The sequence below is a fragment of the Nothobranchius furzeri genome, chromosome 8, assembly GCF_043380555.1.
Source record: "Nothobranchius furzeri strain GRZ-AD chromosome 8, NfurGRZ-RIMD1, whole genome shotgun sequence".
Lineage (NCBI taxonomy): Eukaryota > Metazoa > Chordata > Actinopteri > Cyprinodontiformes > Nothobranchiidae > Nothobranchius > Nothobranchius furzeri.
In genome coordinates, this window is record NC_091748.1 from 49179032 (window position 1) to 49251120 (window position 72089).

General features: G+C 43.5%; 1 protein-coding gene across 1 annotated transcript; it reads left to right on the forward strand.

Moving 5' to 3' along the window:
- The first annotated feature begins 22066 nt into the window (after positions 1 to 22066).
- Positions 22067 to 30026, forward strand: LOC139071411 (uncharacterized). The gene is made up of 7 exons (XM_070553868.1): positions 22067 to 22100; positions 29062 to 29178; positions 29246 to 29425; positions 29497 to 29574; positions 29659 to 29730; positions 29808 to 29861; positions 29941 to 30026. Exons 1-7 carry the CDS (start codon positions 22067 to 22069, stop codon positions 30012 to 30014), a joined length of 609 nt encoding a protein of 202 aa, XP_070409969.1. The 3' UTR covers positions 30015 to 30026.
- The last annotated feature ends 42063 nt before the right edge of the window (positions 30027 to 72089 follow it).

Consider the following 72089-nt stretch of genomic DNA (forward strand, 5'->3'; position numbering starts at 1 on the left):
GCAGATCCTCTGTGAAAACCCAAAAATCCATCTCCTCTAAATTATATTGCTCGAGGTAGCGGCTGACCCATTGCAGGGCTCTTCCCCTTAGGCGGAGCAACACATAAATAACTAAGTCTGTGTCCAAACAGTCCGCGCCATAAAATCTCACCAAGTTCAAAATAAAATCTTGACAGGCGTCCGGGTAACCATAGAAATTGTACATCCCATGGCTAAGATTCCGTTTACCTGGGGTTGCTGCTGGGTCCAAGGTTGGTCGGTCCATTCTTTCACGATACGAGCAAGGAGGAGTTTAGGACCCAAAACGCAGAACCCAGGACGACACGAGGCAGGAATGGAGATAAAGTAAAATCCTTTTATTTAGGATGAACTAACAAAGATAAATCCAAAGGGCTGGAACGAAAAACCAAAAATATCCAAAGCTGAACTGGAGATCCAAAAAAACACTAGAAACTCAAGAGACACTGGAAGCACTGGAAACACTAGAGATAACACGAGAAGAGTATGACAGAAGCACAATGGACCGACACAACATTGAGACAAGGACAGGGTTTTCTACACTGGGGCTGGAGTGATAGGAGAAGAGGAGCAGGTGTGTGGGGAACTGGCACAGGTGAAAACAATAACCGAGAGGAGGAGCAGAAAGGAGCAGGGGAGGACACCAGACCTGACTAGGGAAGGACACACACACACACACACACACACACACACACACACACACACACACACACACACACACACACACAACTACCTGGGGAAGGACACACACACACACACACAAAACTGAAATAATAGACCTATAGAGCTCCGGACCCCACGTGACTCTCAGTTAGTAGACGCCATTTTGGCAGTTAAAAAAGGTAAACAAACACGGATGTAACCATGAACGTGAACGGGATCCGCTTGGATTTTATTTCGTCGGAGTTTACTTCACACTTTAAAACCGAAGAAATCGTTTTATATAGTCAGAAATTAAATAGACTAAACATCTCCGACCCTTACCGTGCCCCTGGGATACTTTTTAAAAATGCCAGAAGCTGTCAGAGCGGACTTCTTACCGGACCTGGCCGGGGAACCCCTTGGGATTCCCCCAGCCGGAGGAGCTGGGGAGAGGTCTGGGACTCTCAACGCTACTGCTCCCACAACCCGACTCTGGATAAGCGGATGAAAATGGATGGATGGATGGACAAATAACAGATTTACACGTAAGAAGTTTAAATAGAGTGCTGTGCTGTTTGAATGTATAAACTGAACACCAAGAGAAATCATTAGTTTGATTTTTCTCCATGAATAAAATAAATATGCCAGGCAGGAGCGTCTCACGATCTGTCTCGGTGAGACAGATAATAGCAATCCAAAGTGCTTTTTATGTGTGATCTGACGATTGATCAACCATTGCTTAAAAATTAAATACAGCTTAGCCGGTTAATTGCGGAAACGGCAGCACGCAGAAATTACGAGGCACCGTTTTACGTGATGTTTACTTGTTGCTATGAGTAATAAGACAGAAAAAGCCACGCCAAAATAAGTTTAGGAAGCCCACTAAGAATCGTAATGAAAGCATTTAAAATAAATACCATACACAGTTGAGGAAACGGTTTAAGTACCTGATATGAAGCGGTCGCTCCATAAGCGAAAACCTTTACTCTTGGGATCCCACAGTTTCATTTTAGCCCGATCAAACATTTGCGGTGCTCCTGATCTTGGGGAATCCTGTAGATGGCTCATTCCTTATGTCGTCCGCGTCTGTTCTGCATCCTGGGGCACAACAGGAATCTACCATATTTCCTGTCTGATTGAGTTTTCTGACAATAACAAATAGTCCAGCTGCCGGCTTCTGCCTGCCAAATGGCGCTGTTTCGATTTGAACTGTTGCATGCCAGGAAACATGACGTCAACTCCCGGAGCTCTATAGAAACTATGGTGGGGAGACTAAGAGAACATGAAAAAAACCAGGAGGGAGCTGGGGACAAAAAGGGCTGGAGCTACAAGGACACATAACGTGAAGGGACACCTGGAGGGGCTGGGGATGAAGGAACACAGGACCTGGGAGGAATGATCTGGAGGCCTGCAAACAGGAGACACATGAAGAACACAAAGAGACACATAAATGAAATGCAGACAAGGACACATGAGGGCGCTAGGAGACACAAATGGAGAACCTAGAGAGGGATGGAGAACACAAGGAGACACATGAGGGGAGATGCAGACCATGACAGATGGTTTGGATGGTGTTCCAAAAAAGTTGTTTCAGAAAATAAATCAGAAGAAAAGATCATCTTTTTCTGAAAACTTGAAGCAATTTTGCAACTACACTGCATTTTTACTCTCCTAAGGCTTATGACTATGATAGAGAACACTTTCACTTGGCTTTGCCTCATCCCCAGACCATTCGCAACTGGTACAGTAGTATCTCTGCAGATCCTGGTTTTACTCTTTGTTCATTTACAGCTTTAAAAAGTCATGTTGTTGAGAAGAAGAAGGAAGGAAAAGAAACAGTTTGCTCTTTGATGTTAGATGAAATGTATATTCATAAGCAAACTGAGTTTGATGGGAACCAGATTCATGGCTATGTTGACATCGGAGCTGGTGAGATTGAAAATGTTGTTGCAACACAAGCATTGGTCATCATGGTTGTTGCCATCAAAGAGTCTTGGAAGCTCCCGATTGCCTACTTTCTTATCAACAGCATGAATGGGAAAGAAAGAACTAGCCTCATTCAAGAAAGTCCGTGTAGGCTTCATGACATCTGAGTTAAAGAACGTGCCATGGTCACTTTAAAAGAAACAGAGTCTCTCCTCAGAGGGCTCAAAATCATAGGGAAAGACAACAGAGTGGTACATGTGCATTCCACACAGAAAAGGACACCCATCTATGGTTTCATTGCCTGCTTTAGAAGTGTGATCAGCATCTGTGAAAACCTTGTAGGGCAGCAGTAGCTCAACAGGTTGAGCGGGTTGTCTAGTAATCGGAAGGTTGCAGGTTCGACCCCGGCTCCGGACAGAGAGCTGTTGTGTCCTTGGGCAAGACACTTAACCCACCTTGCCTGCTGGTGGTGGTCGGAGGGTCCGGTGGCGCCTGTGCTCGGCAGCCTCGCCTCTGTCAGTGCGCCCCAGGGCAGCTGTGGCTACATCGTAGCTCATCCCCACCAGTGTTGTGTGTGTGAATGGATGAATGATACACTGTAGTGTAAAGTGCTTTGGAGTCCTTACTCTGAGGGGTGCTATACAAGTGCGGGTCATTTATCATTCATTTGTATAGCATCCAGCTGTCGATATCTTCTGACTTACAAACTCAGTCAGGACTACTTGGAGCTGTTCTTCTCTGCAATCAGAGCACGTGGTGGTCACAACAACAACCCCAATGTTAGGCAGTTCAGAGGGACATACAAGTGTCTTCTTGGACAGGTAACTGTCTTCTTCGTGACAACACAGCCATCCTTGACTCTACACCAGCAACTGTGAACATTGCACGCAGGTTGGATGTGGTGCATGTAGAAGCACTTGTACCTGAAGGTGACTCCATCTGTGATCTTCCAGATGTCAACAACCTGTCTGAGTACAAGGAAGCAGCGATTTCTTACATCAATGGTTTCCTTGTCAAAAAATTGAAGCGGATGATTACATGCATGCCTTGCTCACAAGCACTGACATCGGATGAATCGGTGCATCCACTCTTGGCATTGAAGGAAAGAGGTGAATTATAGAAACCATCACAAGGCGTCACTGCAGTTTGCCATGCAACAGAAAAATGCTTCCAGCAGATTCTAAAAGCCAATGAAGCTAAGGCTCCCCGTGGAAGAAGAACAACAGCAGCCATTGTTGCACAGGTTGTCACTGACTGTTCAGAGAAAAATCTCTTCCCGCAGCTGCACAGCCACATGTTTGACATGTGTGCTGAAATAAATCATGTCCATGTTCTTGTAAAGATGGCTTCTGCATGGTACTGCAAAATTAGATTAAATCATATAGCACGGCAGGAGACGGACCGGATAAAAGAAAGCAAAACTTTCCGCAAGAAGCTCACAAAATCAATCCATTTTTATGGAGATTAGAGAAAAGCTGTTCTCATCATATCTTTTAGTCTGTCTACATTTTGTTATGTGCTTGTCAGAAGTTGTGACCATGAACATGTTTCTGATATTTGCAGACAGAACATAAAATATGAAGAGCCTTACTTTCATTGGACATCCATTGAAATTTTAATTAGAGCCTGCATGAACGGGGCCTAAGTATACACTGACGAAGCTCATTATCCTATAAGTTTGACCCCAACATACAGGATGCTACACTAAGTTGTAAATGGACTTTAAACAGTCAGGCACTGTTTCATTTACTGTTACATATATGTTACTATCTATCCCTTAGAGCAGGGATTCCCAAAGTGTGCGAGCTGCTGCTAGGGGGTGCGTAAGGTGAAAAGTGTCATGGCTGCGGAGCTCAGAGAAGTCTGTCATATGTCACCATTAGCGTAGCCAGAAACTCATTTGTGGGTGGGCCTAAGAAAATGTAAGTGGGCCCAATAAATGTAATTGAAAACAAATATATGTGTCCTCCACATGTGCCCTAGCTTCATAATAACAATGCGCCGAGCTTCAGCACTCTGGCCTGCGCACGCCGATATGTTCCGTATTTGATAATTTTTAACGGTGTTGGAGAAATCTGAAGGTGGTGAGTCATTCTGGCAGATTGTAATTAACACCCTGTCACATGCAGGTGTTCTGACATTGTAAACCTCACACACAGAACATTGTGGATGTAACAAAATAAATCAATAAAATATTCCCATTCAGGCTATTAACAGCACGCTGAAGTTCTGAGTGCGTCTGTCAGAGGTCAGACGCGTTCCAGCGGAACCACGGCTCACGGGTGCACATGTGAGCACATCTGGGCTGGGCAGAAGTAATTTTACAACATTGGTTTAAATAGCGCCAATAACGAGACGTGGTGACTGGAGCGGCTCACGGAGCTGTGCCGCGCGCGCACACACACACACACACACACAGATTCAATAAGCGCGCACGCTGCGCAAACTCCGGCGCGCCGTCAGACTGAAGACAGAAATGAGCGCTGCCTCCTCTGTGATAAAAACTTTTAAGAGGTTTTATAACAACATGTTTCATTCCAGGTAAAATTAAGATATTAGCTTCTATTTTGGGATGACGTATTAAAGTCGGGTCCGCTCCAGCCAGTGACTCCGAACCTGACTACATGTTACTGCATGTTACTGCAGCATTTGCAGTTTGTTTAGTCTGTCTCATAATCATGACAGTTATGTCATATTGAACAACAGCTGCATTTGATTCTAATTTTAATTATTCTGTTTCAGGTGGAATTGCTGTGTGATTCTTGTGTCCTGTGGCCCATGACCTGTGTCAGCCCGGTTCTGAATGTGGCCTTGCAGAGTTGTCTGTAGCAAGGTGCTCGGCTGTCTGCGAGGTGGTCTGAGTTGGTTCTGTGCTCTGTGGTGGCTGCTGGTTTCCTGGTGCTTGGGGCAGTTCCAGAGTGCACCTGATGTTCATGGTTTACATGCTTATAGTTGTTCATCCCACGTTTTCTTGATGATTCTTAGAAATTCTTTCTGCAAAGCTGCCGCACCTGCAAATTCTTTACAGGTGCAGCAGCTGGTTGCTATTTTTTATGTTGGTTTCCCAGTTGTTTTTATTTTCCTCTCTTATTTACTTGTTTGTCCTCTATCAACCCTCTTTATGCCAGATTGGTTCAGCATTTACATGCTAATGTGGCGATACATAACCCAAACCAATATTACAATAACATACATTTTTATTCAAGGGGAACCTCGTACACAAAAGGCTCCTCTTGATAGAGCAAATCTGTTCAGCACATTCTGACAGACACACCACCATTCTTCTGTCATGTTGCTGTACAGGACATTTTTAGAGTTTTAATTTTTAAAGATAAATAAGATTACATTTAAAGAGCAATACTTTCACATTATCATTCTCCCACACTTTCTGGATACCTGTATTTTGTTGTTTTTCATTAAAGAATGACTAAATATCTATCTGTAAAAATATTTACAAATATCTACAAAGCTAATATTTACATAACAAGTATGATTGGGTTTTGCAATACGGTAGCCAGGGACGAAATTTTGATTTCAGAAGTGGGGGGGACACAGCAGGCTTGTGCGGATTTGGGGTGGGGGGTGTTATGTAAAGACCCCTTGACACGTCACGTGCCCATCTCAATAATTTTTCCATCCTCAATATATATATATATATATATATATATATATATATAAGTTCAAAAATTTACTACTCTATTATTATTTTTATTTATTATCATTATTGAAGTGCAGTTTTGGCTGTTGACAATGGATAGGCCATTGTATTTATTGTTTTGGGTCTTTTTTTATTGTTTTTGGTGCAACATTTTCTAACAGGGAGTGAGATTCCTTTTTTATTAAATTTTTGTTTGTTATTTTTATTCATTTAGAAGTTCTGGTTCTGGACATTTCAATGTTAAATGAAGGTTTCTTTGTTGCATTTTAAAGGGTGTACTTGCATTATTATGATATATTAACATTATATTAGTGGTTATTTTGGTCTAGATAATGTTGACAATATCATTTATCATCAACAATTTGTTGGACAAAATATCGTCCAGCAAAATGTGTTACTTTCCCAGGCCTAGTCAAAAGTATAAAAATTATTTATACATAAACGGTCCCTCCTGAGATCTGGCCGTTTGTTCATTTGCTGTGTTAGAGGACATGCTGAACTAATGTTTTACACATGATCATCACCCTAACATTTGAGTGTATAAAAACATATTAAATATGTTTTTCCCCTTAAAAGTGTTTAAACAGTTGTTGCATTTCAACACACACAAAAAAATGGAAAAAATAAGATAAATCTAATGAAAAGTGTACATCTTTGACATTAAGCTTAAAAAAATCTGTTGACGATGATGATACTGTTCATTTTTCAGAGCTTTTTAATGTGAACATATACATTGCAATAGATAAGTTTACAATAAAGTTAAATGATAAAAGTTTTGAAGTTACACTTCTACTACTACTACTAGTAGTAATAATAATTATGATGATAATAGTAATAATTAAAAAAAAATAATTATAATAATACGAATAAATTGTGTCTGAGGAGTCAGTTATGTGGAGGAGATGAGTTTGTAAAAGTTAGTTTTGAGTATGTTTGTGAAGGAGGAGGTGAGTCTGAGCTTAATGCAGGGGTGTCACATGTTCCAACTTACATTTTGACTTTGAAAGAAGTCTCTTATATCCACTTTTCGTTTTCTTGACATGCTGCCTCCTGGCTGTGCCTAACTACCAAAGACTCACATATGAACACTTATTCAAATGTTATGTAATGGAAGCTGAGCTGAGCTCTGATAGTACACAGCGTCTAGTTGACGATGTGACTCAGTACCGGTGTTCCCTAGCGGCTCCAAACTAGCAAAACAACGTGAGCACGTTCTGACTGTTTACAACTTGAGTGACAGCAGCAACAGCCAATAATACGTTAGCAAGTATCAGCAGAGCCAATAGATTAGCTTTTGGGCGGGTCTAATAGTAAAGCGGTTTCCGTTTCGGTCCTAGTGCTCAATCAAATCCATTTAATGGAGCGTAACATTGTTTTTGGACGGAAAAAAGTGCAGGGGACCAAAACTGCCTTTTGAAAAAGTGGGGGGGGGACATGTCCCACCCGTCCCCCCCCAAAATTACGTCCCAGACGGTAGCCTCTAAGGTTTATTTTAGTAAGATTTTTAAACCAAGTAAAGCTAGTAAAGAACACATTTCTATTGGCTGCTAAGAAACTGTTGGACTTAAAATGGGCTTGTTGTTGAAATAACTTGGCATAAATGATTCTTCCTTTCATTGTTGTCTCAACCAAAGAAATTTCAGTAATTGAGCATAAACATTTATTTTTTTACATCACATTTTATTAAATAACAGGACACAAAGTGTCGGTACATTAAAAAAAAAAAAAACTTCAAATGATAAAAGGGGCCCAGACAGCTGCAGAGTCAGTGGAACTTTGGGTTGTGAAGGGAGAACAGAGTTGTCAACAGTGTTATGGCTATAGATAAATTATATCAACAACACATTAGCTACAACAGTCAGGAATACGGTTATCCTGTTTGCCTGAAAAAAAAAATATGTCCTAAAGGCAAAATTCAAAAGCAGCGAGACTCCCACCTGGAAGTCTTGCAATGCTTTTGGAGCTGGCCATTAAGAAAATCGGCAGTATTAGTTAAAAGAAAATATTATTTCCCCTATTTGTGAAATGAACTTTGTCTGACAAAAATGTCCCTGGACTATCATGTCTGATGTGAGGATGCACAACAACGGCACCATTTAAGCTAGAAATAAGTGTAGCCATAACACTGTTGACAAACATCCTAGCCTTCTCAATTTTAGCAGGTTTTACACCTGCCCTCCATCTACACCTTTGGGTGATGGATGACATGATGATTATCATACGAGGGTGTAGAAGGTGAAGCCGGTGCAGGTCCTCCTTCATCATGTTGACCAGCTTCACACTGCTGACCACCCCCATCGGGCCCGGATGTAGGCATGGGCAAGGAGGGGCAATGTTAAGTCCTTTGCAGAAAATGACAGGAAGTGACAAACTTTCCAATGAGATTGTTGTTGCAAAAATAATGTTGGAGAAAGACTTCAAAAAGACTGATGATAACAGTGTAGAGTTTGTAGACCTCTCCACCATTTGCAAATATCTACATGGGTATAAGAATGCCTTTCCTCAGCTCCATCGTATGTATGTGACCTCCCTTGTGACTGGAATATCAGCAGCATCACGCGAGAGCTCTTTCTCCACTTTGTCTCGTGTCCTTACTGTTAGGTAAAAATCGATATTATAGCTTAATTTCTTGACTGCTAAAACATCTGGTGCCCATTAGGAATGAATAAACGCAGGATTCATCCTGTTGAGTCTCTACAGGGAGGTCAGTGACCTTGCACTTCAGTTCAAGCTGTTCTGGTCAGACCATGTGGGTCTGATTTGTCAGTAAAACTCCCATGAGAAATGTCTAGAAACTGTCACGTTGCGAGGATGTTTAGGACCCAAATATGCAGAATACCCAGGATGACTCGAGGCAGAAGTTGGTAAAAGTAAAAATCATTTATTTTTGGAAGAACAAAAATAAATTCAAAATGGCAGCGGGCCAAAAGTCCAGGAGAACAGGACACTCAAAGCTCTCTTAGAGCACCAAAAACCTGGAGACCAAAAGTTCACTAAGGGCACGAAGACCTGGAGACAAAAGCTCAAACAGAGCACGAACAAATGCTGACAAATACACAATGGACCGACAACCACACAGAGACAAGACAGGGCTTATATAGACTGGGAAGATGAGAGGGAGATGAATTGCAGGTGTGTGGGGGGAGAGACCAGGTAAACACAATTACTAACTCAGGGAGGAGGAAGAAAATACTGGTGGGAAAAAAACCACACTAAATAGTGAAAGGCTGTAACAAAGGAAAATGACCTAAGAGAAAAACAAAAGACCAGAAGGCATGAACCATAACTAATATTCTAAGGGGAAGCTGACACTAAAGGAAAACACTACAGAAAGAAACTACAGGGGCGTGGCTAAGAGGGGGCCAAGAAAGCACAGGACCTGGGAGAAGTCTGAGGAGGGAAACCTAGAGGGCAAATGGGGAACACCAGGAGACACATGAGGAAGACGCAGACACAACACATGAGGGCGCTAGAAGACACAAAAGGAGCACCTAGAGACGACTGAGGACAAAAGGAGACACATGAGGTGAGTCGCAGACACAGACCATGACAGAAACTGCTTTGTTGATTCAGTGTGCACCTGGAGCTGAGACCTCCCTACGCTAGCAGCTTCCCGCCTGATGGTCTACGTAATAGTCTCAGGAATGTGGTGTGTGTGTGTTTCAACTTTGTGTGTGCTTCAATAAATGCTGTCGGAGGACGTTTGTCTGACGAGAGTGATCTGAGATTCATGCTTGGTGTGTATTTATTTCCTCTCCACTTTGCAAAGTCTATATTGATTGTTTATAATTGGTATTGGTGCTGATTGGTTATTGCTATAACCCCCTGTGCATTAAACGTTCCCTAAGGTAACCCTGGATTGATAAATAATTACCTAACACTTACCCCGTTCTGCCGTACAATGTTACATGAGAGAAAACAAAATTTAGTCATTCTGGCTCACAAGAAGTCCATAACAACAGGCCTCGATATGCATGGATTTGTTAGGAATTTAGCACAGAAAAGCAGGCGGCTGATGCTGTAATGACTAATAAAAGCCATGAAGAAATAAAAACAACAACAATTCTAAAAAAAGAAATAAATACTATATAAGTAAAATAAAATAAAAAATGGAAGGATAGACAGATAAGATGGATAAAATAGATTAAAGACATAAAAAATAAATACATTAAAAAATTAAAAGATAGATAGATAGATAGATGGATAGATAGATAGATAGATAGATAGATAGATAGATAGATAGATAGATAGATAGATAGATAGATAGATAGATAGATAGATAGATAGATAGATAGATAGATAGATAGATAGATAGATAGATAGATAGATAGATAGATAGATGGATAGATGGATAGATAGATAGATAGATAGATGATAGATAGATAGATAGATAGATAAAGAGAGAGAGAGAAAAAGAAAGAAAGAAAGAAAGAAAGAAAGAAAGAAAGAAAGAAAGAAAGAAAGAAAGAAAGAAAGAAAGAAAGAAAGAAAGAAAGAAAGAAAGAAAAAGATGAATGCTGCCCCAATAGGGGACAAGCCAGTGTCCCATTTGCGCAGGTCCCAAGCCTGGGTAAATGCAGAGGGTAGTATAAGGAATGGATCAAAGGAAAAGATCAGAATCAGAATAGGTTTATTGCCATTGTCAGTGAACAAACAATTCACAAACTAGGAACTTGCTTCGGTACTAATGTGCTACATATAACATGAATAATAAGATTAAAAATAGAATAAAAAAAAACTAGAATAAAACTTTCAGCTATAAAAATGGCAGGTAATGTAACATGGCCGATAACGTGACGTTGTGTCGAGTACAGAAGACCAGCATGGTTGTGTGTTTATAATCTATTCACAAGTCTAACGGCAGATGGAAAGAAGCTGTTCTTATGGCGAGAGGTTCTGGTCTGGATGGACCGTAACCTCCTGCCTGAGGGGAGCGGCTCAAAAAGTCTGTGACCCGGGTGCGAAGGGTCAGCTGCTATCCGACCTGCATGCCCCCGAGTTCTGGAGACGTACAGGTCCTGGAGAGATGGAAGGCTGCAGCCAATCACCTTCTCAGCAGAGCGCACAATGCGCTGCAGTCTATGTTTGTCCCTCACCGTGGCTCCAGCGTACCGCACAGCGATGGAGGAGGTGAGGATGGACTCAATGATGACCGTGTAAAACTGCACCATCATCTGGGCCGGCAGCTTGGCCTTTTTCAACTGCCGCAGAAAGTACATCCTCTGCTGGGCCTTTTTGATCAGGGAGCTGATGGATGACTCCCACCTAAGGTCATCTGTGATGGTGGTTCCGAGGAAGCGGAAGGAGTCCACAGTGGTGACGGGGGAGTCCGTCAGGACGAGGGGGAGAGATGGGGCTGTTGCTTTCCTGAAGTCCACAATCATCTCCACTGTCTTCTGAGCATTGAGCTCCAGATTGTTGCTGCTGCACCAGTACACCAGCCGTTCCACTCCCTCCTGTAGGCGGACTCATCACCGTCAGAGATGAGCCCGATGAGGGTGGTGTCGTCCGCAAACTTGATCAGTTTAACGGAGTCATGGCTCGAGGTGCAGCAGTTTGTGTACAGGGAGAAGAGCAGAGGAGAAAGTACACAGCCCTGTGGGGATCCTGTGCTAATTGTCTTAGCGGTGGAAACATTCTTCCCCAGCCGCACACACTGCCTACGGTCTGTCAGGAAGTCAGTGATCCACCTGCAGGTGGAGTTGGGTACGTTGAGCATGGAGAGCTTGTCCTGGAGCAGAGCAGGGAGGATGTTGTTGAACGCAGAGCTGAAGTCCACAAACAGGATCCTAGCGTAGGTTCCCGGGGAGTCCAGGTGCTGCAGGATGAAGTGGAGGGCCAGGTTGATGGCGTCGTCTACAGACCTATTAGCTCTGTATGCGAACTGCAGAGGGTCTAGGAGGGGGGAGGTGAAGGACTTGAGATGAGGGAGGACCAGGCGCTCAAAATACTTCATGACTACAGACGTCAGCGCCACAAGCCTGTAATCATTCAGTCCAGTGATACAGGGTTTTTTAGTGACAGGGACAATGGTGGACAGCTTAAAGCAGGCTGGAACATGGCAGGACTCCAAGGACATGTTAAAGATGTCCGTGAAGATTGGACACAATACCTCTGCGCAGTGTCTCAGGGTAGCGGGGGAGACACCGTCCGGGCCCGGGCAGATAGATATATGGATAGAAGAACTGTAATGATGATAGCACAGTTTTCTATGCATTTTAGGGATTTGCAGGTAAGTGACACCCGAAAAACTATTTCCCAGACCTCCCCCCCGATATTCTACCTGCACCTGTAGGGCTGACTAAATCCACCCCTGATCCCCATGTCATTGCCGCCACAGTGGATGAGAAGGACATCAGGAGCTGCTCTTCCTCGCAGGGAGTGGAAAAAGAAGGGGAGAAGGTCTGTCCACCTCAGTCCGCCCTGACCGAACCAGGAGACACGGACGTCAGGGAGGCCAAGGTTGTCTCCGAGGGTCTCTGCAGCTCTCTGGGCACCACACCTCACGTAACTGTCTCCAATTATCCAAATGGCTTTGGAGAAAAAAATAACAGGTTGGGCCTAGCTGTTTAAAGTACAAAACCATACATGAAGTGGTGAAGACAGGTACTTGGTACTTACACTTGCTGCTTTGTGTAGCCGATGTTGAAGACACACAGGCTGCCATGGTGACCTTTTAACAGATCTAAGAAAAAAATGTAATAAAAGGATGGCACTTAAAAACTCCCAGACCTCATTTCATGATTGCTTATCAGCTATGGCTGATTTATTGTTTGGATCACAGTGAGTTACACTAATTCTAATATATTTTTATTTTTATTATAAATACATACTTTTTAATTATTATTTTCACGTGACTGTTATCAGGCTCTCCTGTTCGGGTTCTCATGATAATTCCATTTTTTCCAGTAAGTTATCTTGTGCTTACTTCATCTGTATAATGTCTCTTTACTTTTGGTGAATTGTACTGAGTCCAGAACAAAGGCTACTTGGCTTTACAAGATACAAACAAGTATTACGTTTTAGAAATGTATGTAGCCTGCTGATTTATCTCAAATACTAATAACTACCGTATTTTCCAGACGATAAGTTGCACTTTTTTTCATAATCTGGCCGGTCCTGCGACTTATACACCTGAGCGACTTATATAACAAATTATTTAGGCTATACTGCGCTGTTGCTGCGGGCCGGCTCTGGACCAGGAATGAGCTCCCCTGTCCCGCTGGAAGGGTTTCAAACACTGCCATCCTCTGCTGGAGACCGTGGCGCGCTGCTGCACCACGTTGTTTATTCTGTTATTGTTACCGGTACTTGTCTTGCAATGTGAAACGCTTGGTCTCAGATTTTGTAAAAAAAAAAATACAAATCCCCCCAAAATGTGACTTATAGGCCAGTGCAACTTTTATATGTTTTTATCTTCTTCATTATACATTTTATGGCTGGTGCGACTCCGGAGCGACTTATAGTCCAGAAAATACGGTATGTTAAAAATATTAAAAACTTGCTCAAAGCAAAATATATTTTCATTAAGGAAATAACTTAGAAACTTACTGATTTGATACTTTTTTGTTCACAGAAAGATAATTTTCATGAAAAAGCACCACAAACCTCCACACAAACTCCGTGTGAGCTTCAGGTCGCTGGCGTTCCACAGAGTTAGCTTCGGTTGTAGCTAGGTAGCTTTGGGTTAGCTTCAGATTAGCTTGTAGCTAGTTTGACTGGGTGTCATCATTTGATCCCAGCCTTACAGCCCCACCCTCAGCTCCACCAATCTTCCCTTTTGTGGAATTGTCTGTGCTTGACAGAACCAGTGACACGGTCAAAATGGTGGTGGTGGCCACCTCTCATTTTTCCTCAAAAATGTGTTATTGGAGTCTATGGAAACCCATTGTCCAAATATATATATATATATATATATATATATATATATATATATATATATACCGTAAATCCTCTAATACAGGCCCGGGCCTGTATTTAACTCAAGCTCATCAAGCTCCAGGCCTTTATTGGAAGGAGGGCCAGTATTAGAGGCAGGCCTCTATTTCTATTTGAGCAAAATGAACTAATGGTTCGCTGGAGTTTTATATATATATATATATATATATATATATATATATATATATATATATATATATATATATATACCGTAAATCCTCTAATACAGGCCCGGGCCTGTATTTGACTCAAGCTCATCAAGCTCCAGGCCTTTATTGGAAGGAGGGCCAGTATTAGAGGCAGGCCTCTATTTCTATTTGAGCAAAATGAACTAATGGTTCGCTGGAGTTTTTGACAATTAATATTGCGCCCACATTTTCAAAGTTAAACACATTTCTTTTAACAACGGTAGTTTCTGCTTCAGCCATCTCCCCCCTCCCCCTGCGCAGCAGCCGCAAACTCACTGATGCGCCTGCAGCCTCTCGGAGTTCCTGCTGCTCTAAACATTAAAATAATTATTTCATTTTCTGTTCCTCACTTCTGATTGCCTTCAATGGTGTCTGTTTGTTGCAACCACCAGGTACAAAAACTAACTTGTTTTTATTTGACTATTTTTCTGTCCTACCTGTTTATTGTCTTCCTGCATCTCCTTTCAATCCTAAAGAGAAACTGCTACCTGGGTTCATATATATTCACCTTATGAGTTACCTTTGAACGGCAGTTCTAAAAGATCTACCGACCGCAAAAACAGCGGAGTGCTCGTTGCTTGCCGGCCGCATCAGTGATCGGTGCATCACCGGAGGACAAGTTGATGCACCCCGCTCCACAGCGAAACGTATCAGGCGCAAATAAAAGACAGAACATCAAAGGAAATGAACTGACATGAACGATTGCATGTTAAATAATTTGGCAACACCTGATTGTTACTGTGGCCGTGCTCAGGAGGCAGATTACCGACCGCAAAAACAGCGGAGTGCTCGCTGCTTGCCGGCCACATCAGTGATCGGTGCGTTGGAGGACAAGGTGATGTGCCCCGCTCCACAGCAGCGAAAAACATCAGGCGCAAATAAAAGACAGAAATCATTAAAGGAAATGAACCGACATGAACGATCGTGTGTCAGTACCGATGCTACAGCGCGTCCCCCCCCCCCAGCGCGCAGGAGCTTGTCACCTGCTGACAGCAGGCTGCTGTCTTTTCCGAGGGCTGCATCTTGCCGGTCATTATCACGTGACAGCGACTAGTCGACGACAGGCATAAAAAGTCACTATAGAGCGGTGAAGTCGACTAGTTCATACAACCCCTATTGCTCCCCAGTGTTCTGCAGTGCACATTCTCTTTGAACTTGATATCAAATTTTCGCCTCCTCTTCGTCTCCGCATGGTTAAAGTTACCCTCGCGGTCTATCACTGGCAAATCAAAAGTGAGACGATGACACAACCGCCCCCGTACTTGCTTGTTACCACATTCCACCCGGCCACAATAAGAGACCGGCCATTATTTACCTCCGCCGACTCCGACACCGGCCAAAATTGGAGACCCGGCCTTTAATTGAATACCGGCCTGTATTAGAGGATTTACGGTGTGTGTGTGTGTGTATGTATGTATATATATATATATATACATATATATATATATATATATATATATATATATATATATATACTGTATATATGTTGATGGTGGTTACTAAGTTTCTTGCTGTCAGTCGTAAATTAAGACTTCCTTTTGGAATGACCCGCCTTAGCCTAAAAGCAACGATGTTACTGGCTAGTGTAGGACAGTGATGGATTGTTCTTTGTCCTTTTTTCCCTGTCTCTCAATAAAACACTTGGGTGAGAGAGAAGAGGCCAGAGAGTTAATCGGACAAGGGCCTAACAGGCTCTCAGCCTGTCTCTCTCTCTGCTGCATTCAGCGTATAAAACCTACTGACCCTTTCTTCTGTGTGGTTCATTTTAGGATATAAAAATACCTAACATTGATGCAGTGATAGCTTGCTCTTGTTGTATTGTTGTGTGTTGATTTTCTCTTTCTGCAGGTCTAGAAGCAGACTCTAGTTCATCATTGATTGTTTTTATCTTGAATGTGCGTGGTAGACGACGTAGCACACAAACACAAAGAATCTGAAAAGCTACCATGTTTCCATGACCACTTAGAAGTGGTTTGTGGATGTGCATATGTACCATTAGAAAGAGAAGTCGGAGCCAGAAATGGAGAAATAAACAGTGAAATAAGGAACGAAGAACTGCCTAGATATTTTTCTGTGCTCTCTTTAACCCCTGCTGCTGCAGAAATAGCTCTGCAGGCCAGCATTCATCATAACTGTTGAGAAATCAATAGTAAAAACTGTGGATGACAGAATTCAGCAGTGAAACATTATTTCTGCTTTATTAAATGTGCCTTTTGGAGTAACTGTTTGCAATTCCTTAGTCCATCAACACAACACAACATAGCAGGACAGCAATCCAAGTCATTTGAAAGGAAACAAAAAATTTCTGGTCACCATGCAAATCTTTCGTTTCTCTCTCGTATGTCATTAAGATTAGATCAAATAATCTATGCAGAACCCTCTCAATGAGCCTAGACTATTAATGTTCAAGCTTGACTTTGTTACAGAAGATAAAGGAGCAGTTCTGAGAAGTGAGGTGTCTGGATAAGGATGTTTACAGGGGAAGCAGGACAACCCACCAGAATGAATTATGTTGCTTTTTATAGGAAGTGGTCTGTGAATGAGCTGAGAAGAGAAATCATCACAATCTTTTAAGGTCCACACATCTGTAAATGCTCATTGATTTTTCATTTGTTTGCAGGTGGGTGGTTGGTGTATTATAGCATTTTGTGTGAGAAATAGTGGATTTTCTTTAGACTCTATCTGTGCCTGTAAAAGGCTTAAAGCTGCGTCTCACCAACCATTCAGCAGCTGAAGAGATGATGCCATTGTTAAAGCACATTCATAAACCTGTCTTTCTGTGAGCACGACACTCAGAGAGATGAAACTGCAAATCAAATTTCACTCTGTAATCTTATTCACAAGGAAAGAACGTGGAGTCCTGAAGTTTAATAACCATCTGTAATGTCTTCACCTTTCTGTGCACAGAGTACTTTATACCACCTTTTGTGAGGTACATGGAAGTATTTCTTTTTTCTAGCAGCTCCCTGACCACGTCTCTCCATTTAGTAAAGGACTAAGGCTGGAAGATATTGCAGTTTATTTTGATTTTGCTGTGCTGGGAACTTATTTCAACAAACACAGAGAAAATCATATTTCACCAGCAGATCTCAGTTCTGTTTGACATTGATGCATCACTTTGTTGTAGAACGTTCCCTTTCAGCTCTCAAGTAATTGCATTTAGATTTCACCACATGCAGACTGGAGGCAAATTCTGAAATGTAAACAAACCAGAAAAACAATTATCCAGTCTTTGAAATGCACCTGACAGGGCTCGTAATGAATAATGCTTTTTGAGACAACAACATGCTTTAAGAGCACGAGAACAGCATGGATCTCACTTTAAAAGTTCTCAAGTAGGAGATACATAAAAGTCTCCTCTTCATTTGCCTCAACAATTTCCAGTCAGCTTTCAAAACCAAATCTCTTAATACTTGAAAGTTAAATGAAATCTAGAGGTTTGGGTCAGTTGGTGTAAATTGATACCTTGTAAAATTAAACAACAAAACGTTAATTACTACAAGCAATAAAATATATTTTAGATTTTCTATTGAAGATAAAGTGCAATTTGCTCCTGGAAGTGCCCTCTTCAGAGCTGCAGCAGACGCAGCTGAACACACTCGACACAGGACAAAGAATGACAAAAGCACACATGTTCACTCGGTGCTGAAAGAAGGAGACAAGCAATTAGACTCTCTCACAATTTATTCTCACTCACTTTGTGGTTGACACATTTCCTGTACGACCTTCTGCTGTCAGCACTTAAAAACTGACTCAATTTAGTGTACTTGTCAGACAGACGCATTCAAACACAGAATTGCACTTACACCGGATAACACAATCACTGGAAATCAATATTTTAAGGCAACTTTAGAAAAAGAGATGTTTGATTAATACTCATTTAATTGCTGAGTTAATTTCAAGTTGTTTGATTGTCTTATTTCCTTTTTTTTTTTTTTTTACTCTAGCAAGCTTAGCATCCTTTTGTTTAATGGGAAGGTTTTGCTAATCAGCTCCTCTAAATCCGAGACCATGGTCTTGAATCAGAAAAGGGTAGAATGCCTCCTCCAGGTCAGGATCGAGGTCCTACCCCAAGTGGAGGAGTTCAAGTATCTCTGGGTCTTGTTCAGGAGTGAGGAAAGGCTGGAGTGCAAGATCGACATGGGGATTGGTGCTGCATCTGCAGTGATGTGGGTGTTGTACTGGTCTGTCCTGGTGAAGATTAGAAGACCGATTAATCTATGTTACTACCCTCACCTACGGTCATGAGCTTTGGGTAGTGACTGAAAGAACGAGATTGCGGATACAAGCGTCCAAAATAACTTTTCTCTGCAGAGTGGGCTCTCCCTTGAGCCTTCTGAACATGACAGCAAACTGCTGAGCAAATGGACTCGAATGAAATATGGGAAATATGGTAGATTCCTGTTGTGCCCCAGGATGCAGAACAGACGCGGATGACATAAGAAATGAGCCTTCTACAGGATTCCCCAAGATCTGGAGCGTCTCAAACGTTGGATCATTGTAATAAAACGTGCTAGTGACCGGGCTAAAATGAAACTGTGGGATCCCGAGAGTAAAGGTTTTCGCTTATGCAGCGACCACTTCATATCAGGTACTTAAACCAACGTTTCCTCAACTGTGTATGGTATTTATTTTAAATGCTTTTATTACGATTCTTAGTGGGCTTCCTAAACTTATTTTGGCGTGGCTTTTTCTGTCTTATTACTCATAGCAACAAGTAAACGTCACGTAAAACGTTGCCTCGTGAGTTCTGCGTGCTGCCGTTTACGTGTCTTATGATCACAGCAATTAACCGGCTAAGCTGTATTTAATTTTTAAGCAATGGTTGATCACTTGTCAGATCACACATAAAAAACACTTTGGATTGCTATTATCTGTCTCACCGAGACAGATCTCAGACAGATCCTGAGACGCTCCTGCCTGACATATTTATATTATTCACGGGAAAAAAATCAAACTAGTGATTTCTCTTGGCGTTCAGTTTATACATTCAAACAGCACAGCACTCTATTTAAACTACTTACGTGGAAATCTGTTATTTGTCCATCCATTTTCATCCGCTTATCCGGAGTCGGGTTACAGGGTCTGTAGCGTCGAGAGGCCCAGACTTCCCTCTCCCCAGCCACTTGGGCCAGCTTCGGTAAGAAGTCTGCTCCGACAGCTTCTGGCGTTTTTAAAATGTATCCCAGGGGCACGGTAAGGGTCGGAGATGTTTAGTCTATTTAATTTCTGACTATATAAAACAATTTCTTCGGTTTTAAAGTGTGAAGTAAACTCAGACGAAGTAAAATCCAAGCCGATCCCGTTCAATTTGTTTACATTTGTTGCCTGCCAACATGGCGTCTACTCTCTGAGAGTCACGTGACGTTCGGAGCTCTATTAGCATGACCACCACTTTCTGCCTCAGAAGAGTTCGGCTCAACTTTCCTTAAAACAAAAAAGTCGTAGGCCTCCAGATGTTTGAAAGCTTTTAATTTTCTGTGAGTGAAGGATCCAGGGCTTCTGTTGAATAGGAATAAATGTCTCCCCAGCAGATCTGTGAAAAAAACACTGGCAAATCAGTTCGACATTTTCCGTCGTCCCAGAGCTCACACGGGCTTTTAATAACTTTCATTTTGTCTTCGGCACAGATTTTAAGCTTCTCCCTGTCTTTAGATGGTAACGTATTCATATATCAGGGATTCTACCCGCAAACTCCTATAAACGTTTGCGTCGTGTATGCATAGCAGTTGGTTTTTGCACTCAGCCATTCGCGCAGCCGTACAAGGATGAAAAAATAAATGTCAACAAGATCCTCCTATATGGTCTTAAGATTCTGGGAGAAAGCAGCTGATTTCAGCTTTGGGAGGTTTGGGAACTCCATCATCCAGAGGGAGCTTGGGGTAGAGAAGCTGCCTGTCCTTACTGAAAGGAGTTTACTGAGGTATCACAATAAGAATCAGAATCAACTTTATTGTCAATGCTCCAGCGTCCTGAAGCATAGAAATTTGTCTCTGCAGTACAGCCTGTCCAAGAATACACACACAAAATGTGTAGAACAAAACAGATGCCGGCAGTCCACGAGAGTGGCCATCAAGGCCACGGTGTAGTGTTGGCATCTGACTCTTATGCTGCCTGAACACCTCCCTTTGGAAGTTTTCCATATGTGTCCCAGTTAGAGAGCAACCAAGGGAATACCCAGAACTTCCTGGCAGAGGTGTGACCACGTCACTGCTTTGTGAGTCACAAATAAGTCACAAGTCTTTCCAGTCAAGTCTCGAGTCAAGTACAAGTCAAAGACAATCAAGTCCAAGTCGAGTCCAAAGTCAAGTCCAAGTCCTTAACTTTGAATTTTCTTGTCATAATCAAGTAATTTGTCCAACTTCAATTTAATGATGATGATAATAAATAAATTCCAAAAATAAAGCTTCTTAAAGCTTAATTTATTTGCTCAAACAAGCAGAAAGTGCAACTGAAACTGATTATAAACAAAGTGCTGCTGCATTTAGCAGTAAATCAAACCCAGAACAAAGAATGATTTATGATTTTTGTTCATGTTGTGCCACTTTTGTGCTAAAGTATCAAATATGCTCAAGTCATTATAAAGTCAACAGATGCTAGTTGATTCAAGTCGCAAATCATTGGCATTCAAGTCCGAGTCAAGTTGTAAGTCTTTATAGATTTTATCAAGTCAAGTCAGAAGTCATTAAAATAATGACTCAAGTCTGACTCAAGTCCAAGTCATGTGACTTGAGTCCACACCTCTGCTTTCTGAGTATTACTTATCCTCTCTGGCTTGTTGGGAGCACCATGAAGTCACTAGAAATATCTGGAGAGTGCCGAACATGTAAATGAGTTTGTTGCTTCCATGGACAGATCTTGGAGAAGTGGTGGAAAATGAATAGATGAGTGGATGGTGTAATGGGTCTCTCACACCGCCGATGTGGGGGGTGTGAGAGTGTAGCGTGGTTGGGAGAACCCAGAAACGGAAGAATGAGTGTTGGGGCTGTGGCCACGCAGTTAATCTGAGAGCAACGGTGCCGAACCAGAGTGTAAACGGGAACGCTGCTGTATAGCGTAGATAATCTACATACTAGAATTTAACGCTGTTTGCTATCAGCTTTGTTAAATTCTGAGGAAGATCAAACAAGTAAGCAAATGAAGCTTATATCATCTATAAATATCCAGGATATTTATACAATCGATAGAAGTTAATACACCAACCTGCTTGGTCTATATTTAATCCAAAGATTAATATTTAATTTAAGAAATTTAATTAGTAGCAAAAGTTTATTTATTAAACAGAAGACTTAATGGAATCTTTGCTTATTCAATAACCAAATATACACCATTCTGTGTTTCATTTCAAAAAAGAGTCAGGTTAAAAAAGTTAAGAATTTATTACTAACAATTTAAAGATGACAATTTAAAAATGATAGTTTAAAAGTGACAATTTGGAAACGACAATTTATAACAGCTTTGATATTAAACTTGGTATTAAAAGCAAACCTGTGTCTGAATGGAAACTAAAGTGGAATGCGTATGTTTGGATACGTGGATGAATCTCAGAAGATTTCTTTCAGAGAGAGAAACGCGTTCTGGGTGGAAAAGTTGTTTTGCAGCTAAGTAAGTTGTTTCTTAGAAATAACAGCAAGCAGGCGCCATCTGTCGGAAGTGTATACCTCACCCAGTCAGGAGACCCTCTGATGGATCCGAGATGTCAGGTGAAGATGATGTCCTCCGAGCACGAGGTGGGTAGAAGGACCTTGGTGCGACCAAATTGGTCCTGAGATGTCTCCGGGTCACAACGACTGATGAAACTAGTTGCGTCTTAAAATCAATAACTCTGAAGAAGTTTTGTGTCAGCTGGTTACAGGTGGCGTTTATTTGGAGCGATTCAATCGGCGTGACAGAACAGCTTAGGTGGAGGCTTCAGGGCGGCCGACCCTTATCCTCATGAGACTCTCGTCGCCACGAGAGTATCTGGACTTGAGCTGAGGAGTTTTTGGTTTTAACAAAACCTCAGAACATGCCCTCTCAGAGTTAGAAAGCTTTGGTTATGGAGCAAAGACATGTGAGAGCAAGTTACCTTTTCCCTGGTCTGTCCCCTCTGCATGGTGTGTACATGTGCAAATGACCTTCTTCACACTGATTATTGTAACGTGATGAAGGAGCCATTTCTACCTTCTAACAGCCGTTTCCTTCTGACACAGTCCCAGAGTGCATGAAGCAGCCTCAAGGTCATGCATTCACTTCTAAACTGTTTACGTTCCAGCAATGAAGACAGAAGAACGAAGAATAAACTCGTCTTTTAATTAATCAAAGAACTCTATTTTAATAAAGCTAATCCATCAGTTAGTCAATAATAAGATGTGACCTGCGGGATGGTGTGTGTGTGTGTGTGTGGGGGGGGGGGGGGGGGGTCTGAGTTTGGAGTATCCGGATGTTCCCTGGGGGTGGGTTCACTGGGGATGTCTGGGACTGGGGGGCTGTTGCCACCCTCTGGAGGTGTTTGGGTTGCCTCGGGGGGTGGACTACTGGCGGTTGTGAGTGGGGCCCCTTGGGGATCTTGGCGGCGGCCATGGGTCACTGCCTGGCGGCTGTAATGCCCCTGGGCGGGTCTGGGTGGGGGCCTGGGGGCTCGGGGTTTGGGGGTGGCCGGCCCCGTGTGGGGATCTGGGGGAGGCCTTGGGGGTCGGGTCCTGACATGTATGCTGCCGGGAAGAAGGCAGGAACACGCAGCAGTGCCTGAACCGGGTTCGGGGGCCTCAGGTAGACCTTGGCTCCTCTGCCGTTCCATCACAGGGGAGCGGGAGGTCCAGGAGGGGGAGGACCCAACCTTACCTGGTTGTCCCATGTCCTATATATTCTGGAAGTTGTGCAAATGCAGGGACGGGCATGGATATTCTGCTGGGGTGGGGCTGGGTTGGTGCCCTCGGACTCCGTGAGGCTCTGTAATGCTGCTGCTTTGGGCCCTGGCAGGATGGGCTGGGGTCTCCATGCCCTGGGTGGCAGTTTGACAACAGAGGTGCCTATTGGGGCCAGTAGGGGAGCTGGCTCCCTGGAGGGCTAAGCCCAACCAGCCATTCCTCCCCATCCCCGCATATTTCTCTCCTCCTGCTCCCTCACATCATCACACAAACATACACATAGGACCTTGGGGGGTGGGCAAGTCAGGGAGTGCGGGTATGGACCCCATTTCCGCATTCCTGTGGCAACCTGCCCCCCAATTTTATTTGCACCTTATACGCTTCCACTGACGACATTCCATACAAACACACACTTAGGGCCTTGGGAGTGAGCACATTCAACGGCATTTGGCAGGGGGATATTTCAGCCTCCTCCCGGGTGCCAGTGTCCACTTCCAATTTTAAACCGCACTTAGACACTGATGGCTGAAGGTGTGAGTGGGGTGGTGCGGTGGCATCAGCGGGCATAGACCGGATGATGCCCGCACTGCCCACTCACCACAGCCATGGAATACACCTCATGATTACACAACACTATATTGGAGCAGGCGGAGGGAGACTAGGGGTCTTTGCCACCTCTGTTGTTGCTGGGCTTCCTGGGGCTGGAGGCTAGGAGGGAGATCTGGCCGTCTGGTTGGGGTCTGGGGTGGTAGGTTGCTGTGCTCAGCGTTGGGCGGGGGAGCCTGCTCATCAGTACCCCAGCAGAAAGGGTCAAACTCTGGTTACCGGTGATGGTTGTACCCAATGTGCAGCAGTACTCACAACTCACAACAGAGGACACACCCTGGACTTGGTCATCACGTATGGCCTGTCCACCAGTGTGTCCTCTGTTATTGATTTGGCTGTATCTGATCACTACTGTGTATTTTTTAGCATCACCAGTTTTATCCAGCTGGAACCCTCTGTGAGAACTGTAAGGAAGCGTCATCTCACCCCTGAAGTGGCTGCAGGTTTTCTTGAAGTTTTTAGAAAGATCCCTCCCACTCCAGTAACTGCCTCTTGTGATTTTACTGTCAATGATTTTAACAGTAGACTGAAATCCGCTCTCGACCTGCTCGCTCCACTTAAAATCAAAAGTTTTTATTCAAAACGTGCTTCACCGTGGAGAAATGAAAATCTATAGAAACTAAAGAGAAATTGCAGGGTTGCAGAGCGGAGATGGAGAAAGAACAAAACAACTATAAATCATCAAATATATACAGAGCTACTTAAATCATATAATAACGCAGTGAGAAATTCAAGACACGCATACCTTTCCAAACTCATTCTAGACAATAAACACAATCCCAGAATACTTTTTTCCACCATAAACAACATTTTAAACCATACTCCCAATTCACTTCAGAAAACACCCTCAAATGCACTCTGTGAGGAGTTTGCAGCCAACTTCAGAGGGAAGGTAGACACCATCAGACGGAATATTTTACCCTCCATTAGTAATAAGGTTTTAGATAAATTTGAATGTGTGTCTATACCTGAGGAAACACTGAACAGTTTTGTCCTGGTAGAAGCTGAGACTCTTGATAAAGTTTTCTCCTCAGTGAGACCCACCACATGTGTTCTGGACCCAATTAGAGAGAATTATAAGATACCTTTCGTCAAACTTTTTGACAGGTCTATTGTTCTTTGACCTTTCAGTCCTATTGTTCATTTGACCCTTGACCTTGCCCCCCCTTCCTATCATTAATCAAATGGACAGGTGTATTGTTCAATCTTTGCCCCCCTTCCGTATCATTAATCAAATGGACATGTGTATTGTTAATTGTCCAGATGGCCCAGACCCCCCACGCCGCATCATCAATGGCGTATTGTTGAACGTGTCCAGATGTCCATGATTCCCCACGTCATAGGCTAATGTGTGTAATGGCGTGTGAAGTTTCTTATTGTGTTACCCATCGGTTCCCACAGCCCCCCTCCCTTCTGAGTGTAATCCTATTGTGTATAACTCTTTAAAAGCTCAGATCTGTCCGAATGGTGAAAAGCCGAGCTCTAAGAAAAAATGAGTTATATCTAACATGACATGGCTCACTGACAGTGGATGAGTGCGGCCTAACTGCTGTGAATGACAGCCCCACACGCTGGTCAAGTACTTATGAAATGGTTGTACGTCTCCTCAAAGTTAAAGAATCTGTTTGTGAAGTAGCAAACAAGATGGGATGGTCTGCTTGCTCTCGAGTGAGTGGCATAAGCTGAAGTCAATGCAAGAACTTTTGCAGCCTTTTGCTGAACACACACAAACTCTTCAGAGTGACACATTGTCTATGTCATTAATACTCTCTTTGATTTACTCAGCCATCTGGCATATGTTCACGTTGGATTTCGTATGTTCAGTCTTAAACTTTGTGTTTAAATGTGTTATTTACATGCAGCTCACTGACACTTTTTGACCAGAACTAAAACTATTGTGTAAAACTTTCTGTCTAGCAGCACCTCAAATAATGGATGAATCATCAGAGGCTGTAAACACACACACACACACACACACACACACACACACACACACACACTTACACACACATTTAAAGCACTTTCCCCTTTCAGAAAATGTCTGACTCTCTCTGTTACCAACTCTAAACACCATTCATACATTTCTCTCACTTCAGAAAAGCAATGGTTTGCCATCCTAAACCATTTATGGTTCTGTTGTAAACCACCCTGCATACTCAAGCCTATAAGAATAAAAGTTGATCCTTACCTCAGCGTGAGCTTTTAGTCGACAACTCACAAAGCAAATTACTCTGTATTGTTCTGCAGGTGGGCTGAATTGAAAGAGTGGCGGGACGTTGGTTCAACAAAGATCTGTTGAGCTTTCTTAAAGCTCATTCTAAACAATTTTACACGGCCAGCGACTTCTGACGAAGCAAATGACTTCCTTTTTTTTTGCAGGTGGCGGGGAAGTTTTAAAACAAAGATTTGGTTCATTCTAACCTAGTCGGCATGGAAACATTTCACAAAAGCAAATGACTTGCTATTGTTTCAAAGAGCTATTTAGGTGAACAGCATCTTTGGTTCGTCATCATCAGCAGTGAAAGCTTAACCATCGCCTCCTGCCTTTAGTGTCACATTTTGTTTTCACTGTCACACACACACACACACACACACACACACACACACACACACACACACACACACACACACACACACACATTGCTTCCTGCCTCAAAGAAAAGATTTGATCCTTTTTGTAGGACCTATAACAGCTGAAATAAATAAAAAGCTGTTTATGAGGTTTGTTTTTTGGGAGGGGTGGATTAGTAAAGTCTCAGAGCAGACGTACCTCTGGTCAAACCTTTAATGTCATACCTCTCAGAATAGTTAAACTAAGGTGTTGCGAGTCCCACATGCCAAAGACAGTGGCAAGTACGGGGTCAGAAGGTGAGCCACACTGGACTGGCTTGTGCGAGCAAAATCAGCCAGTCGACAGGAGTTGGGCTGCAGGTCAAAAAAACTGTGGTCAGAAACAAGGGTCACACAAGGGTCACAGGGACAAGAGGACAGAACTGGGCGAAGGGTCAGGAGACTGACCCCACCTCTTTGCCCCACCCCTGGCTTGGAAAGATGGGATTGGAGGAGAACAGAATGAAGACAAGCCCATCAGATCCAGAAGCCCTCTCGGGAACATTGGAGAGAAACTGAAGAATGCTGCAAAAGATGATGTAATGACCTGTGTTAAGAAGGAAAATGACACCAAATGTTTTGTGTTGAGCTACAAAGTGTGTATCTGGTAAATGACCCCATGACCTTAAGCTGGTCCAGGAAGGGTATATAAGAACAGCTCTGAACAGCAGAGAGGGATTGAGAGATTCGACAGCAGCTGGGGCAGAGGACAAGAAGAGACAGAGCAGATTTGGAGGGGTCATCCCCCGTCCTGCTGGATGGGGGATGACAGGCAGTTTTTTGGAGAGAAGCAGAGCTAGACAAGTGAGTTCTTGGGGAGATTCTGAGAAGACGAGAGCTGGTGTAAACTAACTCTTATTTAATCATTTTGAACTAATTCCTCCGTGGGGGATAGCAGTTGTTTTTTCATCTACCCATTTTTTGTATTTTGATTTTATAATAAAACTTTTTTGAAAAAGAAACATAATCCTGATTCTTTCAGGTTTTCTCTAAAGCTTCACGAGTGGGGGCTCTGATCATTAATTGCACAGAGGTAAGCACATTAATTATGGGTTCTGGAATTATCAGGACTTACTTTACGGTTTGTGACAGATTAATATAAAGAAACCTTAAGATAAGGGAAGTTTTAACTTCTCTCCCCTTGCGAGTAACGAGTTGTCTTAAGGGTGATAAAAGCAAAATATTCGAGGTTATTTTGGCTCTGATTGCAGGTTGAAAAAGTCTCTAATCAGCTGGAAGGTTGGATTAATAAATAAATTGATAAACTTATGTTAGCCTGATCAACTAGCATAAATCATTTTATAGTTACCAACCTCCCACATAAGCTGTTAGGGGCGCAATTAATTCCGGGTAGCCCAAACAATTGCTGAGAGGCTTGGCTTGCCTCCAGACTTCTCTCTAGTATCTTAACCAAAAGGTAACGAGTTTAAAAGAAGTGTAGCACTCTGGGGCTGGCTATTCGTGCAAGTCATTTCACCTTTAAAATAAAAGACAAGATTCTAATTAGATAGTCCAAACCCGGATCTAGTACGATTATACTCGTCGATACACCCCCGAACCCTGATGGATGCACCGTCTCATAAGTTCTAACGGAACTGGGTTTTAAAGGAACCGGTAAATGGGACGGGCACGCGACAAAGGCACATGCATGTCGTAAACGGATTTACACACGAGCGAAGAAGAAGAACCGATGGATACGTGTTTTGAATATAGCCTTCCTCTGCTAAAAACAACGTTCGAATTGAGACATGATGAGATTGGCTTGACAACGCAACAGATTTTTCATAAGCGAATTCAGGAAGAAATGTCCGGTACAAAACCGGTCCGGTATTATTTTTTTGGATCTGCACGCACACACACACACACACACACACACACACACACACACACACACACATTGCTTCCTGCCTCAAAGAAAAGATTTGATCCTTTTTGTAGGACCTATAACAGCTGAAATAAATAAAAAGCTGTTTATGAGGTTTGTTTTTTGGGAGGGGTGGATTAGTAAAGTCTCAGAGCAGACGTACCTCTGGTCAAACCTTTAATGTCATACCTCTCAGAATAGTTAAACTAAGGCACATGCATGTCGTAAACGGATTTACACACGAGCGAAGAAGAAGAACCGATGGATACGTGTTTTGAATATAGCCTTCCTCTGCTAAAAACAACGTTCGAATTGAGACATGATGAGATTGGCTTGACAACGCAACAGATTTTTCATAAGCGATTTCAGGAAGAAATGTCCGGTACAAAACCGGTCCGGTATTATTTTTTTGGATCTGCACGCACACACGCACACACACACACACACACACACACACACACACACACACACGCACACGCACACGCACACGCACACGCACACACACACACAACTCTAAACACCCATTCAGACATTTGTCTACCTATACAACAAAGCAAATGACTATGTATTGTTTATAAACATTTTTTTTTCGACCAATCGCAACCGTTTTCTATTCAAGATTTTTTTAAACAGCTGTATAAAATGTAAAACCGCATTTTCGGAGTCGTGATTTGAGGTGTAACAAGCTAAGATGACGGGTAAGTTTTTAACTTAAGACGCAAATCTTTTTTTCTCTTTCTGGTTTAACATCTTTATTTTCAGACGCTACTGTCATATCGGACGGCGAGTGGGAAGAAATTCCTATTGAGGAAATAACTTGTAAAACTCCGATCCCTCTCGATGATTTGTCTAAAATTAATCGTGCGGTCGAGAATCTGAGTGAGTGGATTTTATAAATATATACGTAACGTTCTTTTCTTCAGCTGAGAAATATCTCATTTTACAGAAAAGGAGGGGGTTCAACCTTACCCCGGAAGTGATAACTTTTACCCAACCACGCCTCCATCCACCAGCCGAACCGTCTTACATTCGTATCAGCCCAGCCATACCGTCAGATCACACGCGAATGCGAACGTGAAAGCTGTTCGTTACAGGAACATCACGCCACAGACGATCCTCGAAGCTGGTAAGTGATTACAAAATAGCGATTAATAAGTCAGAGATGTGTCGTTCATATTTATCGTTTTTATTCTCCAGAGCAACGGCCGACGGCCTACGCACCCCCAATATCTCAGCCCCCACCACCTCCAACCCCTTCTCATGCGCAGACGGATGGTAACGATAAAAAAAAACAACTGATTAATAAGTCAAAGTCAAAGATGACTCGTTCACATTTACCGTTGTTTTTTATACTTTCAGAACAACATCCGACAGCCGCTTCAATATCTCCGCCCACACCTCCTCCTCCTCCTCCCCCTTCTCCTGCACAGGGTAAGAGATTTATAAAAAGGTGGTTATTTACTTCAAAGATGATTCGTTCATATTTTTCATTATTTTTATTCTTTCAGAACAATCCGACAGCGACTCTGAAACCGCTGAACGTGCTCCTGAGCAGCCAGCCGGTAAGCTGTTTCACAAAACCGCTCTGCAGAGTATATTAAATTTTTGAAGTAAAAAAGATGATGTTTTTTATCCTTTCAGAACAACCCACGACCGACGAAGAGAACGCACCACCTCCTGCACCTGTACAGAGTAAGTTAAATTTATATATATAATTTATTAAAAGCTCGTTCATTTTATTTATTTTTATTTATTTTTTCATCAGAAAAACGGTTGAAGAAGAAGAAGCGGGGCAGATTTACGCCACTTCAGAGATTAAACAGGATGAAGCTTGGGTACTTGCTCCTGCAAGTGAATTCCGGCCTGGTGGATGTGATGCAACAAGTTCTGGCTCTGTAAAAGGACGACGCAGATTTTTTTTCTTCATTTTTAGTAGGTTTTTAATGTCTTTTGTATCATGAGTGAAAATTGGTTTGATGACCTTTCAGATTTGTTTGAAGTAGATGGTGAATTAAACGTAGATGATGAATTGTTAGATCGAATTTTAGATAATGAAACCCCCCCTCTTCATCCATCCTGCGAAAATCTGTTAACTGACTGGTTTGATGTAAGCGGACTGAGTGAAGTAGATGAATTAGCTTCAGATAGTGAGATCTTAGACGATATTTTAGCATCCCAAGCCGTTTCAAACGAGGTCGATCAAATACTAGCAAATTCAGATCCGCCTTCATCAGAAGCAATAAACGAAATTTTGAGACAAATAGAACACCAGCAGCGCGTAAACGAGATCGATCAAATACTAGCAAATTCAGATGAGCCTTCATCAGAAGCTGTAGATGAAATTTTGAGACAAATAGAACACCGGCAGATCGGAGGGAGCGTAAACGCAGCTTTTAACCAGCGTGAAATTAGAGAGAGAGTGTCTTTTCAAGCAATCAACGACCCAGCCGAGTTTTATATTAATCTGATGGAAATATTAAACAGGTTTGCTGAAAGAGGAAGCCAGATCGCGCGTCCCAACGATAGAGTCCAGTTTGAAATTAATACTTTGCACACGACGCACCACGTTAATTTTAATTATGACGGATCAAATATGTTAAATCAGCTTCAGTATTTACTGGATCTGTTAGTCCAATCAAATGAAGCATTAGAGGCCGACAACAAATTTAATTTCAGACTGCAAGTGATAAATAATCCGTCCGGCGGCGGAAAACGAAAAATCGAAACCATTCTGGATCACGAATTAGTCAATAAAAAACGAAACCATCTCATTTGCCCTCCAGAGGCCAATCAGCCGTTGTGTTTTGCGCTAAGCATAGCCGGACTGTTAAATCCCTCAGCGAGAGATACAGAATTATTGAATGTGGCTAAAAATATTCATCAACAGGCAGGGCTTCAGGAGCAATCAACCGTTTCATTTAGCGACGTGATTCGATTTGAAAATATTGTTCAAAGAAAAATAATCATTTTTTACAGATCAGACAGAATCATTTCTAAATTTGAAACAGATTTTAGCGATCGATCAAATCCGTTGTTCATTTTGCTAATGAATCAACATTATTACGGCATAAAAAATATTAAAGGTTTCTTAGGAGCCAAATATTTTTGTTCATGGTGCTTTTCCGCTTATAATAACATGAACGGACATCATTGTAAATGGTTCTGTCGCGTGTGTAATACCGATTTATGCAAACGGACAGAAACGTCTCTCATCACATGTTCTGATTGTAATCGAATATGCCAAAATGTGATATGTTTTCAAACTCACAAAACACCTGTTTTAAGGCCTCAAGCAAACAGGTTAGTTTCTCCTTGCGAAATGTTTAAAAAATGCACCATTTGTAAACAAACTTATTACATCGCCATGGGTGGAAATGGTTCACAGCACGTTTGCTCAGCGACCAAATGCATCGTTTGCAAACAGTCGGTGGTCACGGATGATCATCGCTGTTTTATTCAGCTTGAAAAAAAAGATGACGGTTTAACGGAAAAGGTTATTTATTACGACACTGAAACGTTTACGGATCAGAACGGTGTGCATACACCTTTTTTAATCTGTGCAAAATCCGATTCAGGCGACGTTTGGGAGAAATTTGGTTTAGATTGCATTAAAGATTTTATTATGCAGATGCGTCGTCCTAAATTCAGCAATTATACATTTGTTGCACACAATGCGCGCGGATTTGATGCTTATATAATTTTGAGAGCTATGTGTCAATTAAAAATTGTTCCCAAAAATATACTCATGCAAGGCTGTAAAATCCTGAGTTTTCACGATCCAGATTTCGGGTTGAGATTCATTGATTCCTTAAGTTTTCTCATGATGAAATTAGCCAACCTTCCAGCTGCTTTGGGCTTTACAGATAAAACTAAAGGTTATTTTCCTCACAGATTTTCATCGCTTGAACATCTGAATTATAAAGGGCCTTATCCAGATGTCAGCCATTATGGGTTTGAACAAATGTCTCCGGAGCATAAAAAAATATTTTTAGAATGGTACACCGATGTGTCTAAACAGCAGCTGTTTGATTTCAGAAAGGAGGCCGTGTTTTATTGTAGAAACGATGTAGAAATTCTGCGTAAAGCATGCGGTATTTTCAGAGAGGAGTTTTTTAATGAAACAGGTATCGACCCGCTGAAATCTGTCACGATCGCTTCAGCTTGCATGCGCGTGTTTAGATCAAAATTCCTAAAACCAGACACATTAGCCATTCCTTGTCCGCTCGGCTATCGACCGCAACAAAAACCATTTTCAAGTTCAAGCATCGTGTGGCTGGAATGGGTTTCACGCAGTCAAAATGTAGACATTCAACACGCTTTAACGCCTTTGGGGGAGTATAAAGTGGGAGATTTTTATCTCGACGGATATGCTGTGATTTCAGGCGTCGAACAAGGGTTTGAGTATATGGGTTGTTTTTTCCACGGCTGTCCAAAATGTTTCTTACAGTCATCCATATGTCCTCTGAGAAAAATCACTTTTGGTGAAATTCATGACAAAACCATCGAAAAGCTTCAGTCGTTGGAAACTGTGCATCGATTAAAAATGAATGTCATTTGGGAACATGATTGGCAGGAGATGGTAAAAACTGATCCGGAAGTGAAACAGTTTGTCTCAAGATTTGACCCACCGCCAGCTCCTCTCTCACCTCGTGAAGCCCTGTATGGAGGCAGAACTTGTCCGGTTCGGCTGAGGCATTCGGCTCAGAGCGGTGAAAAAATCCACTATGTGGATTTTACGAGCCTGTACCCTTATGTAAACGCCACACAGACTTACCCCATAGGCCATCCCAAAATTCATGTTAAAAATTTCAGAGATCCAAGTCACTATTTTGGCTTGATTAAAGCTGTCGTTTTGCCACCCAGAAAACTGTTTTTCCCTGTTCTGCCTTTTAAAACATCCAAAGGTAAACTTGTTTTTACACTATGTCGCACATGCGCTGAAATGAATAATCAATCTGATTCTTGTTCACACAGCGCGTCTCAACGTGCTTTGACGGGGGTTTGGGTGAGTGTAGAGTTCAATTACGCTTTGGAGTCAGGTTACCGTCTGGTGAAAATGATTGAAGTCTGGGATTTTGAGAAAAGCAGTAAAGATGTGTTCGCAGGTTACATTAACACGTTTTTGAAGCAGAAACAACAAGCGTCTGGTTTTCCTGAAGGATTGATTGACGATGACTCGAAAAGAAAATACATTCAGGACTACAAACTTCATCAGGGAATACAATTAGATGAGTCTAAGATTCAGCACAATCCTGCTAAGCGTGCCATTTCAAAATTATGTCTCAATTCACTCTGGGGAAAGTTTGGTCAAAGAGATGATCTTGTACAAACCACATTTGTTCAAAAACCTGATGAATTTTTTGACATTCTGTTTTCAGGTAAACACAAAGTTAAATTCTTCAGCTTTGTCACTTCAGGAGCCGTTCTGGTGCAGCACAGTTTGACAGAAAAATGCCTAACGACTCCTGGCAGAAGCAACAACATATTTATCGCCGCTTTCACCACAACTTATGCCAGATTGAAATTATTAAATGCGTTGAACAAACTGGGAAATCGCGTCATTTATTACGATACAGATTCTATAATTTATTCTGTCAAAGAGAATGAGTGTGTTTTACCAACAGGACCGCTGCTGGGGGATTTAACCGATGAACTGCACGGAGATTCCATCACAGAATTTGCTTCATCCGGTCCAAAAACGTATGCTTACAAAACCCGGGACCGCCAGCAGGTGGTGCTAAAGGCTAAGGGTATCACACAGTCATTCATTTCATCTGATCACATCAATTTTGACAGCTTAGCGCTGCTGGTTGAGGGGTACGTGTCTGGAGAAAGGGGAAGATTTTTGCAAACTCGGCAGGAGATCGTCAAGAGAGATAAAAAAGGCCTCACTCTCTCGAATGTTTCATTTGTGAAAAGGTTTCGTGTGATTTTTGATAAGCGGAGGTTATTTGCTGACGGCAGTACAGAACCATTTGGGTATTAAAAATGGAAACTGATTTTGATGCTAGATTAAAATTGCCATTCAGTGCACAAATTGCTGGTCCGTCAGGCTGTGGAAAAACCTTTTTTGTAAAAAGTATTTTGGAAAATTGTATGCAATGTTTAACTGAAATGCCAGAAAACATCGTGTGGTTTTTTACATCTTATCAACCTATGTATGATGATCTTTGTAATAAAAGTATTCGATTCGTTCAAGGTCTCCCGCTTTCATTCGAGGATGATGATTTATTTCCATCGGGTCATAACCACTTGGTGATCTTGGATGACATGATGTCTCAAACGTCCAGCCATCCTGGAGTGCTAAAATTATTTACGCAGCTGAGACATCACAGAAATATGAGCGTCATTTTAATCACTCAAAATGTTTTTCATCAAGGAAAACATAGTCGTTCCATCAGCTTAAACACCAATTATTTGATTTTGTTTAAAAACCCTCGAGACAAATTGCAAATCAATGTTTTAGCAAATCAAATATATCCTACCCAAAAAAGATATTTCATGGAGAGTTTTCAAGACGCTACGTCAGAACCGTACGGTTATTTAATTGTGGATTTAAAAGCGGAAACGCCAGAATCTTTCCGTCTCCGTACGGGTTTACTTCCGGATCAGCTCACTGCGGTGTATTTGTCTAAAACAGAGCCATGTCAGCCCGGATAAAACGCAACGCCAAGATTCTACGTGCTTTGTCACGTATGAAGCCTCGCCAACGTCGGGAGTTTTTAAAAGGGTGCTCCGAGGACGTTCTGAAGGCTTTGTGCGAGATAGCTTTAAACGTGATCAAAGGAAATATACGTCTGTCGCCGCGTCAATTTCAAAAGTTGTCTAAAAGCAGAACGGTGCTCAGACAGTTGACTCATAACAAAACTAGCCTTTTTAAAAAAAAGAAGCTTTTAGTCGGCCAGAAAGGCGGATTTCTACCCATACTCTTAGCAGCCGCTGCGCCTCTGATCGGCGAACTGATAGGTGGCTTAATAAGGAAATAAACGATGTCTTCTCAAAAAATGTTTATGGTGACCCCCCAACAATTACGTCAGCTTGTTAAACCTACGATACGGGACGTGGCTGAAGAGAATCTTGACTCTGAAATGAAATTAATTATGCAGGAGACGGGATTAACGCCGTATGAGAAAATTAAAAAATACAATGCGCTGCTACAGCGTTATTTAAAATTGATGAGAAGCGGATTACACGAAAGCGCACCTCCCACTGAACCGCCCACTGTGACGGCTGAGCCTACGTCAGCTGTAGAAACAGCGGCTGACACACTCATTAATGAAACGCTACAGAATCTTCCTGTACGCGGAAGAAAAAACGCCGAGTATCTGCTGAAAATGACACGATTAAACTGGACTCCGACGGGGGAATTTAAATATAAAGGCGATGTGCAGAAAGGATCGCACATCCTTGACTTGATTAAAAGCATCAGCAACCCGTTAAAAAAACATCCACAATCAGAACCGACGGGTTGGACTCCTTTCCTAAAAACTCTAGTAGAAAAAAATGTGCCCTTATCTATCGTGTCCAATCCGCTAGCGAAACGTCAGATTACGCAACTCAGGAACGGAGGGGTTATGCTTCCGGATTCTGAAGACGGTGTTTTGAAGAAAAAAAAGAAAAAACCGAGGAGAAATATCATTTTATCACCAAGCTGGAGCAATGTCCCCACTTTGAAGAAATGGATCAGCTTTACACCTTAACTCTCTTGTTTGTTCAATAAAACTTTATTCAAAACAAATTTCACAGTCCGTGACATTCTTTAAACATTTCAAGAGTACAATTCACCTGTGTGAAGTATACATCATGACGTTTGATGCAATTTGAAAATTTTTTAACAAAATGATAAACCATAGCATCATTTTTATCTACATTTTTATGATATTTAGACAGAATTTGTTTCAGAGAAAGTCCACAAGCCTTATGACACAGGAAAAAAACACAATGCTGGCCACAACGGTCGGATGCAAAACTCTGTAGCTGACGATCCTGATATTGTATTCTTGAACAACGTTCTGTTAGAAAATTCAGGATGTTTTCAGGGTAATATTTAAATTCAGGCGATAGACCGTAAGAGTCAAAAAATGTTCCGAGGCCATTTTGTTCCACAGCTAGCGCCAACCAGTGTTCACCGGGTAAATGGACAGGATGAGTGTTTACCACAAAGTAGGCCGGTAGTCGAATGTTTTTTGGGACGGTAGACAGCTGATCAGACGCGTACACGCCACCAAAATAATCTCCCAGCAGGTTCGATAATATGCCGTCCAATTCGTGATTATCCATTAATAATAATCCACCAATACCTCTCTCTTTGAGTTTATCTCCAGAATGGAGTCGTAACACGCATACACAATGAGTGTAGCCGTGGCTCTCAGAGGTTCTCCAAAGCGCATCTCCATCCTCAGGTTGCCGGTGGAAACGGTTGAAAGCGCCTCCGAGTCATCCGCTGTGTTCAGATTAAAGGCAAAGAGTGTATAACCCTGTTGATATTCCAACCTATTAATCGATAGAGGCAAATCTTTCAATTGTCTTGAAGTGGCTGTAAACAGATTATAAAATTCTCTGACCGATGTTCCCTGGTAAAAAGTAGGTTGGAAGGCTTTCGATGGAATCTGTTTTCCGTCTCTGGACAACGCCAGATATTCCACATTCATGTGGCGAAAATTAAAAGGCGAAAGATCTCGACGTCCTGTGTAAGCTTCGTGATCCACTAATCCTAAGACGATATATTTAGGAATGGCGCCGAGAAAGAGGTTCTCCAGATTACATATCCTCGAATTTTGTGGAATGGAATTAAGTTTTGACGGTCACGCGTGAGAGCGGGTACATGGCGTTTGCTTTTAGTAAAGCAGACTCGTGACCCAAACGTACGGCGGGTGAAATATTAACTTTCTTCACAAAAAGCGATGCACCTAGCAGTTTCAGCTTGTAGGTGGAATCACGCGCCCCCATCAGGCAAAAAGCATCACACGCGCGTGTCAGTTTAATTCTGAGATCGACAGAATTTAAAAGAAGTCTTTCACAGAAAAATATATCAGAATGCAGGGGTCCTATCAGATCCACTTCTCTGGAGTTTTCTGTAAAAGTCGCTCGTTGATTAAGGCCTAAATTGCGTCCGTTAATTACAACGGTGGAATCGTGCGCGCCTGCGGTGTCTTTGAAGAACAATCCCGCGCTGAATTGAGAATTCAAACTCGCTTCAGAAAAGTTCAGCAGGGTTTCGATGATCGCTCTGTAGGGGTGCGTGGCGCTGGATTGTGAAATCAGACGATCGCCGAGAACCACGTCACATTGTGAGAAAATCGTGTTTATCGGGTAATTAATCAGACCGGTGGCAGCACCATCATCTAGCGGGCTGCCGTCATCGTTTGTAATTTTCACCCGCAAAAATAGAAGAGTGTCGTTTAAATCCAAATATTTTTCTCCATCTCCGGGGACAAAAAATTCTACAGGCCCGCCGTCCGTCAGGGCCGCTATGGGTAAAATTTCGCTGTAGATCTTATCTTCGATAGACAACTGCGTCATGGGTACGGTGAAGAGATCCAGTTCACTCAGCGTACATTCTGACGATTTGCTGTGGAGCAGTGACATGATTAAAAAATATCAGAGCCTGTCTGACGAGACTTCTTCCTCTTTTGCTTGCGTTTTGTAACTGGAGCTTTGATGCGTCGGTCGCTTCGTGATGTAGATGTCTTTAAACGCCTGCCGGGGGGTCTTTTGCGAACACGCCTCGACAGAACCATGAGGCCTGACCCCTCTTGGGCATTAGGGTCATTGATTTTACCGACGGCTCTCGTCAACACATCTGACACGATTCCTGTAGCGGCCTTTTTGAGATGCGGTTTAGCCAGAGCAAATCCTTTTTTAACAAAAGGTGATATGAATCGAAACAGTCTTGAAAATATCGATCCAAAGCCACGTCCGTACATATAAGGAACACCGCTAAAACCTGGTAAACCATGACCGGCCTGAGTGACGTAATAATTGATAAAACGGTTGGGATCGTTTCTCTGCAGGTGATAAATCATGTCTGCAAGACGTACGAGCGTAACTGACTCTCTCACCCTGTTTCACGAGCGTTATATTATTGTATTTCTCTGATGTGCGGGCCTGAAATGAAGCCTCACCGTTGTTTTTCCGTATAAGAAGTGAATCGGCTCATTCTGATCAGATTTTATTTCGATATGAATGTTTTCTATATGATTCGTAGAAACGCTGATGTAATCCACAGGATTAAACACATGAGTGACCGTGTGACCGAAGGTCCCTTCAACTTTCACCGTACGTAATAAAGGCGCAAAGACGTCCCCGACCAACTGCTCGGTCACGACATCCGTGTAGCAGTAAAACTGATATAGACCGCCTGTTAAATCGGGTGGGTGAGGCGCCGATTTGATCGGTTCATCGAGGCCTGAAGTACCTTCAGGCGTCAACCACTCACCCGCGTTGAAACCTAACAGATAGGCCAGAGGCGCTAAAAATCTAAATTCTATTTCATCACCGATCTGATATTTGAGAATGGGGTCGGGGAATCTGTGAATGAGATAGAAATCAGGATCAATCTTTCTCATAGCAGTCTCACATTCCATTCTAAGTGTTTGGATAGCTTTATAATATCCGGGAGTAATCGGAGCTCTGTTGATTTTCTTAGGTTCTTTCACTCGTCGCCATTCAACAAACGCACGATCGTTCGGTAAATTAAACCACGAGTGCACGTAAGTGATTTCAGACAGTCCCACTTGCCACCTGCCATTGAGATTGATGTGACGGGCTAGATCGGTTCTGTAACTGGCAATCGTGTTATTTTTAAACACTTCGTTACTGGCGTTAGAGGGCAATGTGATATAAAAACCCTCCTCTTGTCTCAGATCCATTTTTTTATTGTATCTGTTTTTTTAAACGTCGTGCAGGTCTGAGGCTTTAATCCAACTGGAAAATTTTTGAGGCCAGCCAAGCCATTTAACAAAAACTTGCTTCTGGCCTCTGTAAGTTCTGCGCTTTAAAATTTTTTCAACGTGGAAGGATCGTTCGGTCGATAAGTTTACTTTCTGCAATTCGGGTTCATAAAATGACCCTTCAATTTTTTCCCCATCAAAATCTTTGAGTTTATAAACCGGCGGTGCTCGATGAAGACACTGGTCCACTGTGAACAGCTCGTGCGTGAAACTCTGCTCATATTTTTTATCAAAAACACCTCTGAGTTTGGAAATTCTCACAACGTCACCCCTGTTAAACTTCATTTTCTTTGCAGGCTTCGGTGCGGTGGTCCCGTAAAGGTTGCGAAACACTTGCCATTGATTTTCCGTGTTAACTTCAAAGGGGGCCATTTTGATAGAAGTGTGGTAGCTATGATTATAACCTTTCACCAAATCTTGAATCACATCTATGTAGCGATGGGTGTTTTTGGCTGTGAAATATCTCCACATTCTACCTTTTAGAGTCCTGTTAAATCTCTCCACAACGCTGGCCTTTACGCTGCTGGCTGTGGCAAAATGCACAATTTCGTGTTTCTTCATGAGGGCTTCAAATTTCTTATTAAAAAATTCTTTACCGGAATCCGTTTGCAATTTTTTAGGGACACCGCTGTCTTTCAAAACTGAAGCAAAAGCTTCTGTAACATCTTTCCCCGATTTGTTTTTCAGGGCTCGTACATAGGCTTTCTTTGAAAATACATCTATGACGGTTAATAGGTAATTAAAGCCGTCGTTTGATTTTGACAAGGCCTGCATGTCGCATAAGTCAGCTTGAAACTGTTTTAGCGGCCCTGAGACAAAAACCTTATTTCTCGGAAAATGAACTCTTGCAGGTTTGTGAAGTGTATAGGCGTCTTGTTCTGAGAGAAAATCGCGAGCCTTATCCGATGAAACTTTCTCCCCAATATCTTGTTGTAAACCGGTTCTAAACCTTTCCACACCACCGTAACTACCCTGATGTTCTGGTGTAAAATAAACCTTTTTCATTACCTCCTCCATCTCTGATGAATGGTTGGCAAAAATGATGCATAATTGTTTTCATTAGTTCTTTTTATTTCATAAATTGTACACACAATCTAATCAGAACTAAAATCTAATGACGCTACCGCAGGGCCGGAGTGGGACACATTTTCAGCCCTGGAGTTTCAGACCCCAGACCGGCCCACTTAACGAATTATTATTAAAATCATGTTAGAACTTTATATGTATAGTCTACAAAAGCACACTACTCGGTAAAGCCTTGTAATTGTAAAGCAAGAAAGAGTTGAAAGAGTTGAGTTGCTTTACAAGAAAGAGCAACTCTTTCTTGTAAAGCAAGAAAGAGTTGCTCTTTCTTGTAAAGCAAGAAAGAGTTGCTTTACAATGTAGGTTTATTTGAACATCAGTGCACATCTCCAACATTGTTCTTTACAACACATTCTCTAACAATATAACAATCTACATTCTGTTCAAACAGCTGTTCTGAGATTTTCAAACCTTTAAAATGAAATGACTCAGCACTCCCTTTCACACTTTTTCCAGTTTCCCTAGACTCACCTGCACACAATTAAAATAATCATCTGTAAAGCTTTGGCACATTTGATATGGAAAACACATCTTTGTAACCAATTAAAATATTTTCTATGGCAAAATATGCAGGCTTATTTAATTTTACTTTCATTCTAATAACGATCTGTTGTGGGCTTTGTGCATTTACTAACAGAAATACATCAGGTCACTACTATTATTTGGGCATTAAAATTATTATAATGAAACTGATGTTTGCTTGTTTGCACATGAGTTGGCTCACCTTCTATCCCAACAGGAGCAATACCCTCACTGCTGGCTCCTGGCTCTTCTTCTGACACTACATTGTGTGAAAATTGTCACAATTCAGCATTCATTTTCCTTTTTTACATGCTTTCTGATCAATGCTGAATCATCTAGCATTTTAGGACACTTTCATATAGAGCCAGGATAGTTTTCATCATATAAATTTCAATAATATTCAGTTCACTGACTCAATAAGTAATCCTACCAGTACATGCCCGCTCTGGAATTGTGGGTTTCTGCCTGGTGCTTATTAGGCCTACAGGATCTTGTGTTTGACTCTGACAAGACAGTTTGGTGGCATCAGTCACATCATACTGTAAATTATATTACATAACGTTATGTCATGATGCCATATAATTCATTATTGATGCTTAATTAACTTGAATGGTGATTTGCAGCCGGTAAAGTTTAACATCTTGACTTGCCTTACCCGTTTTATCTTCATTTGAAGTTAAAGACCGCAAGCTTGTTTGAGAAAAAAAGGTGCTCATTTTTGCACATTTAGCTGCATCCAGGGCCAGATTAAGACTTCGTTGTACCCTGGGCAACAATATTCAAGGGCCCCATCATCACGACCCAAGGATCACCATAATATGGTCACATACAGAATATTTTACTGTAATATGCAGTAAATATACTCAATGCTTGAATGCCTGACATCACGTAACCCGCTCAGGGTAACCTTTGACCCACCTTGTGTGGACTGACCAATGAGGAGAGGGTCTTAACTTGAGGCCCTCTCTTCATTGGTCAGTCTGCATGAGACTGACTCTCAACTGACGTTTAGTCATAGGCAGCGAAGCGTCTGTGCAGCACAAAAGCCCGGGTGGACAGTTTGTTTAGTACAGGGTGATCATATTTCCATTTCCAAACAAGAGAACAGGGGATCTGTGCCTATGACGTCACACTATGGCAACACCACACAAACCACGTTGGGACCCATTTTCTTGTAAGAACTAAATTAATATCAGATTCTGCCAATAAAAGGGCTCTAAAACAATTCATATGTAAATATTTAGCATATGTATTGCAAAATCTCATTTTTCTGCTTTAGTGCTGCAACAAGGTTTTAATAATAATAAATTATTATAACTTTTGTTTTACTACAGCATCGGTACGCTTCCTGTGCACAGATTATTAAGGGTGCTTGTTTCAGCTGTGAGATTAGACGATAGGATCAATGATAAAATAAGTTGTCACACACTCCATGGAAACTTTCAGAGAATCCACAAATAGTGGCTTTCAATTTCATCTGATAATATTAGAACATGTCAGTAATGTCTGAGGAGCTTTTATAAACACTGGATAACTAACAATACTGGAGAGGGTAACAATTACACAGAGGCTTCTGGGGAGCCCAGTTATGGGGTGGGTGGGGGGGGGGGGGGGGGTCATTTTGCCTTGGCCCCCAAAATGTCTTGAAACGGCCCTGGGTGTGTGACTGAGTTTTGAAGGTGATTTGAATTGTATCAGATGTATAACTATGACATGTGTATAACTTATTGTTTTATACTGGTAAAAACTTGTAGTGGAGATAAATCTACCTACATTTTACTTTACACTTAGTTTTGTTTTCTTGTTTTTATTGAACTATTTCCTGTCCTGTCTGTCTCTCGTCTTCCTGCGTCTCCTCTAAACTCTCCAGAAAAAACTGCTGCCAGGATTCTTACTTTTTCACCTCATCAGTTACTTTTGAGCAGATCAAATGGATCTCCTGACCGCAAAGCGGAGTGCGCCTTTCGATGCTGCGTCAGTGAGGTGAAATCACCGCAGCACCGCGCAGCACAGGTGATGAGCTGCGCAGCAGCAGAGCGCTTCAGGCACAAATAAGACAGAAAATAGAGAATATGTGCGGACATGAACGATCGTGTGCTAATTATAGTTTTTTGGTTGCGCCACTTTGAGAATGGACCGTGCGCTGGACGCAGCTGCCTGGATCGCTGCGCAATAACGCGCTGTGCCGCTCTTTGTGCTCTCTGCTCAGAAGAGTCCATAAATGATGTAATATAGATAGAAAACTTGTTTCCGGCTCCCCTGGATGTGTAAGATATACAGCCATAATTCGATCCCTGCTCCTGGATGAAAAGCCGGACATTTTCATCAATACAAGAACCCGCAGTCCGGACGCCCGGACAGAGAGTGAAAAGTGGACATGTCCGGGGAAAACCGGACATACGGTCACCCTAGTTTAATATAATGCGGGAGATTACAGACATGCCTACAGTATTTTGCTCGTGCGCTTGCTGCCCTGGGCCCCTTAGAGTTCGTGGGCCCTGGTCAATTGCCCAGTTGCCCATATGGTTAATCCGGCCTTGGCTGCATCTGTTTCCAACGCTTTCCTCTTTTTAATTCTTGCCTTCTCCGCGCCACCCTTGCTCTTTCTACTTTCCATCTTTCCGTCAACTGCGTGGTCACGTGGTGCGCACAGGCGCATACTGGGGAAAAAAAACGAGCTGCAGCCTGCAGGTAGAGCCAGCCAGAGACAGCCGGGAGGAGCGTATGTGATCAGCCCGGCGGCCTCAGTGCCATGACTGAACACCGGCACCAAAAAAATAAAAATAAAATGATAAAAAACAAAAACGAGAGCACCGGCCCCATGCGGCCCAAACATCGCGCGGCCCACCGGGAATTCTCCAGACCCTCCCGATTAGCCACTCCGGGCCTGCGCTACCGTCAGAAATAAAATCTAATCATACTGTAAAAAACAGCAGTCATCAAATATAATCACACAGTCTAATCATACTGTAAAAACAGCAGTCATCAAATATAATGAATAAAATCACACAGTCTAATCTAAACACTAGTCAGAACTAAAATCTAATCATACTGTCGTCAAATATAATAATAAAGTTGTAGAAGAGACCCTCCGCAGCTCGCTCACTCCATCACCACCCCGGACAGCGCGTCCAGGTCAGCTTTGGACAGGCGATCGTACACCGGAAAAATGTCTTTGTGAATGGGCATCACAGCCCTGAATCCGTGCAGCTGCGTCACAGCCATGGTGAACAGAATCTCAGTGTCCAGAGGCTGGAAGCCGTGCAGACTGAGAAAACTTTGAAGAGCCGGAATCAGTTTAGGTGTTAAAACCCTGCGAATAATGTCCGTAAAGTGAAAATCGTAAAATAATTCATTTTCAGCTACGTAAAGACATTCGTGTTGCCGTTGACTGGGATGATCGATCTTGCATCCGTGGCAGATGGTTGGTAAGTGAGCTTTGATCGCCATGTTGACCAAGTGAAGAAGACCCATTTTCACACGGTCTACTTTGTCTTCTGAAAACACCCAGTCAGGCAGACGGTGAGGCTCCTCATCGGTGCTCTGGATGTCGAGGGGTTGCACATCCTCCTCCTCCTCATGACCTGGCGGCGGCTCAGGGTTTGATGTCACCAAAGGTGGATCAGCCCCGTCGACCCAGGGCCTGAATGGTACGTTCTCCGGAACCTCCATGATGGTGGGGAGTCGTGATAGGTTATCCTCTGGAAAACACGGTGGCGCCGATGCGGGCCTCGGACTGCCGTTGTATCTCGGCGGTGGTGGTGATGGTAGCGATCTGGACCTCGGACTGGTGTTGTATCTCGGTGGTGATGAATCCGTTAGTACCCAGCTCGGTGGTGGGCTCCAAAGGTCTTTAAGGGTCGTCTGATTGTAGAACCCCGTCATGCTGATGCCTTAGATCGTCTGGATGAAATGGTTTCTAACTGTAAGCTCTTTATAACTAGTGCTGGGTGGGGGGCGTGGTATGATGATGCAACCTCCTCCTCCTCCTCCTAAGGCAGGTCTTAGAACTCCAGCTTTTTTCGCACTGTCAGAATGTCGTTCCAACAGCGGCTGGTACGAAAAAGTGAAGTAATACGATCCTCCACTTCATTTATTTTTTCACACCAGGCTTCGAAAGGTACAACCTGTAGAAGGCGGTAAATTCCGCATACAGAATGCACATTCTCCAGCACAAAAAAGAGCTCAAATCCTCTCACACGGACCGAGGCCTTGAACATCCACTCTCCATCAGCATCCTCTTCCCCCTCCCATGAAGCGCTGAATGCTGTCACAGCGTTCTGGATTTCATCCAACGTTGGAAGAGCTTGCGGCCCGCTGCGATTGACAGGCGGACGAGGTCTCTCTTCATCATCTCTGTGCACCTTGCGTGGAACAGCCAGCCTGAGCACAGCCCAATCGTTGTAGGAGAGAACCGCTGGTGAGTTTGATAAATAGGATTTAAGAGGTTCCCCCTCAGCCACATCTTGGATTAAACACAGTTCCTTAGTGTCGTAGCTGAACCGGTACCCAAAACTACCGGAATAGCCGTAAGGTTCCAACTGCCATATTTGCTCCAAGATCTCTTTACCGCCGAAAGGAGGAACCTGCACTCTGCAGATGTAAAATGTAGATTTGCGGGGAGCACCAATTCCAGCCGGCATCTGATGTATAGCGATGGATTTTTCACAAAGCATGGTTTTTGACAGCGGCGTATCCACGCTCTCTTCTTTCACTTTTTGAGTTGAAGTTGAAGCGTCGGATGTAGTAGGCACCTCTTCCTCGTGGCTTGGTGCTTCATGCATCTCCTCGTGGTTCATCATTTTTTCTTAGAGCTCGGCTTTTCACCATTCGGACAGATCTGAGCTTTTAAAGAGTTATACACAATAGGATTACACTCAGAAGGGAGGGGGCTGTGGGAACCGCTGGGTAACACAATAAGAAACTTCACACGCCATTACACACATTAGCCTATGACGTGGGGAATCATGGACATCTGGACACGTTCAACAATACGCCATTGATGATGCGGCGTGGGGGGTCTAGGCCATCTGGACAATTAACAATACACATGTCCATTTGATTAATGATACGGAAGGGGGGGCAAAGATTGAACAATACACCTGTCCATTTGATTAATGATAGGAAGGGGGGGGCAAGGTCAAGGGTCAAATGAACAATAGGACTGAAAGGTCAGAAAGGTCAAAGAACAATAGACCTGTCAAAAAGTTTGACGAAAGGTATCTTATAATTCTCTCTCCAATTCCAACTTCGTTCTTTAAACAATTTTATGGATCTTTTAGTGATGAGATTTTAACCCTGATGAATTGCTCCCTTCAGACGGGGGTCTTTCCTGCTGCCTTTAAAAGGGCGGTGGTGAGGCCCCTGTTGAAGAAGAGCAATTTAGATTTTAATGAATTAAACAATTATCGACCGGTATCCAACTTACCATTTTTAAGCAAGATTTTAGAAAAGTTGGTTTTAAATCAACTAAATGATTTTATAAACACTTATAATGTCCTAGAGAAATTTCAGTCTGGTTTTAGGGTGAACCACAGCACCGAGACAGCCCTTCTGAAGATTTTAAATGATTTTAGAGTAAATTATGATAAACAGAAGTTGACAGTGTTGGTTCTACTGGATCTAAGTGCTGCCTTCGATACGGTAGACCACACTATTCTTTTAACTCGTTTACAACAGATTGGCCTCTCTGGTGCTGTACATAGATGGTTCACATCCTACCTCACAGACAGGACTTTCATGGTGAGTTTGGATACCTGTTCCTCTAGGGTCCATGGGATTACATGTGGTGTGCCCCAGGGTTCAATTTTAGGCCCAGTGCTTTTTAATCTTTATATGCTCCCTCTTGGCAGTGTCATCAGGAGACACGGGGTCAACTTTCACAGTTATGCTGATGATACACAGCTGTACATCTCCGTGTCTCCGGATGACTCTCGGTCAATGGATGCACTTTTTAACTGTATTTTAGACATCGAATCCTGGATGGCAGAGAACTTTCTCCAGCTCAACCAGGACAAAACTGAAGTTTTAGTCATTGGTCCTGAGGCCCAGAGAGAGAAGCTTTTACCGAAATTACAATCTCTGTCTTTTAATCCATCTGAACAAGTGAAGAACCTGGGTGTGATTTTTGACTCTGAGCTGACTTTTATCCCACACATTAAAAATATCACAAAAATAGGTTTTTATCATCTAAAGAACATCGCCAGAGTCCGCCCCATTCTCTCTCGGGCCAATACGGAGACGTTGATGCATGCTTTTATCACCAGTAGGATAGACTACTGCAATGCCCTGCTTTCTGGTCTTCCCAAAAAGAGCATCTCAGGCTTACAAATTTTACTAAATTCAGCAGCACGTGTCCTGATGAAGACCAGGAGGCGGGAGCACATGACACCAGTTTTAGAATCATTGCATTGGCTCCCTGTATGTTTCAGGATCAATTTTAAGGTTCTTCTAATGGTTTTTAAGTGTCTTAATGGTCTTGGGCCTTCTTATCTATCAGAACTGCTTTTACAATATGAACCCTCGCGGACTCTGCGCTTCTCTGGCAGGCGTCTCCTGGTCATCCCTAAAGTCAGGACACAAACTCACGGCGAGGCGTCCTTCCAGTGTTATGGCCCTCGCCTCTGGAACGAGCTGCCAGAGGACCTCAGGGCCGCAGAGAACGTTCATGTTTTTAAGTCAAGACTCAAGACCCATCTTTTTAGGTTAGCTTTTATCTAAATATTTACTACAGTTTTACTTCTCGTTTTACATGATTATATTTTATTACTTGCTTTGCATGTTCTATATGATTAAATTTTAGCACAGTTTTATTATTTAAATTATTATTTTACTGTCTATGATTTTATTTATTACTTATTTTCTAATTGTTGTCATTTATATTAGCTCTTTTATTACATTTTTACTCATTTTAATCCAGTGTTTCCTCTGTGGGGGCCCTCTGCCCCGGGAGCGGTGGTCGACTGTAGCTTCCTGGGCGCTCTATAGATGGGGGTCTATGCTCCCCCTCCACTGAGCGCCCTGACTTAGTGTGGAAGACCTGATGCTGCCGGGACAGACGGCTCCTCTGATGGCGTTTCCTTGCGTTACCATACTTGGCTCATCTGGACTCAGCCTAATATAATTTTTACTCGTGTGTGTGTGTGTGAGTCTGTGTGTGTGTGCGTGTGATTGCATATGTTTGTTAATGTTTTTAACCTGTTATGGGAATCTGGGGTCATTTTGTAAAGCACTTTGAATAACACTTTGTTTGAAAAGAGCTTTAGAAATAAAATTTGATTGATTGATTGATTGAGTACCGGGACCAGAGTGAATAGGGTGTGTATGGGGAGCATTTTTGTAAGTCTTGGGTTGTATGTGCATGTGTGAGCATGAGGGAGGGAGTGTGTGACTGTGTTTGTGTATGACTGTATATGTCAGGTGGGGCCTTTGACTCCTCCCCCCTCCTGGAACTTCTCTTGATGATATAGATCTTTGTCCCCCCTCCCCCTGCCACACCTGGTGTGAGGGGTTGTGCCGTGGTCTGCCTTAGTGTTCGTGGCAACCGGGTCTGGGGGTTTAAGATTTTGGCATCTGCCTGATAGATCCCGGTGGCTGCCTGGTGGGGTCTGGGTCCCTGGGCTCTGCTGGGTCCCCGGCGGGGGTGGTCGCCCCTGGGTCCCAGGTTGCTGGGTCTCGGGCTCGGCCGGCTAGGGGGTGGGAGGCTGCGGGCGGGCCAGTGGGCTTGCCGCTGAAATCTCCCGGGACTCTGTCGGCTGCTGGTTGTGGCCCCCCCGGGGCGATCCTCTATACCTCTCGAGGGGGGCAGGAGCCTTTCTGGTTGCAGTCTCCTTGGGGTTCCTGTGTTCTGGGGCAGCACCTGGATCTCTGGGACTTGGAGCTCCCCCTGTCTCCTGCGCATCTTTGGGGGGTGGATCTGTGGTCCCTCACACTCTCTGTTGGACGCTCCTATAGAGAAACCTTACATAAACAAGCGCGTGTTCACACACAGGTGCTCACATGGTGCTCTCAAAAGTATGGGCTTGGGCACGTTAAACACAGGTCTTAAGACTATGGTGGGCACTTAATGCACTGTGATTTATTATCGTTATTCTTCAGTTAAGCAATGTTGATTATATATTTTTTCATCAAGTTGACGCAGTGATAGCTAGATCTTGTTGTATTGTTATTGTAGGAGCCGTTTATTTTGTGGGTTGAGCTTTCATCTGTGGTGGTGGTGGTGTTGGGTGCGTCACATGTGATTTAAGTGGGTCCTCAGGTGTTTCGGGAGAGATGATTACGCATGGGTGGCGGGATGAGCATACGGTTTTTACCGCTCGCGACACCATGGCACAATATACTTCCTTTTTGTGACGATCAACTGGGAGCACTACTATCCTTGGAACCGCATCATGTAAAACGCCAGCTAATGTTTGTAAAAGAAAATAAACAAGACTTTAACGCACAGACAAAAGGAGGTTTGATTTATGAATAGAAGCGCGTCAGAAGCCGCCTCCGCCCTCACCCAGCTGGCTGACAACAGGAAGTGTCAGCACAGTTGTTGTGTCCCTTTTTTGTGTCCTTTTGCTTTTTTTGTTGTCTTTTTCTGCAGGTCTAGAAGCAGACTCTTGTTCATTGTTTATTTTTGTGGAACCCCCCCCCCCCTCCCCACCTTTTCTTTTCCTTTCTCTTTCACCTCTGTCTCCGTGTCTGGTCGGAATTACCAAGCATTCAACAAAAATAACAATAAAGTTTTAAGTATCAGGCGTGACATTAAAAGCAGACGCTTTGATGCTCCACCTGAGAGTAAATCTGTAAGGCTTGTCACCAGCATTCAGACATCAATTCTGCTTGCTTCACAGCCAGACAGGACACGGTAAAAAAAATAAAAATAAAAATAAAAAATTAATAATGTAACTAACCCTAAAATGACATCTTCTTTTGCTTGTATTTTAATTTGGCACAACTTGCCTTCATTTATAATCCGTTTTTATAGACTTCCTGTTCGAATGAAATGCTTTTATTTTGAAGGGTCTATTTCCTGTTCTAACAGTTAATGCAAGCTAGCTTAACAGCGATAAAACGGCCAAAGCAGCTTTGACGGAGATCTAACATGGATTTTGCTATTAGCAGCCCCCTTGATAGAGGCACAAGGTAAATTTAGTATATTAATGTACTTGTGTTTTAAATATTTTTTGTTATAAAATGGTTGGATCCAAATGCATTGATTTATCTTATAAAGCTAAGGAAATTGTAATTTATGGTGTATGTTGTAAACTGTTGTAAACTGTTAATAACAGTTGAATTGATGTAAGAGTATGGATCAATTTACATGGTTTCTTTTGTACACATCTCCAGCTCTTACGGTGAAATTGAGGGTCATCGTCATTAAATCCAAAACTTCATCAGTAAAGTGTCATCCTTCATTCGGGGGGGTATGCTACAAATAAGATGTGACCAACCTGTGAAATTAAAATATTAATTACCTTATTATAATCCTATAGAATATAATAAGTAATATGACTTAAAATGTTCCAACAGGACCCATTTCACCTAGTGTTAAAAAGGCATAACACATTCTCTCACTGATCCAATCAGAATTTTACAGATCTGACGGAGGCGTGCTTCTGACGGTGTTTGGTAATTTTCATTCGACAATAAACCATAACATCCGACGTATAAAACTATGCCACGTCAGCTCTAACGCCAGTTCAAAGCGTTCCAGAGCAAGCTTCGGAGTGGCCAATTCGACCTTTAACTCTTCAACCGAAAGAACCACAACAAGCTGAGAAAATCCGGTCGCTATAACAACCAGCGACAACAACAGCTCCTTTCAGAATAAAAGCTCCACCGACCCAGGCTGGGTCTGAACAGACGCCAAGAAAAGAGTCGTGTGCCGGAGGTAACTCGTGATGGGTCTGGTCGGAACCGCGGCTCTTCTACCAGCTCGGTGTCCAGAGAGGGTCCGCTGGGCCTTGACATTCCTGATCTTACCAGAGGACTTCCACAAGGCAGGTAGACCGGCTTGATGGTGTCTCATGCGGTTCTGAAACTAACCCCAGCTTATTCCAAAACAACATCTTCAGTTCCCGTCAGAACTAATCGCTTCTTCGGATTTGCTGGTTCTGATTTACATGACACATCATCCATTCACCGTCTCATCCATTTTTAGTCACACTATACACTTAGTTCTGAAATCAGCCTAGTTTAATTGTTAGTAATAAAATTCTTAACTTTTAAACTTGACTCTCTCTCTATTCTGTTGTATCTGAGTGAATACATAACGGTTACATAATCTCTGCATTAAAAAGATCCGATCTTCTAGTTTAACTAACCCACCGAACCGTAAGGTGGGTTTCATATTTACTATGGAATCCCACGCCTTATGGCTTCTTAAATAAAATGTAAGAACCTCTCATTTTCCGTTACATTATCATAAACAAAAATTATTATTAACCAAAGAATAATAAGTCATTTCAGTAATTAAATACATTTATAAACCATGATTATTAAGGATGATTATTTATTAACCTTGTAATAACAGTAAAAAGAGTTAATTAAAAATGATTATTTTAAATCTTGAAGTGTCCTTCATCTTGCGGAGGAACACCAGACAGATAAAAGCAGTCAGATTAAAGATGGTTTTAGCAGACTGTACGTCTCCTGTAATGGATAATCTGTGGGACAGAAGTTCAGCCAGGAAAGCGTGACCTAGCTGGGGAAGATGACCTTTGGGTCGCAAAATGAGGCCATTCATGTCGCTACACTGCGTTGTTCCGAAAAGTAAGGAATTAACTTACTTTGAGCTGAGGCGAAATGCCTGAAGAGCTGGGAAGCTCGAATAAACAGCTGGTAGGCTGGAGGGTTGAGCTGGATAGCTCGGATCTCTGACATAGATTCCTGAGTTGCTGACTGAGTGAGTATGTGGTTTGTACTTCCTCCTTTTATCAATGACGATGATGACGCAGGGGAAAAACAGTGAGAGGGGGATGAAGGGAAGTGAAGTTCTAGGCTGATGATTTGTAGGTAGAGAACTAAGTGGAAGATGAAGATGGACAGGATGGCGCCAGCCCCCACATCGGAGGCATCCACTTCAACTGTAAAAGGTTTCTGGGGATCTGGATGGAGGAGAATAGGGGCAGTAGTGAACAGGTGGACAAGGCGACTAAAAGCCCCGTCAGCCTCGGTTCGAAGAAGAGTGCCCAGCTTGCCTGACGGGGGTTGAGTTGTTTGGCTGATCTTATGTGAACCAAATCTTGGTGGTCAGTCCAGATGGTGAATGGTTGAGGCGCACCAAGGAGCCAGTGCCGCCACTCTTCAAGAGCCCACTTAATGGCCAGCAACTCCCTGTCTCCAACCCCGTACCTCTGCTCCATGGGAGTGAACTTGCAGGAGAAAAAACAACAGGGATGGAGCTTGTTGCCAGGGCCTTGTTGGGAGAGGATGGAGCCTGCCCCACTTTGGAGGCATCCATTTCAACTGTAAAAGGTTTCTGGGGTATCTGGATGGAGGAGAATAGGGGCAGTGGTGAACAGGTGGACAAGGCGACGCAAAGCCCCGTCGGCCTCGGGAGTGAGTCGGAAGGGCCTATGCTAGTTCTCGGCTCTGGTGAGAGTAGTGAGAGGTGTCACGATGGTACTGTAGTTCCGAATGAATCTCCTATAGAAATTTCCAAATCCAAAAAAGCTCTGGAGTTGTTTGAGGTTGGTGGGTGGCGGCCAACGTGAGACAGCTTGGGCCTTTGGTGGATCCATGGAAAGGCCCCCCGAAGAGATGGTAAATCCCAGGAAGGAGATGGTGGATTGGTGAAAGGCACACTTCTCCAATTTACAAAACAAGTTATTCTCCAGGAGTCGGGAGAGGACGGCTCGCATGTGATGGACATGGTCCTCCATGGTGGGAGAGTAAATGAGGATGCCATCCTGTCATGCTGGGCTGAAGTTTTCTAACACACATGAAAGAATCACACGAGGAGAGAGGTGAGTAAAATATAATGTTTTTATTATAAAGTAAATTAATGAAAACGAAAAGTGCTGATCCAAACTGGGCCGGGGGGGGGGGGGGGGGGGGGGGGTTCTGATTCTAAAACAGAAGATAGCAAAAATGAAAACTGACAACCAATAAAACACTGTGGAGTAATGGTGGTGGAGTCTTACTGTACGAAGTGTGGGTCTGAGCTGGAGAGGGAAGCAAGTCAGGTCTGAGCTGGAGATGGTCTGGTGGAGAGGAGTAGCAGGCAAAGGAGTAATCCAGGACAGGTGAAAGGTGGAGAGCGGGAGACCAGAGGAGTTGAGCGGCGTTGGGAAATAAATCCACTTCAGACAGCAGGAAGCTGAGGGTAAGAATCCAGGGCTGGTACTGGAGCAGACAAGGAGAGCAAAAACTGAGCACACAGGAGAAAAACACGAGACTAGATTCAAAAAGGAACGAGGAGAGCTAGAGTACCCAACAATAGAGTATCAACTGGCACTGAAGTGTGGCAACACCGCTCCTTATATCCTCTGGTCTGGCTGGATGATAATCAGCTGCAGCTGTGGCTCTCCAACCTGCTCACCTGCAAACACTTAGGAGCACAGCCACAGAGAAAAGGCAGAACCATGACACATCCAGGCATCGACCCAGCGTGTCCCATAGGACATCATTTATGAGGCGTTGGAACACAGCCGGGCTGTTGCAGAGGCCGAAAGGGAAAACGAGGTACTCCCAGTTACATGTGGGGGTTATGGAAGCCGTCTTCCATTCCTCCCCTTCCTTGATACGGACCAGGTGATATAAATTTTGGAGGTCTAGCTTGGTGAAAAAGGCGAATTGCACGAGGGAGTCCAGAGCTGTGTTAATTAGAGGAAGGGGGTGCCTGTCCTTTATGGTAATCTGGTTGAGTCTCCGATAATCAATACAAGGACGCAGGCCCACATCCTTCTTCACAAAAAAGAACCCTGCAGCCCCTGGAGAGGTGGAAGGGCCCCTGCCCGTCCCTTGTCAAAGACAGCCGCCAGGTCCCGATAGGGTGGAGGAAAGGCGTCGGAAACCGATGTAGAGGGAGTGGTAGGAGATGCATCGGGTAATGGCCGGTGAAAAGACCAGTTAGGCCCCCATCCTAAGAGCCGACCTGTGGACGAGGAAATGTTGGGGTCGTGAATGGACAGCCAGGGAAGGCCCAGGATGAGCGGCGTGCTAGGAGCTGTCACGAAGAGGAACCGAATGCTCTCCTGATGGTTGCCCACTCATTCTAAGAGGCGGGGTACAATGGTGAATGGGGAATGGCTTGAGCGGCCGCCCATTGACCGAGATGACAGGAATTGGATGATCCAGTCTAATTTTAGGGATCCCTAACCGGGTGGCTAAGTCCCGGTCCATTAAGTGGTCCGAGGCTCCTGAATCCAGTAAGGCCTTGAGTTTGGTGGTCTCTGGGTCCTTGAACTTTAATCCTTGAACTTTATCTTCTATTTCCTATCAGAAGCTAAAGCAGGAGACAGGTGTAGGAGACTATTTTCATGTTCAACTTGCATGAAAAACTCAGAGTGACTGATTATAATCAGAAATAATATTTTAAAATTGATTTTTCAATGTTCCACACCTTCAAGAATATTTTTTTTTAATGTTATTGATCTTTGATTGCTTCTTGGCCATGCGGCTTTCCTGGACTAACAATCTGTATTTTTAAGTTTTAGACTGACTCGTCAAGTCAAAAATAATCAGATGATAAAACCAAGAAGTGATGACAGCTTTGAGAGGCTGCACAGTTTAACTCCAGACATGGTCAAACAGCTACAGAAGACCGTTTGCTTTGCCTTTCTGCCGTTACTGTACTACTTCTTCAGCTTGTTTGCAACAGTAGCTAGTTTAGTTGTGATGTCTGTGCAATAGGGAGTAATTGAAAGTCTGACCATCTGTTCTGCAGGTGGACCTGAGATGGATGATCTCTCAAACACTTCTTCTGATAGATAACTCCTTTGCTTTTAGATGCAGTAGGTAATTAGGCCTGGCCAAATGCTCTGTCTCTGTTGGCCACCTTGTCTGCATTCTGTCTGACCTGATCAGAAATAATGCCTCACGGTGCAGCTAGTCAGCTCAACTAGAGCTGTGAGAAACACCGAATTGCTTTGAGGTGTTAAAGAGAGTGTAGATGTTTTTTTTACTAGCCTTTAAGTTTCTGTCCTCTGAAACTTTGTAGTTTGACTAAATGGTATCATTTGTGCACATGAAATGTATGCCTCTGGCCTACTCACTTGCATATAGAACGGTCTTTTCATAACAACTTTTACAAATTGCATCTCTCTTCTTGTGGTTGCATAATGTGTCATGCACCCATTTGAAAATGCTGCAATAAAAGCACTCTTTTCTTGTGAAAGGTTTTACAGGGATGGAGAGGGGTTGGGGGTGGGCATATTGGAAGGAAGTGAGCTGTTCAGAGTTTGCTGATGGGCTAACTCAATTTTAGAGAACACAATGGAGTCAGAAACTGATTTTCAGAAGGCAAATTATAATTCTGAGCAGCGTGGCACCTGTCTAGTGAGTTCATCTCCTGTGCAGTTGGTGTGCTGAGACCAGAAGAGATGGCCACAAAATTGGATAAAATATAAGAAAAGTTAAACGTTAACCATCTGGAGGCAGGCGTTGCAGATTTGCAACAGTTAAAACCTACCGACCTGTTTACTCCACCTACATATTTCATGAGCATTTTTTAACTCAGAAGTACCCCTGAAGGACTTAGTTGTTCGTCCTTTTATCTAAACTTATTTTGAGCCTGAGAAGGTTGAAATGTTTGAAATGCATTTTTAAAACACTGAAATAAAAATCGGGAATGCTTTGGAGTCCATTCATACAGGCACTCTATTGGTTTTGGCCAGATAGAGCTGTAAAGCAGGTGGGGATCTAGTGAATCAACCCAGACATTGATGCTGTTGCCTCGGAAACAGACTGAAAGCCCATGATTCCCAGGACTAAATGTTGCCAAAAAAAAACAACTTCCCCACCAACCTCTCCTCCCCAAAACACACCCCACTCACACACGTATCCTCTGCTTTAATTATTTTTTCGTCTTTAGACTCAGGGTGCTATCAGCTGCAGGTCCTCTTGTCTCCATGCAATGCTGTCACCTATCTGCTCAGATTAAAGCCTATCTCAGAGCTGAGAAATACTTCCAAGAACCTACATTTACCAACACATATGCAAACTGTGCTTTGACGTCCAAGAATGCATCTAATCCCCCCTGAGCTACACACGCACACATGCACATAAACATCACCTGCCTGCCTATCTGCAGCATCCATGCCTTACCTGGTACTCTCTGCTACACATATATAAAAACACCATTAGTCTGCATATAACAACCCTTGCAGCACTCTAGCTGACCAGCACATCTACAGAGAAACAACACGTTATAATGAGAATGAGATCTCCTAATTAAATGTGCTATCAGCTGTTGTAGAAACGTTCTGAGAACAGGTAGCTCTGCAGTTCAGTCCAGCATAAAACAATTGCCTGAACATTTTGAAAACTGAAAGACAATAAATGAATGCTGTAACTTTTCTGTCATAAATGTATTGAATAAAATACAATACAACAGCCAACCTTGAAATAGTGAGGGTTTTTACGTCTATACATCAAATGCTTCTGCTTTTCTTGATGATAAACTGATAGGGAATTTAAATGTACCTGCTAATATTAACAAAAACAAAACTTGATTTAATTTCTTTTCAAATAAAAAAAAACTTTGATTTACATCCAAGGATAGCACTTTAATAGCACACACACACACACACACACACACACACACACACACCGTGGGAATTTTTTTTTTTTTTTTTTTTGCCTGCTGAGGAACATTTTTAAACTGAACTTTTACCAGTTACAAACAGTTTAGACCAATCTAAATTCAGCAGGGATCTCAAAAATTAGAACAGGAAAATCTGACATGTTGGAAAACCCAGATTTATGATCAGAATGATCCAGACGTCCTTCTGAGAAGAACAGAGCACCCATAACACACAACACATGGTAGGATTGTCTTATAAGATCATCTGTAGACCCTTTATGGTAGTCGTACGAATCCTTAAGCTTGTTGGAAGGAGCAGGTGAAAAATCAACATGATTATCCTGCTGTGGGAACCGGGGTTTAGGGTAAACAATAAACAAGGAAAACTATCTCATTATGCACAACAACGTTCTCAAACATGATACAGATGACAATGCCCAAAAATCTGTTTATCAGAAAAGACAAATGCTAATAAAACAAATGTGTCCACTTAAAAAAATAAATCCTATAAACAGAAAGATAAAACAACGTAGGTGGTCGGTGACATGGACATGGTAGTTTTCATGTCCATTATCAACAGAGAAGATCAGACAAAAAGATTAAACATTGTTGGTAAATATTTTCATTAAAAGGGCTCTAAATTTGTGTGCTTTTGAGGAAATCAGAGGGAGCTCAACAAACTTCCTCTAAATAAAGACAGTAAATCATAACAGTTAATCAAAGCCTAATGCTGATTTCCGCTCTTTCAAACTACTGTAAGTCTTCTGGTGGTCACCATGTCAAATACAAGGGTGGGTTGCTGTGGGTAAAGCCAGAGAGAGTGAGGGGCCAAATCACTTGAACACCATTTGGTGGGGTAGGTCGTAAACAGTGGCGTGTTTGTTCGAATTGCGAGAACATCCTTGTACAACACATTCTCACACCCTAAGCATCGAAAAATTACGCGATGTGACCAAGTGTTTGTTTCCGACGCATTGTGAGCCCCTGCGCAGTAGCTCAACAGGTTGAGCGGGTTGTCCAGTAATCAGAAATTTGGAGGTTCGATCCCGACCCTGGACAGAGAATTCTGCTGTTGTGTCCTTGGGCAAGACACTTACACCACCTTGCCTGCTGGTGGTGGTCGGAACAAGCCCCCACAATGCAGCTCTAAAATTGGTCTCAACCCGGAAGTACCAAAAATTGCAGTTCCACCCTCATCCGCTGGGGGCTGGTGTCAGAAGCGAGCAAAACCTCATTGACTCCCATGTTAAAAATACCAATTTCACAGCAGAAATGTTTACAGTCTGGTACCAAAACATGTTTTTTGGTTTAAATTATCTAGTTTACACTCATGACAACTCTGAGGGGGGGTGATTTTTTTCTCACTCTTCTGCTTAAGTGTATTAAAAGCCTAAAATTCTGTATAATTAATGAGCATCAGACCCACGTGACCGCCGCCTCAGACCCACGTGACCACAGAGCTAGCTCCGTGGAAAGGCCTCAGTAGAGCCTCGGTCTGGCCTGGAAACTGCTCTGGGATTTTGAGTCTCTGTGTTTGTGTATTCTTTTTTGGATGTTTTTTGTGCAATTGTTGGACTAAATGACTTGCTGTGGCATTAATTGCACTAATAGAGTGTCCAAGGAGTCCCACTTCATTTTTTTCGGTAAGTAAAATTATATTAATGTATTTTAAGACACTGCCGAGCTGAGCTCAGATTTTAACATGTACTGTTTAACCATGAAATTTAAATGTAATAGGGTAAAACCCAGTGCATTTAACATAATGCTGCACTTTAGAAAATGGGTTGAAATATAACATGTTGGTGGAGCTGGGTTCCGACTATCGGCTTGTGGAGCTCTTGGGAGACCGATGTTTTCCACCCGTTTCTCCCCTCCCCGCAGCCCGGCACATCTCTGTCTGATCGCGCCTTCTGTCTGCTGCGCGGGCTGCCGGCGGGCTTGTGGTTCTCCCCTCCCCGCAGTTCTGCGCATCTCTGTCTGATCGCGGCTTCTGTCTGCTGCGCGGGTTGCCGGCTTTCAGCAGCTTTCGGGAGACCTCTGTGTTCCACCCGGTTTTACCCAGCGGTCAGCCCAGCGTATCTCTGACTCAGAAGCTCTGGTGTTGTGCACAGTTAACTCCGGTTGTAGCTAGGTTGCTACCTCTGTTAGCTTAGTTCCCACCTCCGCGTTAGCTTTGGGTTAGCTTCAGGTTAGCTTGTAGCTAGTTTGACCGGGTGTCATCAGTTGATCCCAGCCTTACAGCCCCACCCTAAGCTCCACCTCTCTTCCCTTTTGTGGAATTGTCTGGGCTTGATGGAACCTGTGACACGGTCAAAATGGCGGTGGTGACCACCTCCCATTTTGGCACAGAAACATGTTATTGGAGCCTATGGAAACCCAATGTCCAATATTTATATGTCGATGGGTCGGAGGGACTGGTGGCACCTGTGCTTGGCAGCCTCGCCTCTGTCAGTGCGCCCCAGGGCAGCTGTGGCTACATACAGCAGCTCATCACCATCAGTGTGTGAATGTGTGTGTGAATGGATGAATGATACACTGTAGTGTAAAGCGCTTTGGAGTCCTTACTCTGAAAGGCGCTATACAAGTGCGGGTCATACAGACGCTCTGGCACAGCGCGTCATTTCCCAATGCGCAGCGGCTCCCAGCGCATCGGAAACAAACGCTTGGTCACACCGCGTCATTTTTCGACACTTAGGGTGTGAGAATGTGTTGCCCTGTGGTTTACCTTGTCTTTGAGAAGACCATTACCCACCTGTAGCTTGCTGTTTGCTGCCTTTTTTGTTTTAAAAAAAATATTGAAAGTCCTTGAAAAAGATGGCAGTTTAAACAGACGCCAGTGTGTTAGGACTCTGAAATGTGACAAAGAACCTTTGAACTAACCAACGCAGACTTGTCTTTTCTTGCCATCTTTCATTTTTAAGAAGACAATATGGATTGTTGAAGGCTGCAACATTCACAACACAAAGTTTTATCATGTTGATGTAGCGGAATATAGTTGGTATATTCTTACACTTTTATTAAGGTCCGGAGATATGTCTGATCCAAACCTGAGCTGGATCATTAATCTTTGGACCGGGCCCTTAGAATCAAAAGATGTTGTTTTTACCACAGGGAATTTTATTCAAACACCTTGTATTGAGTTAGAGACAAGAAGAGCGAGGGGGACGTTTAAGAATATTTATTTTATAATTATTCGAAACAATCACCAGGACAAACTCTCTAATGATGGATGCAGATGAATGTAAGCTGAAGTGTTGGTGTGTGTGTCAGTTCAGAATCTCTTATCTGGTGGAGGCGAGTCTGAGTGGGAGTTGTTGGTTTGCACTAACTGACCAACTGATGGACTTCAGGAGGAAGACATGAGATGCAATATATGCCGATCTACGTACCGTGCGGAGACCTCCGTGTTAGATCCGGATGCCAGGTCCTCGGACCCTCCTTGTGCTGGAACTGGTGAAACAACGTCAGCAGCACGACAAATCAGTCTGAGGATCGTCTCCCGGTACGACGGCAGGTTTCAGCGTCACGTAGAGACAGTTCAGCTTTTATTCTGAAGGAACCGTCGTCTTGTTGATAAAATGACAGAATTTTCAGCTTGACAGTTCTCAGCTTAAAAGTAGAAAATACAGCTGGCCAGCCTGTATTTCACTTAGCGATGGTGGACATCAGATGGATTTGAGAGCTGGTTGAGTCCTTGGTTAGAACACCGTCTGAGCGTGCGTTGAACTTCGTTGGAACCTCGTTGGAACAAACTTAAAATGGCGTTGTTCTGTTTTATTAGGCTTAGTTGTTTTTGATTCTTAGCGAATCGGAGCGGACAGATTAACTAAACACCACAGAACTCTGCCACGCATCAGAGAGGAAGTTCTGATTGGATGAGTGAACAATGTGTCATGTGTTTACCTTATGTGGATCAGAATGTCTAGCTCAGTTAGTCCAAAGTCCTGTTATTCATTAAACACATAAATCATAACACTGTGATTTCACAGATCAGTCACCTGATTATTATTGACCAACAGTTGTTTTGATTAGCTTATTAGAAATAAAGTTCTTTGATTAACTAATGAAAAGCGTTCTTCGTCCTTCTTCTGTCTTCTTAGCTAGAATATAAACATCAGAAGCAAGCGCACGACCTTGGCAATTTATGCACACTGTCACTGTGTCAAAGGGCAGCTGTTAAGGGCAGAAATCGCATATTTATAACGCTACACACCCCCCTTTTCAAGGTCAAGGTGGTCCACCAAGAGACCACTTGGTCGTTGAACAAACCAGAGTTATGAAGGATCTTGACAACCGAGCAGGATGTGATCTCCCTGGAACCCCACGCCGAAGAACAGTCTCGCATACTCCTCGGGAAGCACACAAGTCAGCAGGTTATGATATTGCCTATGGAAGCCATAATTGAAGCAACAGCAACTTTATATCTCCACGGGCAATAATGTCAAGCAGGAGCAAAGCTTGTACGTATCCATGAGCAGGGAATTATTCCAAATAGTAAATTGATCTTTGTAACAGCACTTATCGTAATCCAGCAAAAGGGAAGAGCAGTAGGCAGGTAATCCCAGCGAGCGAGGTGTCCCAGCAGCCATGCCAGGACCACGGATGTCCAGGGCCTACGAGCCAGAGCACCAACCAGGAAGAGTCGATTCCGATGACGAGTCCCGGGTCCCCCCCCCAAGAAGCAGGATCCTCACGAGCTCAGCAGAGGAGAGAGAGCACAGTGCAGGCACTTCAATGTAGACACGACAAGATTGTGTTTCATGTCCTCAAACAAATAAAAACCTAACTGTATGAGTACCTGTTGTACCATGTGTAAGTTTTACGTGAATTACCCTTTAAGTGAAGAAATGGATGCAGCCCTCTCTATGTGAGATGCAAAAATGATGGTGCGAAAAGCAGAAAATGAAAGACCTCTGTCTGGTATCAGTGAATCACTGCATGAAATACTCGCTGACAGGATAGAGGCAAAATTGGTTATAGGCCTGTAAGGCAAATCGATGTGGAAAATCATAACGTTCACGTTTCAATCATCCTGTCAAAGACACTATAAAAAAACTGAAATGTAAATCAATACTAAAATGTAAATCAGTGGAGTTAGTAATCACTTTCATGTTAATGTACCCATAAGGAATTAAGAGTAGTAAAGATCAAAAGAAAAACTAAACTTTGGATAACAGTACTATGTGGCCTAACCCACTCACCGTTACCTGGCCGTTTACCTGACTCCAGGATCCCACAGCATGTCCATCTCAACACACCCCAAGTCTGCACGTGATGTATAAACATGAAAGACAACCATGCACACATACAAACATACAACTTGTGTAACCTGAGATCGAAATCGTGGAACCAACGAGGCGCATTTATCACCCCCCTTTCGAAGTCGATAAATTGTCGTTGTTGGCATCGACCAACTCTGTGGAACCCTTGTGCAGTTTGATATTGTCCCTGTGGACCCATTTGTAGACGGGCGCCTTGTTTTTGCAGGTAATCTTGATCCGATACACGACCGGAGAGAGCTTTTCTGTTATCAGGTATGGACCCGACCATTTGGGCAAAAGTTTCTTAGCCAGCTTCCCTGAGTTCGCCTTATTGTTACACGTTTTGGGAGCGAAAATGTAGAACCAGGCCTCATCACCTACGTCGAGTTCGGAATGTGAGGCCTTCTTACCGTAATAAGATTTCCTGCCTTCAGCCGACTTCTCCAGAGTTGCCTGTGCAAACGAGAATGCTGCAGGCAGGTGGGTTTTCAGGTCCTGCAAGTATTGTTCGCTCGTATAAGCCGGGACTGTTTCGGGCTGAACCGGTTGATACAGCAGGTGAAGTGGTAGGGTCATCTGTCTACCCGTCATCATTTCAAACGGGGAGACACCTGTAGACTCATGAGGGGTAGCCCGTATGGCCATGAGGACCAACGGAAGCTTCACATCCCAGTCTCGGTGGTTAGCTGACATATACTTCTTCAACGTGCCGATAACCGTTCGGTTCATCCTTTCGACTTGTCCAGAAGACTGGGGGTGGTGGCTAATGTGGAACTTAGCCTTCACACCCAACAGTTCCCACAGATGTTTCATCGCTTCAGAGGTGAAACGAGTACCCCTGTCCGAGTCGACCCGCGTGGGCAGACCGAAGCGGACAAAAACGTGATTCATCAAGAGGATCGCTGTCGTCTTCGCCGTGTCATCAGGTGCTGGCAGACATTCAACTCATTTGGTGAATGCACAGGTGACAGTCAAGATGTATTTATTTCCCCTGCTGGATCTGGTCAGAGGCCCCACCCAATCGAATTAAAAAGTCCGACCATGGAGTGGTCGGCCCCCTTTCCTGTAGGGGAGCTCTGTGCGTAGGGTTGGGCGGCTGAAACTGACAACAAACAAAGCAACGCTGGACGTGGTCCGAGATGTCGCGACGCATCCCTGGCCAATAAGCAACCTGGCTCAGGGCACCGAACGTGGCCTTGACACCTCTGTGTCCGGCAGAGGGAGAGTCATGAGCCTGGGTGATCATGTCCCCCCTTAGTGGCTTTGGCGCGACGAGGACAGGCGGCAAAGGAGGCTTGGCGGCGTGCATCAGCAACCCTTCGACCATCCTCAGTGTGGCCCAAACGCGAAAGAGAGACCAAAGCTCAGGAACGGAGTCAAGCTCGATGGAAGTCGGTAGCTGGTTTTTAGGATCAGAAAGGTACCTAATCATCCTGCTTATGGCAGGGTCCTGGGATTGAAGACTGACAAGATTGTTACCCGAGAAGACAGGCCGAACGGACACCGCACCTTTGGATGGTTCCGAGGTGGGCGCGTTAGCGGCCTGAGCTCGAGTCACGACACACACACAGGGTAGATCAGACCGAGGCCACACCCCCCCCTGAAGCCACATGGGGTTGAAAACCCAGGGAGTACCATCGACCGTGCCCCTTTTGGCCAGAGAGTCTGCGAGGTCGTTCAACTCCTTATCTGGTCCGGGTGCGCGAGAGTGTCCTTTGACTTTACGCCAGTAAATGTGCATGTCAAGTGCAGTCACCAGGGCGTCACATGCCATGAAGAGTTCCTGATGTTTGGCGGGCTTCCGGTTAGCGGTCTGGAACCCGTTACTCTTCCAAGACGGTAGATGACATATGAAACTGAGACGTGTGTAGTCCGAGTCAGGGCAAATCACCAGCTCACGGATGCCACAGTCCCTAGCACGGCGTAGCACAATCAAAATCCCCGTTACTTTAGCAAACTGTGAGGTTTTTTCACCCAGAGAGTAACAATGGGATTCCCTCCGGCTAGCGTCCACCCAGACAACACCTACGCCCGCTCCAGGCGCAGGACCGTGCCGAAAAGCACTGCCATCGACGTACACGGTCGGCAAGTCCACACAGAAAGACTGGTCGAAGTAGTGGTGGTTGTGGTTTAGAAGAGTCTGAGGAGGGCTGGCTGGCGGGACTGACACGATGGCGTCGTCCGAGCAGTGTTGGCACACAGCCAAACCCATGCCAAGAGGGCTACGTCGGTTCTGGGCGTAGCGCACCTCAATGTCAAAGCTTTGAAGAGCCAGCAGCCGTGATGTGATTCGCACATTGGTCACCACACCATCTCTGATGCGCTGACTGTTAAGGAAGGTCACTGGCTGGTGCTGTGTCTCAATGATGATTTTCTGGCCGCCAACGTAGTTAGCAAAGTATTTAACCACCCACATGGTGGAAAGCAAAGCTTTTTCACAGTCCGAGTACTTCAACTCAGGCCCAGACAAGAGCTTACTAGCATAGGCTACCACACACCTGTCACAGTCATGAATTTGGTAGAGACCAGCACTCAAACAGTGAGCCGAGAAACAGACCTCAAGGTGGAACTCCTTGTCACAATCGGGGTGCGCCAAGCACGGAGCCGAGCACAACGCGGCCTTCAGGTCATTCATGGCCTGTTGGTGCTGCTCTGCCCACTCGAATGTCACATCCTTCTTCAGTAGATTAGTCAGAGGTCGTGCTATCTCAGCGTAATGTTCTACGAACTGGCGCGAGTAGTTGCAGACCCCCAAGAAGCTCCGAAGTTCGGAGACGTTTGTAGGAGGAGTGATGGTGGCTACGCCCTGAATTCTGCCAAGTTGAGGCTGCACTCCCTGTGGTCCCACCAGGAGGCCAACATACTGAACCTGCGACCTGCACCACTGTCCTTTGGCGAGAGAGATCTTTGCACCTGCCACCGCGAGCTGACCCATGACATGGTCCAGCTCGGACAGGTGGTCATCTAATGTACGCTTGCGAATAAGAATGTCGTCGACATAGATTAGGGTCCCCCGCTCTCGAGCATCGGGGCAGGCTTTGTTCAAGAAGATGTTGAACTCAGCAGGCAAGTTGGAATAACCAAAAGGACACCGGGTGAAGGTGTATTGTCGGTTGGCAAAGGAGAAGGCAAGTTTGTGTTGGTCCGATTCGTGGACGGGAATCGTCCAAAATCCGGACGCAATGTCAAGTGTGGAAAAGTACTTAGCATCTTTCACCCTTGGAAGATCCTGCTCCAAGCGCCATTGGCCACCTATACAAGGGAACCTGTTTGTTGAGTTGCCAGTAGTCAATGGTTAGTCGCCACTTACCATTAGGCTTCATTACCGGCCACAACGGAGCCGAGTAGGTGCTGTTTCAGGGTCGAATGATCCCTCTAGCCAAGAGGCTGTCAATTATTTCCTGGACTGTCCAGTCCTTGGGATGCCAGGGGAATCTTGTCTTGCCGCACAAAAGTAGGCGGGGCATGTGGCAGTGTAGGAATCCTGACTTCATGGATAGTGGTTAGACCACAGTCCAAGGAGTCAAGTGAAAGAAAATCTTTGTACTTTAGCAAAAGTTGTCGTAGTTTGTCTCGCTCGACCTCGTTGGTAAGAGCATCCATTTGGTCAATCTGGGACAAAACTTCAGGGGGTTTCTCCGGTGGCTTTGAGCGTGGTGGTGAGCCCGCAGTCTCGCCCCCTTCCCGAACACTTACCACTAGACAGTGTGAGTGAGTGTCAGGCGGCGGATTGTACGGTTTGGGCCTTCTCACACATGCAAACAGTCCTCTGGACTCGTAGCCGATGAAAGAGTCAAGGAGCTGGAGACAGTCCATACCTATGAGCATGGGCATGGTCATAGTCTCACCGATGTAGACGGGGTGTTTGAAGCTCATGGGCCCTATCGAGACCTGGAGCACAGTCTTCAAAGACAAGATCACTGGAACCCCAAAGAAATCTGTGACAGTTAACGAGCACGGAATGAGTGGTGGTGGTGGGGGGGGGGGTTGCAGGCCCAGGCCCTCCCCACTATTCTCGCAGATGCCGTTGTAAAAACCTTTGCTCATGATCGTAATGTCCGAACCCGTGTCTAACAAGGTGTCACAGCAATGTCCCTGTTGTACAGTGACCCTTACTGTGGGTCTACCAGTCCCCTTTTGCACGTCCATAGGTGCCAGCAGTATTTTGTCAGCCACGGCGACAGCGGTACCGGAGCCGTCGTCCACGGGTGTGTTCTTTATCATCACCACGGATGGAACGATCAGCGAGATGTAGGTGTTTTCCTGTGAGTCAGAACCTTTCAAAACATCAGCCTGCAGCATCCTCGTCTCATCTGGCAGCTTTTCGGCCAAACACGGGGTCGCTGCCCGTGTCGCCTGAAAATCACGCACAAAATGTTTGACCTCCTCGACGTCCAGTGTTGGGAACGTTACTTTAAAAAAGTAATTAGTTATAGTTACTGATTACTTTGTCAAAAAAGTAACTCAGTTACTAACTGAGTTACAAGATCATAAAAGTAACTAATTACCAACAAAAGTAACTACTTAGTTACTTTTTTCATTAAAGAATACAAGAATTACTACAATAGTAAAATATAAATGACTAATGACTGAACATAATAAAATGTATGTCCAAATGTTTTATATAAACCTGAATAATTTAAACAAATAAGCACTTAACAGGAGGAACTACTAATAGGAACATTACACTAATCTAGACTATTAAAAAGTCACTGTGTGATATTTAACAAAAACCCAATCAGCTAAAATTTAAAATTGCAAATAGAAACACCTGTAAAGGTTCCCGAGCATTTAAATGGTCTCTCAGTCTAGTTAAATTACAGAAATAAATGTAATTTTGCACAGTATTCTAATTTTTCCAGCTTCACATAATTGTGTGTTTTTACTAGCATTTCTGTTGCTGGTAATCTAGTAACGGTTAAATAAATTAATAAATATCCTTTAAAATGACACTAGAAGAGGCACAAATCTGATGGAGGACGTACATTTACTAACTTGGGTCAGACCCAACCACAGAAGAGCTGAAGCTGGGTGGTGAACACACACAGGTAGTTCTAATAACACCTGAGCGTCCATGACGTCTGAGACTGATGCATCAGTGTTACAGCAGGACTAAAGACATGATCAGGAACAGGTTACAGCTGGATGATCTAGGAAGGCAGAAGATCAGGACGTCTGAGTGGTGAACAGGCTAGCGGACCTTCGGGACGTCCCGCTGTCACGCTAAGAAGGGCACGGCTGCAGACCCGCAGATTCGCTGCTGCAGCAACAAATCTGTGGGGGGTCTGCAGCTGTAGATATTCATCACGTCTTCCTCGTTCTTCACGGGCCGTGACGCACTTGGATGAAAACATCTACCTCTTTAGCTCCTGATCAGCTGATGATGACGGCTTCAACACACCGCGCTGCTTAACGCACGCATTTTCTTATCAGTAACAGAAACGACGTTTTGATAAAAGAAGACGTAATTAATTAGTTTGCTCGTTACAGAAAGAAATATTTTTTATTAATGCGGTTATTTTAAACGGAGTTATTCCCGTTGTGTCTACAGAAGGCAGTGACTGAGACCGTGAGGGTCTCCGCCCACCCGGCCAATCATCATCGTGTTTGTAAGTGCGTTACCGACACCTCTCTCTCCCTGACTGCAGCTGAAGTGTGGCGGTCAGAAAGCCTCATGCTGCTGCTCAACGTTCGACAAGCACATAGTAACGCACAACCTTCCGTCCCCAGTAACGTTGCAACGGCGGGAAAAGTAATTAATTAGATTATTCCGTTACCTATAAAAGAACGCCGTTAGAAACGCCGTTATACTTAAACGGCGTTACTCCCAACACTGTCGACGTCCTGCTGAAGAGTGCAGATCATGTTCCTCATCCCAGTCATCATCGTTAGGAAATCGCTTCTCATCGCAGCCAGAAGTTGTGATGGCAATTGCATTGTTTCCTCTGGGCTCATCTTCCAATTAGTTATGAGTTCTTCAATTTACTAATCTTACCCAGAAACAACTCTTACCTGTAGACTTATTAAAGAATTAGTTACAGGGAAGCTTGGTTTTCGAATGAATATTCGGGGCAAAACCGTTAAGTAATGCCACAAATATCACTCTCTGTTGACCCGCCCAAGATGGCCGGTCGAGCTACGAGTTGGGTCACTCAAAATGGCGGATTGTTGCGCATGCGCTGTCCGTCACTCGGCGTTTAGCCACGTAGCCAAAAACGATTCTTTACACCGGAGCGTTTTAAAGAACCGCCGCTAATGCAACCGACTGTACCTAGTACTCGAAGGCGTAGCGGATTTTGAGACAAAGAATCGCTGCGTCGAAACGGCTTGATAGTTTGTCGGTACGCGCCACCGTATGTCTCACCGGGGTGACTAGTTAGCACTTTTGGCTAAGCTAGCGAAGGCCTGGAGCGACCAGGACTTAAAGGTCCAAACGGACCAGTCCGAGCAACCAACCGTGCGTGAGCGACGTAGTAATTTCTGGACTTTAGCGTCCGCACTCTGGGCGTGCAGAGGCGCTCTTCCATGTCTAACTTCAGCTATTAGCGAATTAATGCTAGCGGTTGAATGCTAGCAGATTAATGCTAGCGAGTTGACTGGGACGGTAGTCGGGGATCAAGCGGCTACCGGACGGAATTAACTTCTGACAGGGATATCTCTATCTCCGGTTTCACAAACAATTGCACACAGTGTCACAAACACACGCAGCAAACAAGAAAACTTACAGTATTCAACTTACAAGACAGGAAAATTCACCTTCAGTGGTAGGCTTAAAATGGCCGCTATGTGCCACATCAGCCTTAGAGTGGTTTGATGAAACAGCGCCTCCTGTGGAGGGTGACTAATGTCCAACCCCCCTTTACGTGAAGCAAATGTGCACCATTAGCTGAATGAGAGAAGTTTATTTTGTCTAACTCAGACGGCTCAAAATATGTCTCAAACTCGACACAAAGTGCTTTAAAACTGTGTAGATATCTGGATAAGGCTCGCCATTAAATGTAGTGGAATATAGTTGGTATATTCTTACACTTTTTTTAAGGTCCAGAGATATGTCTGATCCAAACCTGAGCTGGATCATTAATCTTTGGACCGGGCCCTTAGAATCAAAAGAGGTTGTTTTTACCACAGGGAATTTTATTCAAACACCTTGTATTGAGTTAGAGACAAGAAGAGAGAGAGATGGGACGTTTAAGAATATTTATTTTATAATTATTCGAAACAATCACCAGGACTAACTCTCTAATGATGGATGCAGATGAATGTAAGCTGAAGTGTTGGTGTGTGTGTCAGTTCAGAATCTCTTATCTGGTGGAGGCGAGTCTGAGTGCGAGATGTTGGTTTGCACTAACTGACCGACTGATGGACTTCAGGAGGAAGACATGAGACGCAATCTATGCCGATCTACGTACCGTGCGGAGACCTCCGTGTTAGATCCGGATGCCAGGTCCTCGGACCCTCCTTGTGCTGGAACTGGTGAAACAACGTCAGCAGCACGACAAACCAGTCTGAGGATCGTCTCCCGGTACGACGGCAGGTTTCAGCGTCACGTAGAGACAGTTCAGCTTTTATTCTGAAGGAACCGTCGTCTTGTTGATAAAACGACAGAATTTTCAGCTTGACAGTTCTCAGCTTAAAAGTAGAAAATACAGCTGGCCAGCCTGTATTTCACTTAGCGATGGTGGACATCAGATGGATTTGAGAGCTGGTTGAGTCCTTGGTTAGAACACCGTCTGAGCGTGCGTTGAACCTCGTTGGAACTAACTTAAAATGGCGTTGTTCTGTTTTATTAGGCTTAGTTGTTTTTGATTCTTAGCGAATCGGAGCGGACAGATTAACTAAACACCACAGAACTCTGCCACGCATCAGAGAGGAAGTTCTGATTGGATGAGTGAACAATGTGTCATGTGTTTATCTTATGTGGATCAGAATGTCTAGCTCAGTTAGTCCAAAGTCCTGTTATTCATTAAACACATAAATCATAACATTGTGATTTCACAGATCAGTCACCTGATTATTATTGACCAACAGTTGTTTTGATTAGCTTATTAGAAATAAAGTTCTTTGATTAACTAATGAAAAGCATTCTTCGTCCTTCTTCTTTCTTCTTAGCTAGAATGTAAACATCAGAAGCAAGCGCACGACCTTGGCAATTTATGCACACTGTCACTGTGTCAAAGGGCAGCTGTTAAGGGCAGAAATGGCATATTCATAACGCTACATTGACTAACTCTTGCCTCCATCGTATTTCTGATTCGGCAGTATAGGTCAACTGGCCAAAATCCTCCCATGTAAACAGAAAAAAGAAAACATTTCTACACTATCTGGGAGTACTGATACTAACACACATCTCAGTGCTCAACGGTGAGATGATAGGAGTGATGTGGAAAATTTACAAACTATACTCCTTCACTCTTTGCTTCCAGTGCAGCATTAACAATGGCCATCAGACTGTGAATGCAGGCTGGTGTAAATACTAAACCGTTCTGCAGCATGATCATTTGTGTCTTTTATGAATTGACTGATCATTTACTTCTTGATGATGTTGTGTTATAATCTTTGTCTGATACAGTGAATGAAGCTGCTTTAGAAGTTGGGATTTCAAACATTACTCTCCAAGCAACAATAAACCAGCATGATATGAAAACATGACAACAAATGGGCAACATGATCTCAGACAGTATAATTACTTTGAATGAGCAGAAAGAAGGAGGGTGTGTGAAGTGCTTCCCTGAAAGTCGGAGGCATCAGATGGAATGCTGTGAATAAAGTAAGAGAAGTGGATTAAGATCATGAGATGTTGGTCTGTTATTGTAATAAAATGGTAAAATCTACTGCCATCTTAGAAAAAAAACAGCTAATGTCACAGCTTTTCCAATCCAGCTAAATCCTTCTGTTGTCTTTTCTTCCTTTTACAACCAGAGCTTCCCTTGAACCACTAAATCTTGCTGCTATTCCTCAGGACAAATCTCCGTGACCTCACCATAAAATACGCTCGGGTGTTTCATTTAGCTGCGGTCTCCTGTGAGGCCTGCTGTACCTTCAGTCATTACTTCAGACTCAGATGTTAGAGGCCAGGTGTACAGTTGAGGTTGTGGGATTACAGGGAGAGTGGGGGTGAACGAAGCATGTTCTTTGGGCTCTAAACCACGTCACAAGCATGCAGGGAATCTAAATGGTGATGCATGAAGTAGGGAAGGCACGCTTCATAAACCCTGTCAATCACAGCACTGCACAGTCAGTGTTTGAGATCCCGGGGGAATAAAAGCGCCACTTCTCTGAAATGCTGGCATCAGCTGATATTGACTGTATTTTAAATACATTCACAATCTACTATAAGTTATTCTTTTTGATTTTGATTATTTGTCAGTTTTTCTGTGATTAAAACTTGTAGTTTCGAAATGTTTTCCTTATGTAAGCTGATGTCACTGTGCGCGCGCGCGCGTGTGTGTGTGTGTGTGTGTGTGTGTGTGTGTGTGTGTGTGTGTGTGTGTGTGTGTGTGTGTGTGTGTGTGTGTGTGTGTGTGTGTGTGTGTGTGTGTGCACGCATATGTGTGTGTGTGTGTGTGTGTGTGTGTGTGTGTGTGTGCACGCATATGTGTGTGTGTGTGTGTGTGTGTGTGTGTGTGTGTGTGTGTGTGTGTGTGTGTGTGTGTGTGTGTGTGTGTGTGTGTGTGTGCACGCATATGTGTGTGTGTGTGTGTGTGTGTGTTTACCTTTACAACTTTAGCTTTTCCCTCTGGATGCAACATGGTGAGATGCTTGGTCCTCACAGACTTCTTTTATTTTGCCAATTTTGCTATTTTATTCACTTTCTTTTTCTCTGGAAAAATCCTAAAGATTGTAATGTTGTGTTGGAGAAACTTGAAAATTTTTTATTGGAGAGACTTTTTAGAAATAACTCTAAATGTGACCAAAAGATTTTATTTATTTAAATAATCCTGTTACACAATAACTTCAATGGAATAGTACATGTTCAACAAGTGTGCAATACCATATTTACTCTGTCCATCACGGCAGCTGCAAACAGATTGTGGCATTGAGCTGTTCATTTAAATGCAGGTTTATTTTTTTACTACCATTTAACCATTGTCTCTTCTCTGAACGTGTCCAAACCATCTACGTCTGGCCTGGAGAGAAAAACAAAGGAAATGTAGTTTAATGCAGGCCACAGAGAAGTAGGCCTTAGGTTTAATGTTTATAGCATCTATCATGCAGCTCTAAACCTAATCCCCTCAA

What these genes read in the sequence shown, in the direction of transcription:
- LOC139071411 (XM_070553868.1), top strand. Translation starts at nt 22,067, where the DNA reads ATGTCAGGTGAAGATGATGTCCTCCGAGCACGAG. An exon ending in TGATGTCCTCCGAGCACGAG is followed by an intron (nt 22,101 to 29,061) that starts GTGGGTAGAAGG and finishes CTTTATTTTCAG; the next exon opens with ACGCTACTGTCATATCGGAC. An exon ending in TCCCCCTTCTCCTGCACAGG is followed by an intron (nt 29,731 to 29,807) that starts GTAAGAGATTTA and finishes TTATTCTTTCAG; the next exon opens with AACAATCCGACAGCGACTCT.